The 68,930-nt window shown below is 40.0% G+C and overlaps 7 protein-coding genes across 18 annotated transcripts in view; 3 read left to right on the top strand and 4 right to left on the bottom strand.

Annotated features, from left to right (window-relative positions):
* The window catches only part of knl1 (kinetochore scaffold 1), an 18,575-nt gene extending 6,173 nt beyond the window's left edge, over nt 1–12,402 (bottom strand). Inside the window, exons 1-19 of one of the 2 annotated variants that reach the window (XM_061812352.1) lie at nt 12,183–12,402; nt 11,765–11,799; nt 11,632–11,671; nt 11,461–11,517; nt 11,250–11,332; nt 11,124–11,179; nt 11,013–11,034; nt 10,898–10,938; nt 10,741–10,793; nt 9,918–10,617; nt 9,770–9,785; nt 9,584–9,627; nt 9,456–9,505; nt 2,572–6,348; nt 2,357–2,489; nt 2,003–2,052; nt 1,827–1,925; nt 1,636–1,751; nt 1,445–1,535 (exon numbers count right to left, since the gene is read on the bottom strand). In XM_061812352.1, coding sequence (XP_061668336.1) covers nt 1,445–1,535; nt 1,636–1,751; nt 1,827–1,925; nt 2,003–2,052; nt 2,357–2,489; nt 2,572–6,348; nt 9,456–9,505; nt 9,584–9,627; nt 9,770–9,785; nt 9,918–10,617; nt 10,741–10,793; nt 10,898–10,938; nt 11,013–11,034; nt 11,124–11,179; nt 11,250–11,332; nt 11,461–11,517; nt 11,632–11,671; nt 11,765–11,793 — 5,457 coding nt within the window. In that variant the 5' untranslated portion in view covers nt 11,794–11,799; nt 12,183–12,402. The remainder of the gene's footprint in view (nt 1–1,444; nt 1,536–1,635; nt 1,752–1,826; nt 1,926–2,002; nt 2,053–2,356; nt 2,490–2,571; nt 6,349–9,455; nt 9,506–9,583; nt 9,628–9,769; nt 9,786–9,917; nt 10,618–10,740; nt 10,794–10,897; nt 10,939–11,012; nt 11,035–11,123; nt 11,180–11,249; nt 11,333–11,460; nt 11,518–11,631; nt 11,672–11,764; nt 11,800–12,182) is intronic. The other variant, XM_061812353.1, reaches the window with a different exon arrangement.
* A 123-nt stretch (nt 12,403–12,525) lies between these two features.
* knstrn (kinetochore localized astrin (SPAG5) binding protein) lies at nt 12,526–14,796 on the top strand. Its single transcript, XM_061812355.1, has 8 exons — nt 12,526–12,767; nt 12,854–12,983; nt 13,078–13,107; nt 13,201–13,288; nt 13,376–13,490; nt 13,569–13,630; nt 14,394–14,468; nt 14,542–14,796. The coding sequence occupies exons 1-8, from the start codon at nt 12,743–12,745 to the stop codon at nt 14,674–14,676; spliced, it is 660 nt and encodes a 219-aa protein (XP_061668339.1). The 5' UTR covers nt 12,526–12,742; the 3' UTR covers nt 14,677–14,796.
* A 1,266-nt stretch (nt 14,797–16,062) lies between these two features.
* Nucleotides 16,063–18,223, top strand: mtif3 (mitochondrial translational initiation factor 3). 2 transcript variants are annotated; one of them, XM_061812058.1, is made up of 4 exons: nt 16,063–16,190; nt 16,661–17,120; nt 17,426–17,577; nt 17,671–18,223. In XM_061812058.1, exons 2-4 carry the CDS (start codon nt 16,664–16,666, stop codon nt 17,914–17,916), a joined length of 855 nt encoding a protein of 284 aa, XP_061668042.1. In that variant the 5' UTR covers nt 16,063–16,190; nt 16,661–16,663; the 3' UTR covers nt 17,917–18,223. The 2 variants fall into 2 exon arrangements, with proteins under 2 accessions (XP_061668042.1, XP_061668041.1); XM_061812057.1 differs by lacking the exon at nt 16,063–16,190 and adding an exon at nt 16,197–16,562.
* Nucleotides 18,224–20,044: 1,821 nt separating this feature from the next.
* heca (hdc homolog, cell cycle regulator) lies at nt 20,045–27,589 on the bottom strand. The gene is made up of 5 exons (XM_061812056.1): nt 27,151–27,589; nt 25,089–26,085; nt 23,386–23,552; nt 21,494–21,648; nt 20,045–20,495 (listed from the first exon to the last, which is right to left on the bottom strand). The coding sequence occupies exons 1-5, from the start codon at nt 27,329–27,331 to the stop codon at nt 20,331–20,333; spliced, it is 1,665 nt and encodes a 554-aa protein (XP_061668040.1). The 5' UTR covers nt 27,332–27,589; the 3' UTR covers nt 20,045–20,330.
* A 1,205-nt stretch (nt 27,590–28,794) lies between these two features.
* Nucleotides 28,795–32,467, bottom strand: abracl (ABRA C-terminal like). 3 transcript variants are annotated; one of them, XM_061812060.1, is made up of 3 exons: nt 32,337–32,467; nt 31,105–31,170; nt 28,795–30,749 (listed from the first exon to the last, which is right to left on the bottom strand). In XM_061812060.1, exons 2-3 carry the CDS (start codon nt 31,163–31,165, stop codon nt 30,565–30,567), a joined length of 246 nt encoding a protein of 81 aa, XP_061668044.1. In that variant the 5' UTR covers nt 31,166–31,170; nt 32,337–32,467; the 3' UTR covers nt 28,795–30,564. The 3 variants fall into 3 exon arrangements, with proteins under 3 accessions (XP_061668044.1, XP_061668045.1, XP_061668043.1); XM_061812061.1 differs by having other exon boundaries at nt 32,328–32,391; XM_061812059.1 differs by lacking the exon at nt 32,337–32,467 and adding an exon at nt 31,464–31,603.
* A 749-nt stretch (nt 32,468–33,216) lies between these two features.
* On the top strand, nt 33,217–52,784 carry reps1 (RALBP1 associated Eps domain containing 1). Of its 8 annotated transcripts, none has more exons than XM_061811797.1 (21): nt 33,220–33,588; nt 33,937–34,152; nt 34,669–34,719; nt 37,197–37,320; nt 38,263–38,492; nt 38,691–38,856; nt 39,907–40,037; nt 40,772–40,940; nt 41,018–41,081; nt 41,904–42,058; nt 42,524–42,645; nt 42,991–43,071; nt 43,676–43,763; nt 44,605–44,706; nt 44,991–45,051; nt 45,951–46,149; nt 46,231–46,425; nt 47,380–47,469; nt 47,620–47,774; nt 47,871–47,976; nt 50,701–52,779. In XM_061811797.1, the coding sequence occupies exons 2-21, from the start codon at nt 34,000–34,002 to the stop codon at nt 50,767–50,769; spliced, it is 2,511 nt and encodes an 836-aa protein (XP_061667781.1). In that variant the 5' UTR covers nt 33,220–33,588; nt 33,937–33,999; the 3' UTR covers nt 50,770–52,779. The 8 variants fall into 8 exon arrangements, with proteins under 8 accessions (XP_061667783.1, XP_061667786.1, XP_061667781.1 ...); XM_061811796.1 differs by having other exon boundaries at nt 33,983–34,152; nt 50,701–52,778; XM_061811799.1 differs by having other exon boundaries at nt 33,217–34,152; nt 38,694–38,856; nt 50,701–52,784.
* A 744-nt stretch (nt 52,785–53,528) lies between these two features.
* On the bottom strand, nt 53,529–65,585 carry clu (clusterin). The gene is made up of 10 exons (XM_061811804.1): nt 65,455–65,585; nt 59,474–59,632; nt 59,210–59,358; nt 57,928–58,098; nt 57,590–57,760; nt 57,239–57,455; nt 57,015–57,155; nt 56,466–56,692; nt 55,160–55,347; nt 53,529–54,017 (listed from the first exon to the last, which is right to left on the bottom strand). The coding sequence occupies exons 2-10, from the start codon at nt 59,586–59,588 to the stop codon at nt 54,005–54,007; spliced, it is 1,392 nt and encodes a 463-aa protein (XP_061667788.1). The 5' UTR covers nt 59,589–59,632; nt 65,455–65,585; the 3' UTR covers nt 53,529–54,004.
* Between the last annotated feature and the right edge of the window lie 3,345 nt (nt 65,586–68,930).

Here is a 68,930-nt window from a genome sequence, read left to right as displayed (position 1 = left end):
AGAAACGCATTAATTCACTATAGTAGGTTCCTCTGCAAACCAGAGAATTTTTTTTCATTTTATTTTTGTTCATGGTGTAAAGTATGAGTGCATTACCATGGTCCGTTAACTTCAGCAACCAGCATGACAACATTAAAGGTCAAGTGTCGTCCAACGGATGATTTTTGGTATATTATTAATGAAAAACCCACAGCCAATATGGTCCCATTGTTTTTTCACCACAAAACATGATTTTGACATATACAGCTTTTTGTAACTCCGGCCATGAAAATCCTCTCGAGGGATTTGTTTTTGAGAAGAAGCAGGAAGTGACGTACACAACAGAGGCACCCCCTAGTGGACTCGTTTGTTTCCATTAGTTTTACCTGTGGGAAGGTAGCTCATTGTTCCTTCGTGTTAGCCAAAATGCCGGCTCATTGCATTGCTGTACATTGCTTGAACACTCGGGAGAATGGAATTACCCTTCATAAGTTTGAAAGAGACGCTGTTCGTTGTGAAAAATGGATTGCACGGGTGCAGTGGACGAGAGCTTCGTGGGTTCCAAATAACAGGTAGGTGTATACAGCTCCAAAAAAAAAAAAAAATAGTTTGGGGCGGACCACGTAATCGGTCTCTCTCATAACGTACCAAAATATCTGCGTATGAAATGTGTCGATGTGCGCGTCGCCCAGCCAACAATGTCTCGATAGTGTTCATCGAGTACTGCGGCGACTTTGAACATACCCCTAAAAGCAACATAGCTAGTCTCCTCCTCCTCCTCATATGCCACCACTGGGCTGAAACTCAGCCACACAGGCTGAGGCGCCGTGTTCCAGTGGTCACAGCTTCTGCGAAGACTGCACGTCGGGCTTTGCGACGGAGGCAGCTCTGAAGAACCCAGCCGAGAATGCATTACTCAGTCGCGTATAAAGCGCCCCGGCTCGACTGTGACTAAAGCAGTACCGCTCGACTCTGTCATAAGCCACACCGGCCAGCTGCGATGACCCGCGATCGCTCATCTCCGCCGCGGGAGTGGATCGGATATCATCTGAATATGGCTCGAAACAATAGTGTAATATTGCCCTGAGGGCTCGAAACAATAGTGTAATATTGCCCCGGTAACTTCACTCTGTTATGTGGTGTTGTCCTTTTCGAAAAGAACTTCGGTGCCAGAAGGGGCGTCAGAAAAATGCAAATATCTCTGTTGTTTGGCTTCCGTAGTAGCAGGCACTGCGCGTTTTCAACGGCGTAAGTGACGATGACATCAAGGACAGATGACGCAACTGATATGGCGACCACTTGGATGTCGAAGGACACTCAATTGCGCAACTTTGTGCATGGATGACGTGCTCTCCGCTCACTTTTTTTTCGTATAGACATTGACGTGAATACTGTTATATGTATTTTTCATTACAATATCTATTTTAGAATGTTTATATGGATGACACCTGGGCTTTAAAAATACCTCCTTTCCTGACCATTCTTTCAACTCTTCCCACAGACATTTATTGAGTATCTTCAGAGGTTTGCTTAAGTCCGACATTCTGCAATTCAACCTGAAAACACAAAAAAAACACGGTGCACCATAGACTTTTAAGACAACTACTTTGAGTGACACTTGTGACTATAATTAAAAAAAAATACTCTTCTTCTTACCCTTCAACCTTTCCAGAGAGGATCTCAAAATCAGATTCATAGACCTTTTCTTTAGGACGATTTATAAGTCTGTCTCTCAATACATCCATTGGTGAGTGATCAGTGTTGAATGGGAGCTGAGCACACCGAAAAAAAAAAAATCATTATTGCATGTCCATTTTGTGAATATCTTTTTGGTAGAATAAACATACCCTGCTGGGAATGACGCTTTGGCGGGGCTTATGGATCACAAAGTCTATGTTGAAGAGTTTAAAGAACTCTAGCATTGTTATACTGCCATCGTGTAATTTCTGCAAAAGAAATATGAAAATTAATGCATGGGATTTGTGGGGAAAACGAACTTGTGAATTCAGATCTGAAAATCAACCTGTAGATCACAGTCTTCAAGCTGGGATTCCAACATGCTCTGTTTAAAATCTGGAAAAAAAAAAAAAAAAAAAAAAAAATGTAATATTAATATCCATCTATCCAGTTTTAAAGCCGCTTATCCTCACAATGTTCAATGGAGTGCTGGAGCCTATCCCAGCCAACTTTGGGCGAAAGGCGGAGTACACCCTTAATTGGTCGCCAATCAGTCAGAGGGCATATATTGACAGTCACCGAGTGGGAACTGAACCCACGCTACATGCACCAAAGTCAGGCGAGTGTACCACCACACAATCAATGACAATAACAGTTTAAATAAAAATTGATATAACATACACCAGGAAAATATACGCACTAGAATTAAATGGAGGGTCATATCGGCTGCTGTCTGTGTGAGTACTGTTGGAGGAATCCATGGCCTGATTTGACGATGTTGGAACTGTAGTATTGTTCTCGCGATCATTTTCCAGAACATGACCCAGTGCTCCCTGGTAAGAAACCAAACGTTGTGTTACCATTGCATAAATTGGGGTTTATGTACCTGGTTTTGAAACTTGTGTATTTACGTACCATTTCAACAGGCTCAGGGACCACCTGACTGGAAGCTTTCATTTTCTTTTTGTGCTCTGCATTGTTTTCCTCTGATGGTAAGGGTCTTTTTATTCCTTGGATACCATTTGGTTTCTTTTCTTGAAAAACCTTATCTAGTAAGGTTTCATCTATGTTGAAATCTTCAAAACATATGTTTTCAAAGAGGTCGTGGGTACGTTCTGTGTCCAGTGTTTCTGATAAATCTTCGCCACCATCATAGAAAACTTCATCATTAATATCACTCCCATCATCACTCCAGTTCTTCAATTTACTCATAATATTTTCAGTTCTTGTCATACACACGGATTTTTCCTGGGAATTGGCATAGCTCGAATTTGCCTTCTTTAGTTCGTCAGGTGGGCTTCTTTGTGGGATCTTTGGCTTAAAACCTGTTATTGACAGTCTTGACATAAGCTCTGTTGTTTTAAATTGGAAAACAGTTGGTGTGTAGTCTTGCAGACCATTTTGTGTATCATCATCCTCAATGTTTTCAAAGTCTGTTTTAACATCGGGCACAACTTCAGGGACCAAATCGTTTTTGTCAGCTTTTGTATTTTTGTCAGCATCCAAATAAGGCAAAGGTGCAGTGCAGCTCTCTTTGTCAGTAATCTCAGAGGGTTTGCTTGTAATGCAGCTCAAACGCTTCAGTTTTAACTGAAGATTAGCTAAACTTACTCGTCTGGACTGCGTGGAAGGACTCGAACTACTGCAAATGTCACCGGCATTAGGTAAATTTAACTTCTGTGACAAAGGGCTGGTATTATTTCTCAAATGAGCTTCATTGCTTCTCAGAGTTTCTTTCGAGTCGAGGGCATCTGGACGTTCCACTACACCTTGGGTAGATAGTTCCAGCGCTTCATGGGTTTGCTGTGAAGTCATCCCTCTGCTCTCTTGAACAACAGCATATGGCTGTTGTGTGGAGGACTCACATTGACTGGGTTCACCTGAGCAACCGTCTCCAACAATAAAGCTTGTTTGAATCTCTCTCAGGTTGATGTTTTTATCAGTCTCTGCTACTTGTGAAGAGCCATCCTTGTTCTTCACCTTACTTAAAGGACTATCATAAACAGCTTTCATTTCTGCAACTTTGTACTGATTATCCACATACAAAGTTTTTGCCTGCACTGGGATTAATTGATTTTTGTTATCAGATTCTCCAACATATGGTTCTGCTGGAGGGCCTGCTTTCATGATCATGGGATAAGTTGAAGCGAAACCTGCATTACAAAAGATATTTTGTTCTGGATTTAAACCAGGAACTAATAAAGATGTATTTTTTGGCACACCACACAGCTCTTCTTGTTTCTTAGCTTGAGGAACGCCATTGGATAGTGACCTAACGGCAATGTTTACAGTGTGACATTGTGTTACATCTACAGGTGCATCATTTGTATTCAACTTTATGGACTTCTCTTCTCCAAAAGTAAAACACTCTTCATTTTGTTGAGTCTGTGGCTTAAAACAAGTCGTGTTTGTAGCATGACTTTCTGGCAATTCCAAAGCAGCATCGTTGACTCGAAATCTCACAGAAGTCTCTGGAACTGCAGGTAAGATGTTAAAATTTTGGTGTGTAGCTGATTTACTGGTAAGATCATTGTGGCATGCTCCTCCTTCCAAATCTGTATCAATGTTTGCAGGGATGCTTTGCGTTGCATCCACAGCAGAGTCGTTTGCTGAAAACCTCTGCAATTTCCCTTCTCCAGCAGGTCGAAAGTTAACATTCTGGTGTGTTGCTGGTTCAAGTGGAGGATTACTTTTTGTCACTTCATTAGCAGCATCATTTACTGAAACTCTCATACCATTCGCTCTCACTGTAGGTATAAAGTTAACATTCTGGTTTGTACCTAGTTCATTGGTAGGTTCATTGTGGTGTGGTCCTGGTTCCAAATCCGAATCAATGTTTTTTGGGAGGCGTTGCTCCACACCCATAGTTGCATCTTTTGCTGGAAACTTCTGTATTCTCTCTTCTCCAGCAAGTACAAAGTGAGGATACTGGTGTGCTCGTACTTCAAAAGGTGCATCAATTTTCATGGTGAGACTTTGTGTCACATCTATTGGAGTTTTCCTTGTTGAAAAACTAATGATATTCTCTCCCCCAATTGGCTGATTTTGGGGTACTCCTTGTTCCAAATGTGAATCATTGTTTGTGGGGAGGCTTTGCTTCAGTGCTTTCACTCCTCCATCAAGTGCAAAGTCGACATTTTGGTGGGCTGCTGGTTGATATGAAGCAATGTTTGTGGTGAGGGTCCCTGTCAGATCCATTGCTGCATCTTTTTCTAAAAACCTAATAGTTTTTTCTCCTGTAGCTAGTACGAAGTTACTATTCTGGTGTGCATATGGTTCCATATGTGTAGCAACGTTTCCATGTCCATTTTGAGCAACATCCATTGCTACGTCATTTGTCGAAAACCTGATAGTTTTATCTCTTCCAGCCGATACAAAATTAGTCATGTGGTTTACTCCTAATTCAAAGGGAGTATAAATGATTGCAGTAGGGTTTTGTGTAATATCCATTGCGGCATCATTTTCTGAAAACAAGATTGTTTTCTCTCCCCCAGGGGGTACAGATCGGACATTTTTGTGTGCTCCTGGTTTAAAGGGAGTATGAATTTTTGAAGCAATACTTTGCCTCGTATCCATCACTGCACCGTTGTCAGAAAAGCAAATAGAGTTCTCTCTTCCAGGAGGTATGGTGTTAGCATTCGGATGTAGATCTGGTTCCAAATTTGTAGCAGTGCTTGCTGTGAGGTTCCCTGTCAGATCCATTACTGTGCTATTTGTTGACAAACCATTTTTCTCTCTTCCAGCATGTACATACTTCATATTGTGATTTTGACCTTGTTTAAAGAGTGTATCATTTATTGCAGTAAGGTTTTGCGTCACATCCATTGCTGCGTCATTTGCTGAAAATCTTATGGTTTTCTCTCCTCCACCGGGTAGAAAGTGGACATCTTTCTGTGCTCCTGGTTCAAAGGGAGCATCAATTATTCCAGTGAGGTTTTGTGTCATAGTCATTACTCGGTCATTTGGACAAAACCCAATAGTTTTGCCTCTTTCAAGGTGTATGTTACTATTCTGGTATGCACCTGGTTTAAAATATGTAGCAATGTTTGCAATGAGGTTATCCGTTAAATCCATCGCTGTGTCATTTGCTGAAAACCTGATGTTTTCCCGTCCAGCAGGTACAAAGCTAGTATTGAGGCGTGTTCCGGGTTCAAAAGGAATATCAATTATTGGAGTAACAGTTTGTGTTATATCCATCGCTGTGTCATTTCCAGAAAACGTAATAGCTTTGTCTTCTTCTGGGGGTTTGGAGTTACTATTCTGGTGTGCTCCTGGTTCCAAATGTGTAGCAATGTTTGCAGTAACGTTTTGTGTTAAATCCATCACAGTCTCATTTTTTGAAATCCTGTTTTTTTCTCCTCCAGCAGGTAGGAAGTTAGTAATGTGTTGGCTTCCTGGTTCAAAAGGAGTATCAATTATTGGAGTAACTGTGGGTATATCCATCACAGCATCATTTGCTGAAAACCTGATGTTTTTTTGTCCTCCAGCAGGCACAGAGTTGACAATGTTTTGTTCTCCTATTTGAAAAGGGGTACCAATGTTTACAGTAAGGCTGTTCAGAATTTCCTTTGATTGTGTTGTAAAAGTACTAGTTGTGTTTACAGAATGACTACCAGTCACATCCAAGTGAGCATTGCCACCTGTAAATCTCACTGCTTGCTCCCTACAGTCCTCTTGAGTCTTAGAATTAATCTGGGAGTGGGGGGGGGGGAGAAGAAAAAAAAAAAAAAGATTTTCAGTTCAATCACAATGGCATTGATTTATTTAACTGATCCACTAGTGATTTAATTTTGGTAGCGAATGTAAAAAATTGTCACAACCAAGAAGGTAGGGGAGTGTGTGGTAAAAATGAGTAAGTGACAGAAAGCGGGCACGTTTCCTTTACTGTACAAGTTCTTGTTTGCGTCACAAATCAATACTATGTCTATCGCAATCATATTTTTACACAATATTAACCAATTCAAAGTGGTGAAAATAGCATGAGAAGAAATCTATGGTCTTGAGTGCCCAAAACGTCTGCAAAGTGTTGTAAAACTTATTTCCTAATTTTTGGGACCCAAGTTGTGGAGCAAATTTTTCCCTATATTGAAAGTATGGACCGGTATATGATAGCTTGACTTGAACAAAGGCAGTAAAGACAATGCCAAGCACCTGGAGCCATATTTATACAGTGAAAAAAACAAGTATTTGAACACCCTGCTGTATTGCAAGTTCTCCCACTTAGAAATCATGGAGGGGTCTGAAATCTTCATCGTAGGTGCATGTCCACTGTGAGAGAGATAATCTAAACAGAAAAATCCAGAAATTACAATGTATGATTTTGTAGCCATTTATATGTGTGATACTGCTGCAAATAAGTATTTGAACACCTGAGATAACCAATGTTAATATTTGGTACAGTAGCCTTTGTTTGCAATTACAGAGGTCAAACTTTTCCTGCAGTTGTCCACCAGGTTTACACACACCGCAGGAGCGATTTTGGCCCACACCGCCACACAGATCTTTTCTAGATCAGACAAGTTTCTGGGCTGTCGCTGAGAAACATGGAGTTTCAGCTCCCTCTAAAGATTTTCTTTTGGTTTAGGTTTGGAGACTGGCTAGGCCATGTCAGAACCTTGATATGCTTCTTACGGAGCCACTCCTTGGTTTTCCTGGCTTTGTGCTTTGGGTCATTGTCATGTTGAAAGACCCAGCCACGACCCATCTTCAATGCTCTGACTGAGGGAAAGAGCTTGTTCCCCAAAATCTCACAATACATGGCTGCGGTCATCCTCTCCTTAAATAGAGTGCAGTGTAGCATTTTCCAGCCGTGTGGAGTTGTACAATTTTGCCTCTGGTGTCTTTGGACAGCTCTTTGGTCTTGGCCATGTTGCAAGTTTGAGTCTTACTGATTGTATGGGGTGGACAGGTGTCTTTATGCAACCAACAACCTCACCCAGGTGCATCTGATTCAGGATAATAAATGGAGTGGAGGTGGACTTTTAAAAGGCGGACTAACAGGTCTTTGAGGGTCACAATTCTAGCTGATAGACAGATGTTCAATTACTTATTTGCAGCTGTATCACACTAAACGTTTAAAAAAAAAAAAAAAAAAAAAAAAATCATACATTGTGATTTCTGGATTTTTCTTTTTAAGATCTCTTTCTCACAGTGAACATGCACCAACGATGAAAATTTCAGACGCATCCATGATTTCCAAGTGTGAGATCTTGCAATATAGCAGGGAGTTCAAATACTTAGTTTCTTCACTGTATGTACCAGATTGGTATTTCCTTGACGGAAATAATATAGCAGGGTTTTCAAATACTTTTCTTCACTGTACATACGCCGCAGCTGTGTAAAAGCCGCAAGTGCCTACATTGAAACCCACATTGAAACACGAGATATTTACCAAGAAAGACAGAGTTTAAGGCTAGCGCCGCCGCGCTAACAGGGCCGGTTTAAAAACAAACAAACAAAAAAAAAACCACGGTAAAAAAAAAAAAAAAAAAAAAAAAAAAAAAAAAATCACTGAGACACAGCAGTAACATTTTCACTGGGCCATATTGCCAAACAAAAAGAGCTGCTCCACAGTGTGGGGGACATTGAACCGGAGCAGAATCTTCACAATGCCCGAGACCTGTTGTGCTGTTGGTTGTTACAACAAACAAGACAGATATTCAAAGAGGTCATTCTATAGAATACCATCAGAAAAGACCAGAAAAGATCGATGGATTTCGGCAATCAAACATGATGGATGGTGCCCAACACACGACTGTGTAGCGATCGCTTCATTTCAGGTAGGAATAATTCTTCTCAATCTCAAATTCCCAAGAAGTATTTAGAATGCCAAATTGGCTGATTAGAGAACAATGCATTAAAAAAAAAAAAAAAAAAAGAGACATCTCCAACATACACGGAAGTGTGTTGCAGCTACGCGTTAAACATCTCTGCGACAAAACTTTTTGTTTGTTTAAAAGTGCATTGTTTTCAAATGAGTCCAACACATATTTAAAAAAAGAAACTAAACCATCAGTAAGACAGAGGTTTACGGAGGTTAACATGTGGCCGCAACACGCTTCCGTGTATGAGGGGTGAAGCCTATCCCAGCGGTTTATTTTCTTTTTTGTGAGTTTGTGTACAACGAGGGGTCATTTATTTAAATATTGGTATTTGTATTGAATACTAGAGATAAAGATTGATGGATTTCAGCAAAGGTTAATGTGCAGCCGAACACATTTCTGCGTTCACAAGCAGTCTCCCATTGAGAACGGATACACCTACGAAGTATTTGTATGCATCCAAACTTTTATACGCTTTCAAACTTTTCCGTGTAAATCTCGACGACTTACTCACCAGATCCATGTTTAGATCCAGTTGTCCAAGAGAAGCGGAAGCGGGTTAACAGTCGAATTTCTTATCGGTGAAAAGATGGACTTCGGCATTAAATATGGGTCCTCTGTGCCAAGTGTCTCTCATTTTTCCACGTACCTTCGTTTATTATCACCTTCTAAATCTTTAACGGTATCGAACAAAACTCTGGGCGCTGTGCAATAAGACGTATTTTCGTGTCACCTCCAACCAACTTAGCATTGAGCAATGCTTCGCTTGCCCGGCAGTATGGCCAGTCACATGACATCGGTGGTGTAGACGCACAAGCTCTACATTCCACTGGTCTCACTCTTACCTTTTCCGCTCAAGTGGCCCCTTCCGGCCGTTAGAAAAAAATGCACAAATTAGCCGCATAAACCGCAGGGTTGAAAGCGTGTGAAAAAAGTCGTGGCTTATAGGCGGGAAATTACGGTATATATAAAACTTACCCTTTGTCGTTGAAGTGCATGAAAAGGCTGTTTCTTTAAATGATGTCTGTCTGAAAATGTAAAGCACAAGTTAATACAATCAGCATTAGAAGAATGGAGCTGATTACACTAAATAATAAATAACATACCAGTCATCTGAAAAGTTTCTTCTTCAGCATTTCCCTTCTCAATCCTTTTGGGAAACAATTACAGTATTCGCTTGTTATTAATTTTGCTTACAAAAAGATCTGTGACATGGCAAACTATGATTGGTAGTTTCTGAAATTTAATGGAAGTAAAATGACTAATTGAAGTGTGGGTATAATGCAACATACCTGTTTCCAAATGCCACTGTCAAAGAAATAATATAAAATAAAATGTTACCAATGATGTTAAAAAGCTAGTCAGAAAAAATAAATTTAGAGAAGTCAGTAGGAAAAGGTTTATAGGAAAATAGATGTGTTTGTACTTTAAATAAATTACCTTTGGGGTTGTATGATCCTGCTGCCATGCTGGTTTGCCTTTGGAGGCTCTTTGTGTTGTCCATTGCTTGTAACGTACTATCAGACTGGGAATACATTTCTTGTGTGGGAAAAAGACACTGGAAAGGATCATCGGCATCACCTGTCAATTCTGCAATGGGGCTTGTGTGGGTAGCTGTTAAATCCATGTCTTGATAGAGTCCAATATTTCTGGCTTTATTGACTAATTTACCCATTTCAGAATAAAGTGAAGATGGAGTTTGATTTTCTTTATTCCCGTCTTGGTTTGGGGTTTTAACCTGGGACATGTTAGTGTGCAATGAGGGTTCGGAGAATTTCACATTTGAGACATGTGATTCTGAAAGACTACAGAACATGTTGTTGCAAGAGGGATCAAAATTTGGAAGAGATGAAATAACTTTAAAATCTGTGACGCTTCCTGGAACTGGCACTTCTGTCCCTCTTGTGACGTTTGCGTTATACCTTGGGCTCATATCCAAAGATTTGCTATTAGGTGAAGCCATCACTGTCTTCTTCCCACCAAAAACAAAGGTGGTTCTATTTTTTTGTGGAGAATCTACGAGGCAGCCTTCATTAATCGCAATGTTGATCGTGTGACTCTGGGTCATCTCCATGAAGCCATCATCCTCACAATAGATCACTGTTTCCTCTCCAAAGCCCACGTTAGATACAGATGTGCCCTGAGGATGAGTACAATGTAAGTATATGGACACCAAAAACATTTGTAAAACATCTTTGAGGAACTTTATCGCGATTCACGTTAAAAGTGTAAATGCTTAGTATGGTAATGAAGATAATCTCACTTTCCCATTCATTTCAGAAGTAAGAAGAGGTCCAGTTAGGAGAGATTCGATGCCTGGATTGATTTTGGACACACATATTTACAAAATGCATTGTACACAAAAACAAACAGCAGCTCAGAAGAATAAAAATAAAAAAAATAAATAAAAAAAGATGTACCCATTATTTGTTGAAACCCATCTTCACTTGACCTCTGAACACTACAGTGGGGCAGATAAAAACACTATTCAGATCATTTTATTTTCAAGAAAATTAGATCATTGAGTTACTTTACCCATTTTTTGTTGCTAGGACTGCTAAGAAAAAAAAAAAAAATCAAGATAATAATTACAAAACTGCTTATTATTTAGTATTCAATCAGTCAGATAGTCAATACTTTACATACCTGTAGACATTAACTCTTGGAATGGACTTCGGAGTTTGGAGGGATCGTTTACATCCCTTTAAAAGGAACAAAATATTAATGTATGGTGTTGTTTCAACATAAAGATGTGTGTTTTCAGTGTTTTACTTGTCAAAAAGGAGTACATCATTGGCTGGCGCAAAGCTAACTCTTCTGGAATTTCTTCTTTCAGTTGGTTTGGCACATCCAACCTGAATTATAACATTGCATTACAAAAATGTAAAAATATTCTGGAAAGATTATTAGATGTTTAGATCGAGTCATACAAGAATATTGCACATTTTCAGTATAAATTGCAAACCGGGAAAAATCCATTTACCATATTTTCCTGTTCCTCTGCATCTGTGAATATTAATTTCCGTGGGGCTTTAAGAATCTGAAAGATTAAATTACAAAAATGTAAAAAAAAAAAAGTTGTAAAACAAAAAAACGTTCAGAACATAAGAACATGTAAACTGTAGTTTTATCATAAGTCCTTGACATTACTCACAGAAGAAATGCGCCTGCTGCCACAGTAGTCACTGTTTTCACTGTAATAGAAAACAAACACTTCAAATCACAAAACCGAATCACAAGGTGTAAGACAAACATTGTGTTAAATCTGTTAATAGTGTTTGACTCACTCATTCTTGCCAGGGTCCAAGGGCTCCATTTTCACCTAACAAATATATAATTTTAAAAAGTACTGTATTCACTAATTGAGGACAAGTACAGCCAATCTTTCGTTGGGGATAACCTACAAAATTAGGTCAGGTACGTATTTTACTCTTTGAGCTTCACCGACGAAATAGAGCTTTTAAAGAACATTGGACTTTCCCCAGTAGTAAACAAACACCATACTCACTCTTAATCGCAAACACACGTCTATGAAGCGTAAATAATAATGTCCTTTAGGCTCATTGTCACTAAAAAAAGACGCAGTCGTCACTTTGAAGCTAATTTGCCTGCATTTCAAATTGTATTTCGTTGTTAGCATGGTAGCTTGCCATAAATAAATGACAACAACACGGTGCCGTAGAAATAAATGATAGTCATACGTACCTCGTATGGATTACTTGTGAAACCTTTATGCTTCTTGAGAAACACTGTTACTCGTGAACAAACATTTTAACCATGACGCAGAACTTCAAGAAAAAAAAATAATACGCGCTCAGGCTAACGTCTTGATTTTTGAATTGAACCGCCTCAGCGCATGCGCAGTTTAATTCGGCCGCTGATTTTATGATAAATTATTTTGATATTTTACCCGTATATCTGAATTCTTCAGTTTAAAAAAATGCTTAAAATACTATTTTAATAAATTTACCCCAATATAAGAGAACAAAATACATTTCAGCGTCCTCTAAACGCTTATAGGAAATGACGCAATAGCGGAAACGTGAGTTGGTGTTTTCTTTTGAATTTATTTGCGGATGGCTGTTTTGATGCCACTTTTAATTTAACGTGTTTACGGTAGGATTATATTTTTGAAATTGTGTGCTCGGAAATACAGAGTTAAGGTGAAGAGTTCTCCTGTGTTACATTTGGGGTTGAAAACCTGCTCTCTCCATTCCCCATCCAACTGTAATACATTTGCAGTCGCTGCCATCTCTGATAGAACAATGTCGAATATTCCCCAAGTTACCGGTAGGCACAGTTAGCCGCGTTTTCCCGTTAATTTTATTTAATCGCTTTAAACAACATGGACTGAGTTGTGTAGCGTTAATTTCCAGGAGGACGGGTTCCTGTTGATGCAAAGAAAACAACCCAAAAGAATGACATGAAGGAAAGAGCACTCGGAACTTCTTCGGTTAAGTCTCTCCAAAAATATGATGTTCTCAAACAAAAAGAAAACATACCGAGGTGAGAAATCATTATCATCAACGACGCAAAATGACTGCGTGAGGATAGATTTAGCTACATTTAATGTTTCCATTCATCCACTCTTGTCCTCCAGAAAAAATGTTCTCCCGAAAGTTTACAAAGGGTAAGTAACATGATTTACTTTGCTTGGCATGCACAGCCGGGATGGAACTTAATTCATAAAAGCATGTATTGGTTTCCTTCGGTCTTCGACTAGGTACGAACTGCAGGCAGAACTCAAGGAGCAAAATCGAGAATTGGCGGCTGTCAAAGAGCAACTGGAGAAAAACCTCACAGAAACACAGGTATAGAAAGATGAAGAGCTGCCGATTGACGTCATACTTTGTGCTACTTTAGCAGTTTGTACCCTTGTTATTTTTTTTCAAACACAGGAAAGGGTTTGCCATTTGCAACAGCAGTTCAGCGACCTTGAAAAGGAGAATTCTGAGGTGCAGAAAAACCTGAAGGACTGTCAGATAATCTTATTAGCTGCAAAAATAGACCCTAGTAAGTATTCTTCAAAACATTTTGTTCAAATAATTCTGTTAACAAATAGACTTAAAATATTTTCTGATTGCTACTTAGTTTCAGGAGAAGTTGTTGCGCGAATTGCACGTGAGAATGAAGAACAAAGAAAAGAAGCTGTGGTATGTCAGTGTGTTTAAGGTTTTCTGCCCGACTTCTTGTCATGTTCTGTAAAATGAAATATCCTGTACTATTGTTTCACAACCTTAATTGACCCAAGGCACTTACCTATTTGACCTTTTCAAGGCACATACTGACCAATAATGTCGCAAATAGGAATACTGAAATAGTAATGATGATCTCATTTCAGTTTCGTGACAAATTAACTTAACTCTGTGAAATTTTAGAAAGCTGCAACATTTTGTTTTGTATGACTGACTAAGGGTTAGCACATCTTCCACTATCCAATGGAAGAGTATTTAATTCTTGTGTGTCTCATGTGTTGCTGGCATATATTGATGAACAAAGGTGCAATATGTAATTAATAAATGATAATCTTTGGCCAAATTAAGTGGAAATGGATAGTAGGGGACTGTAGATCAGACTGTAAAGCGATCCAATGACCAAAGAATCCCTGGTTCAAATCCTGGCTCACACTGTTCAGAAGAGTCCTTTGGCAAGACACTGATTTGCTCGCAGTAGGTAAATGTGACTTTGTTAAAGCGCTTTGGGCACTTTTATAATGTAGATAAAATGCTATATAAGTGCAGTTCCCACGGCACCATTAATGATCTCACACAGCAAACTTGTGTGCTTTAGCACCTTGTGTAGTGTACTAATCACTGAAATATACAATGGCATTTGTGAATCCTGTCAACTCTTAAAGATTTCAAGCCAAACATGCATTCCTTTGTTTCCATTATTCCAACATTTGTCCTCTTCCAGAGTCTCTCCGCAGACCTGTTGAATGAATTAAAAGCTTTTGGCGACATCGCAACTCAGCACCATTCTCGCATGCAGGTGATGATCACCATTAGTAGTAGGACCAGGAGGACTATTTACATGGTTTTCCATCATTTTTCCACATATTTAGGAAATCCAGAAAACATTGGTTGACCTGACTGAAGCACGTGAGCAAATGATGCGAGAGAGAGAGACTTTCACTGTGGAAGCTGCCGACTTGGAAACCGCTCTAATGGAGGCGGAGTCTCTCATTATAAATTTGTGAAGTTGTTTTGTCACAATGGATTCACATCACAATATGGCTTTAGAAGTATTCATGTGAGCACGTGCATTATGATTTTAAATGTTAGTGTTGTTCAGTCTTATTAAATAATTATGTTTCTTATCTCTGTTTTGTGTTTCAAAACAATGCTTTACATCCTGCAGATGTGTATACATTCCTCTGAAAGTGCATTTGGAGCATTCCCTTGTTTGGAACGACCGCTAACTGTGCTTGGCTATAAGTGCACTTATTTTCAATTTTTTTTAAATATACAATGTTAACATCCATCCATTCTCTGAGAAATGTATCCTCACGAGGGTCATTGGAGGTTTCGTCTCACATCTGAAAAACATGCAACATTTATTGGACAGTTCAATTTGCCCCTGGGTGTGCTTGTGAGTGCGACTGTTGTCAGTCTAAGTGTGCCCTGCGATTGGCTGGCAACCAGTTCAGGCCTGTTGACAGCTGGGACTCTCCGTGACCCTCGTGAGGATAAGCAGCAAAGAAAATGAATGGATATTCTTGTATTTTCATGAAATATTATTCAAAAGGAATCTGACAGCAAGGGTTCTCTTTTCCTGCCATTAGTACACTACAAGCACTTGTTAACACGTATGCAAATTAATAAGACCGTCTGTTTCTTTTCTTTGTTTTTACCATTCCAGGTTTTCAAAATTGCTTTTTAAAATTTATTTATTTCTTGCTTCTGTATATGTCAGGTCAACTGCACTCCTTTAAACTCCATAAGAGCACCTCTGATTCCTGATGCAAAATTATATTTTATAGTTTTCAATAGTTTGTATATAGGGTAGACCAGGGGTCGCTAACCTTTTTGAGGCTGAGGGCTACTTCGTGAGCACCGAAGGGTTACATGACCTCCTTGTGGCAAACCCCCAAAATAACAAAACGTATAGTTTACATATATATAAATACTTGACATTTATTAAAAAAAATCATTAATGTAAGCAAGTCACATTAAAAACTTAAAGCACAAATAATAATTTGTGACCTGTGCTATTTTTAGAACATGCCTTTCAGGTTCCTTAAGTGGTCCTCACGGACAAGTACTCGCCCGCGGGCACCGCGTTGGATACCACTGCGATAAACTATCACACCACTGAACTTGTCACTTTTAAAAAGCATACACTCCTTGAAGTCTTGTAATTGCATGGGCAGTCTAACGCCTCTAAATGTCGTCAGACTGAATCCCTGCACAACTGAGTTCTTATAAGCAAAAAAGAAAAAAAGTCTCGCCAATTTATTGTTGTTCGTGCTCAACATGTAGTTGGGCGGCACCAACTACTGGAGACAAATTCCTTGCGTGTTCTTACATACTTGGCCAATAAAGCTAATTCTGGTATCAGTGAATAATCCTTAATTTGATATTTTGCCTAAATTGATCTGTAGATGTCAGTGTTGTATATTGACTGTATGCGTTTTCCGGAGTAAAGTCACGAAGAAGAACATTGCGGAAGCAGCCTGCCCTCCAAATCAGTGTGAACGCGCGACATTGAACGGTAGTCGTCAATTACTGCAAAAATAAATCGTCTGGGTGTTTTTATATTTTCAGCAAAGCCTTAAGCAGCTATAAATCTGTTGCATGATGCAGGTTTTTTTTTAAACTACTAACAAAGTGCTGTGTCCCACAGGAATGAGACTGTTCGTTGTTTGAAATACTGCACTGATAGTCAAGGGGGTAGAAAAGTTATTGTACATGTTGGAAGTGAAGTATGTGTGGTATCCACCATGAACTATTTTGTCTTTTACAAAACACCACAAATGTTTTATTTTCTGTAGTGTACCCTAAGAAAAAAAAAACTAAACAAAATGTCCTTAAATTGGAGAATTTTCGCAGATGCTGGTCGACTGGGGTGTGTTCGATTTGCAAAGTACAAGTTATTTAACGAGTTCATGCACTCTTTCAATGATCTGACAGTTATGTAGGCCTGGCTCAATTGGTAACAAGAGTTATGTATTTTGGTTTTAGATTATGGCTGCAGGTTGTGTGCGGGAACTACTTTGTCATGCAGTCCAAATAGTGTACGGTGCCAGTCTGAGCTCTTGGACACCAGCATTGCGGATTCTCAGAAGGTTTGAAAAAAGCAGGATCATTGCCAATCCGTGGAGGTGGTCTCCGTTCTGCACAGATGCAGATGACTCGAACCAGACTCTTGCAGTGAAGAAAAAAAAGCAGGATCCTCGGGCTCGTACTACAATCACCAGTGTAGGCCGGAAAATCTCGCAGCGCCAGATCCAAGTTATCAGTGAGGAAGGGGAAAACCTGGGTGTTCTCCACCGTGCAGATGTCCTCAGAATCATGGATGAGAAGGGTCTCAAACTGGTGGTACTCAGTGAACGTCAGGATCCTCCGGTTTATCGTCTGATGAGTGGGAAACAAATCCATGAAGAACAGATGAAAATGTGGGAGAAACAGAAAGGCAAGGCAGGTGCGTGAAACCAAAATAAGTCACATTTTTTGTGTACACAGGTCTCATCACTTGCACAGACCTGTAAAAAGACTCTAAACTGCATTATGTGCCGGTTTCTTTGAATGCATGTGTATTGGATGAGAATTTCCAATTATGTGACCACACAGTTGCAGCCGTGTTACACTTTTCTAGGTTGTGTTCCAAAGGCAAATGTACTGATTTTACTGAAAAAGACACTTGAGATTGAGGCTTCATTTACCTCACAATGTCTCGAGCATGTGGAATTCAGTGTCCAGCAACTAATTGTGGTGCATTTTATATAGCTCCTGTGCAGGTCAAAGAGCTCACCTTTACTTCCTGTATTGCTTCTCACGATCTGATGACCAAACTGAAGCAGGTGGAGAGCTGGTTGGAGAAGAAGCACCACGTTAGGATAACACTGCGCTCACCACGCAATGAGTCTACAGACAACTTGGTGAGGAATATCCTTTCCCATTTCACGACTGGTTCAAACTTTATCACACATTCTGTCTTGATTTCTCGTATGACTAATCTTATTTTCATACAGGATCAAAACCTAGAACAAATGGTGCAACAAATGGAGGTGATGGTGGGTTTTGTTTCCAAGCCAAAAGTCATACGTGAGGGCCAAGCGGCCATGTGCATCCTTCGGCCTCCTTCGGCAAAGGAATTGTCCAAAAGAGACAAGGATCGGAGTCCATTGTCACAGTCTGGCAGCCCAAAGGCTGCTGAAGATGAACCGGCTCCTCCGGACACAAAAAAGGACTCTTCAATAATGATCAACGAGAAATAAGACATATTTGCAAGTAAAATAGACTGGTTGAGACATCCAATTCACAGTTCTGAGGTCATGGTTTCAAATCTGCCCTGCACTCTGTGGCGTTTCCATGTTCTCCTCATGTCTGCCTGGGTTTTCTTCAGGTACATTGGTTTCCTCGTACATCCCAAAAACATTCAAGTAACTTTATTGTCAGATGTGTTATACTTACGTGACATACAACATACCTGAAATAGCATTCCTCTCAGACCTGCGGTGCTATAAATAGTTGGAAAGAAATTGAGAAAAAAAAATACAAATAAACAGGTCTGTCTAAAAAATACACATTGTATTGTACACTTATACTATAGACAATATAACCAACATGGTCAATATAAGCAACAATTCCTATATACAGTATACATAGATTTGTGATATGGACATGAGCACCATTGTACACTTTTTAGTATTTTGGACCTTGTAATTATAGACATTTCTCAACACTGTAGCAGAATAATCAATTAGTAATGTACACAGTGCTGCAAGGGCAAGGGGAATACTTTGCGAGAAGTTCTCTTTTTTTTTTTGTATGATCTTTAATTTCTGGTCTAGAGTCAATGGTGGTGAGTGCCAGCCTGGGATAATAATAATGAGGGGAGAGCAGAGAGTGAGTTGAGCATCCTGACTGCTTTTGAGCCTACTGGTTTTGGTCCAAAGACTGATGGCAGCAATTTGAAGAGGCGGGGGGTGAGTGGGGTGCCCTGCGATCGTGGTGGGCTTGCGGGTGTTATAACTCTCCATAAGGGAGTCCCAACTCCAGAGTGGCAGAGAGTCCAACCCCTCTCAAGAGGACTGGACCAAAGCCCAAGCCTTGTGTGGAAGCATGCCCTACTATATCTAGTAGGAAATTCTCGACTTTACACACCATCTTGGGTTCCTTCCCTGCCAGAGAGGTGACATTCCACATACCTCGAGCCAGCTTCTGTAGGCGGGGATTGGATTGCCATGGTCCCTGCCTTCGGTCACCGCACAGCTCACATTGCACCCGAGTCCAAAAGGCCCTCCCGCAGGTGGTGAGCCCATGGGCAGGGGGACCCACGTTACCCTTTTGGGCTGTGCCCGGCTGAGCCCCATGGGTGCAGGCCTGACCGCCAGGAGCTCACCGACAAGCCCCACCTCCAGGCCTGGCTCCACACGGGCCCTGATGACCCGTGTCTTGGCAAGAGAAACCTCAGTCCATTCAAAATGCCGTCCAATTAGTCTAATTCAACTTAATTAACTGAAAATTAGGGACTAAAAATAGATCCTTCATTGAAAAACATGCTTTTCCACAGTGGTAGAAGGTCCAACAATATCCACCTGTTGCCTTTCATACATCTTCCTGGAGTTGTATTGAGTTTCTGATCAATTCCATTGGGCCCAGATTTCATATTACGTAGATTTGTGAGTAAATCAAGATGAGATCATAATTATTTCAATAGTTGTGCTTTTTTTGTGAATTTTTTTAAAATATGAACGATTATACAATCTCTGTTTGGGGACGGTCAACAATTTAAGCATAATTGGTTTTGGTCTAAAATAAGATATTCTGGTTCTAATGCAAATATATTGGCTGTATGTTGATCAACAGGTAAAGGGTTACGTCTCCATTGAAACTAAACTGAATTTAAAATATAGTACAAACGCTCTGGTCCTCATGATAACTGCCATCTTCAATATTACTCCTAGTCATGGAGTCTAATGTCCCAGTATTCACTTAATTTGTTATCCTTTGTATAAGATAGACACTAGAGGTTCACAAACTCAACAGCTTGCCAACTGTCACCTAAACATGTTCAAATAATAATCCACCAAATACTAATGTATTGAAAACCACAAAAGTAGTAGATTAGTTTTCACTGATTCAATTAATACCTGGCCTCATTTGACTGCAGTACTCAGTTTTTTTTTTTCATGAATTCAACAATAAAATAAATGAGCCAAAAAATCTTTATCATATATCATATCTGATTGATTACTTGTTTTACTGAACAAAATTGTTCAATGGATCTAACCATTAGTTGCATTGCACAGAACTGAATTCATTACCTGATGAGAGAAAACCCATCCGCAGCACTATATATTTTGCCTTTATTCAAGAATGGTCATTTCTTGGTTTTTAAAAAAAAAAAAAAAAAAAAATCTAATTTGGCATACAGATACATTCACTTGTCACAGATAAAATGTGTTTCACACTTGATCAAACACCTTTCTTGAGCTTTCAGCATTAGACAGCCTTGGAACTTTCACAGTCCTCCTCTGTCTGTACACTTGAGAAAAAAAATAAACTGAACATAAGGGAACCTAAAACATCTAAAAACCTTAAGGTCCTCATTGAACCTTAAAATATAAACTTTCCTAAACTTAAAAAATTAAAAGCAGCTTTGACTAGCACGGACGTACAACATTTGTCAATAAGCCTCGAGTACTTTGTAGGAGGAGAAGGGTTTGACAAAGTGATAGTCCAGGTTGCCGCAGTGAGGGCACTGCTGCACATTGCTGTACTCGGAGAAATACTGCATCCCGACACGAACATCCACCACGGGCTTCCCACAGTGTTTACAGTTGAGACGAGCCTGGTGGCACACAGAGTGAGATAGACCATAAGCTGACAAGCTACACACTTTGTACCATTTAATGGAAAGCTTACTAAAAACAGTATACCAGGATTTTCAACAACACACCCCAAGCATCAGTTTGAAGATATGCAACAACATCCCAAACGTTCAAATTTGTAATGAAATGAGAAAAATAAAATTGCTACCAGAATCCAGTTATTTTGCTCTCATACATTTTTAAGTGTTATCCCACTCTTCCTAGTATTGCAAGTATAAAAATAGGAATCAGCAAAAATATTAGTTGAGGATCATCAAGATGTTTTCTGGTGAGCTTTTGTTTTATTATTATTATTTTTTTTTTACAGCAATGTTAGTTGGTATAAGCTCCAGCACTTCTGTGAGCCTTTTGAGGATAAGTGGCTTGGAAAATAGATGGATGCGTTTTTTTGTCATGCAACACTCCCATCGATCCCATTTTTGCCAGTTATCTTTCTTATGGTTGATTCATAAAAACTGAGGCTAATAAGGCCTGAAGTTCTTTGAATGTCATTTTCAGTTCTTTAATGACCTCCCAAATGAATCGTCTTTGTACTTTCTGAGTAATCTGGGTTGATTGACCACTCCTGGGAGGCTTCACCGCTGTTCACATTTACCTCCATTTATTGATGGATTCTGACAGTGGTTTGCTGGAGTCTTAAGGCCCTGTAATTGGCTCTGTAACCTTTTCCCACACGGATAGATTGCAGTAACTTTTGTTCTGAAATTTCTTTTGCCTCGTGGCATGCCATGTTTCTTTTTGTGATTAATGGAGCCTACTTTGTCTAAAAATAGTTATCATTTTGGGCTTAATGGTATGTCTACAATTGTTTTGTGTAATATTGATGGGATATATTTATTGTTATTGCTACTTGTCTTTTCATCAACTGTTTCATGGAAGAAAAAAAAAGAACACCATGACCACCAATGAAGAAGTGTCGCTACAATTACACATTTTTTATGCGTATCTAAACTTCTACCTGACAACAAGGTGAAGCAGCCAGGATGTCATAGGTGTACATGGTACCCAGTTGGTGCCAACTCCCATCCCAGCGGGACTTGCACTTGATGCATACGATTTTGTGGACACCTTCTAGACAATCCACACATATGGCATAGAGGTGCATTAACCTGCCTGTTAGAGATGAAAAAAAGGTGATTAGTTGCCTAAATAAAGAACCCATAGGGGGGAGAAAACGCCCTTGACAGTGTGACTTCAGTTTTACCGCACTAAATATGGAGCATATTACCTCAGGTTTAGTTACCGTAATTTCCGGCCTACCAGCCGTGACTTTTTCACACGCATTCGACCCTGCGGTTTATGCAGCGATGTGGCTAGTTTGTGCATTTTTTTCTAACGGCTGCAAGGGGGCACTCGAGCTGAAAGGGTAAGAATGAGACCGGTGGAATACATGTGCCTAAGAAGTTACTTTTACCAGCCCTGTTTGCGATACGGTAATGTTAGTGCTATGCTAACGTTAGCGCTGTGCTATCGTGTTACTGCTGTGTCTCAGGGATATTTACCAGTAAGTTTAATTTTAACTGGCCCTGTTAGCGTTAGCGCTAGCACTAACCCAGCATTAAACTCTTTCTGTGTACCGTCTTTCTTTGTAAATATCTCGTGTTTGAATGTGGGTTTCAATGTGGGCACTTGCGGTTTTTACACAGGTGCGGCGTATGCATGTACCAAATGGTATTTTCTTTTCCAAATGTACTCAGTGAGGCTTATAACCAGGTGCGCTCTGTAGGCTGGGAATTACGGTATTTGCTGTGGTGAAATTCAAAACTTTATATTTACAAGACAACTCGGTAAAAAAGATACTATACCGTTTTTGAAGTGCCTATTGAGGATACAGCCCTTTGTTGCATATTATATTAGTGTTTCCTTCATAAATAATTTATTTAGCGGCAAATGCCTGATGAATAATCAACATTAACTAGTTTCCATCTGAACAAAAGGATGCAAAATAAATAAGACAGCACAACATAACTCACAATCTGTTTGCAACATGATGTCTTGAAATAAACATTGATCATTTTTAGGTGTTTCAATGTCTAAATAAGTACTGCATTTAACAGTGAATAGTAAAGTTAACGGCGAGGTTCATTTTAAAAGAGAGAACTATTCATGCCGGTCCACCAATGTCAACTTTTGGAGTAAATGATTTGGGGCCTACAATAATAATGACAGATGGTAATCTCCTCATGATAAACTTGTGTACGAGCAAAATCATAGCAAAGCTCTTCAATTAGATACAGCACCAGTAAAACAGTGTATCAAATGTCTCTTAAAACAATGTACAGTAGCGTTATATTTGAGCGTTCAGAGTTTTCCACATGCTACATATGCATGCTTCAGGCTTCTATCCTTCTGTAAATAACAGCTGTGGCGTCAGACCAAATTTTTAATTGCTCATCACTTTTGAACAGTACAAATTAAACTATTTATCCCTAGAAACGGTTACAAAAAGGATACAAAGCCTGATAAAATATCCTTTCATAGTTATGCATATCAGGCGCCATCAACATCAAAGCGTGCGGGCCATTAAAGTACGTCAAAGAATCTTGTGATAATAGTGATAATTCACTAATCCTTGACACAAATAGATTTCAATGCTTTCCTGTTAATAATTACAGTATGTACATTTTTTTCAATTAGACTGCCACCTACACTACATTAGATCTACTGTTGCAAAATTATTGAATTACAAACAATCTTAAACAATTGACCGTATGCACAACAGAATTTGCTTAAATAACCTTGATTTTCATTGACTTGTGGGAGGCAAGTACAATGATGTGGCTTCCAAAGACATATTTGACAATGTACAGAATAAAGAAACCCAAAATGATGTAAATAATCCTGTCTGACCTTGAAGGTGGCAAGGAACATCATACTCAATCTCATCGTGGCGTGATGGGCTCAGAAACATCGTCCCATCCACCAGTGGAAACTGTTCGAACACTGGCAGGGTTTGGTGGCACAGCGCACAGTTGACCACATTCCTCTGGCTTGCACTGAGTGTGGACAGGATGAACCTATATGACAAGTAGACAACAGAGTGTAGACTTCACAAAGGTTCAAAACTTCAATACGACTTCCTTTTTGTGATCATGCTAAACCAGCTGAGTTGTAGTCAAAAGAAAGAGAACTTCTTATTTGGCAATTACCCGGTCTCATTGATTATTCACGCATTAATTGCTTTGGCAGGACAATGAGATATCTGATTGAGACATTTTTACCCCATGTTTTTTGCTAGTCATCCCCTAAAACAAATATCCATTGTAGACCAATATGTTTTAATTTTGTTAACCTTAAAATATCTGAATGAACAGGACAACAACAATTAAGAAAGCAAGCTGTTATAACACCAGGAAGTGAAAATGGAAGATAAATTTCGAGTTGCTCTTCCCTTTGCCCCTATAACAGCTCTTTTGAGAAGTATTTCTGGAAGATTATGAGTGTGTGATAATGTTCGTCAATTCATCCAGAAGAATATTTGTGACGCCTGATTGTGGACCAAAGAGAGGGTCTGGGCCACAATCTGTTGTAGGTCTCGCCTAAGATGTTGGAAGCATAGAAAAAGTCTAATAAGTTATTGGTATGCGAACTATGTTGAAAGGAAATGTTAGAAATTTCTGAAAAAAAAACTAAACAAAACGTCATATTTCTTAAAACACTCAGTGTAACCCGACAGTAATACATTAGTAAAATGACGTGTGAGGGAAAAGAAAAATCTGCCCTCTCTGACCGCATCTTATACCACTAATTTGACTTGTAACAACTCACCGCCCCTGAGGAAAAACAACCGATCAGAGAGAAAACTTGACTAATGAGGCGTCAATTATTTTTGCGAAACTCGTGAAGCCCACTCACTGCGGACACAACCCCGAAGCCTTGCACTGTTATGTTTTGGGCTTGAGGAACTTTATGAAGGAATAGACATCTATGGTTAACTACAGAATTTAAAAAGAAGCAATTGGTAAGATCCGTGATAGAACAAGGCTGAACAAAGGAGCTGCCTTTCAGTGGTCAAATGGCTACAGCCAGCTAAGAGGATTCTGAACCAATGAAGAATTAGAAACTGCTTGACAGATATTTAATCGATTGTTCATTCACCAAAAATGTGTCTTATAATAACACTCCATTACAAATAAGTCACGCTACTAGCATAGCAGGCATGGCTAACGGCTTGTTTTATAGTGCACTGTAGTACTGTACTGTCAGTGGGGATTTGTGCAGTAAAGCTACATTCAAATCTTGGCAGCAGTTTTAAAAGTCCAGACTCCCATTAAAGAGGACCTGAGGAAACCCCCCGATTATTTTGACCATGTAGTGTTTATATATTTTACCTACCGAACACCAAAAAAAAAAAAAAAACAAGTGCAGTGTGAAAAGGCCTTTAGCCTGAACCTCATCCACGAACCTAATGAGGTGAATGAAGTGGTACAGAAAAAAGTAGGATAGATATCTTTTACATCAACAGATGATGGTATGTTAACAACACAACGATCAGCCATGCCGCAGCTCTCAAATATTATTCCGAGTAACCTTAACATGTTCATGGGCCATACCTGCGCAGTTCTTCTCCTTGACCTGCCTGGGCGTCATCCTCCATTCGAACATGGTAGGTGTTGAGTTTATGGCGAGGGATGTGAGTGAGTAGCTCTGAGAGGTCCAGCCTTCTCAGGAACTGCACTGGCTGAGGAATGGTACCGTCCCCTAAGCTGCCAGAGGCGAGTCTGTGATGGAGAGGGAGAGTGAAGGCCATCGGCAGGGGTAGAACAGCAGCGGGGTCAAGGTGAGGAACGCAACCAGAGGCTCGGATGAGGGCTCCCCCGACTAAAAGATGCTTCCGTTGCACGTCCATGTGGACTGCGTTTTTGAGGAATTCTCCCAATTGACGGGAACCCCGAAAACCTGAGCCAACTCCGCTAGATCCGAGGACAGAGGTGGGTGTGAAGGAGAAACCAGTTGGAGGAGAGAGTCCTGGGGAGTCACATGGAGACTTCAAAGGAGGCCCTAAAGGAAAGAGACCTGCTGCTCCTCTCTCAACTGAGTTCTGCCGGTCCACTGATTGTCTTCGTGGTAGTTCCTGACTTGATACTCTGTGCGCAGTTTTACCTACTCCTCCCGATAACTTGTTTTTCCTGGGGTCCTCAAACACACTGTCCCCAGACCCAGAAGCCCCTCCACAGGACCCCGTCCTCCCAGTGCTCCTCTCAGATGGCTTCTTTTTCCGTTCGTCCTGCATGCGCTTCACCTGATACCAGTCCGTGTCTTTTTTCAGATGACCCTGGCCGCAACGGCAGGAGCAAAACCTAAAAGCCAGGTCATACCCTTTCTTGGTCCACATGTTTTGCCGACACTGCTTCTCATTCCACGAGCGTGCACGGCCGATGCAGTTGAACTGTACCAGAATGGAGCTCTCCCATTCGTAGAAACACTGCAGATGCATCCAGTTTCCGTAAGGACAGAGCTCATTGTTGCATTGGATCCTCTGGTAGTCATCCTTTTCCAGGTCGATGGGCCGGCCCAAGCTGCAGCCCAGAGGGGTGGCACACTGGACCTCTGAAAGATTAAAGACAGGAGGAGACCAGACTATTACTGTGTCTTATGTACAGTGAGATTTATTCTCTGCATTTAACACTGAGGGGCAGTAGGCACAAACTGTATCAGCACCCAAGTCTACATCTGTTCACAGGACTGCTTTGATGTGTTACAGTGTCCATCCCATGTCTGATATGACACAAAAAATACTTGTTAGACAGTGTGAACTGTTTTCGATACAAAGGGCTGGAAAAGTGACTCTTTGATGTGATATTGATCTTACCCTGGTCTCAGCTTTACGCTACTCTTTTTTTACAGAGTCACATCCCTGTCTCTTTGTATACAATATAAGAAATTTTTACTCAAACTATCAATTCCGTTAAGTTTCATGGAGACACTGCACTTTGGTAACAACATATGTATTAATTAATAGGTACCACTGCAATTTGTGTCTAATAAGCCTCCACAGTAATAAAAGGGAAACAAGTGGTGAAGTACTTTGCCCTTCAATATCACTGTGTGGGGAGACATCTACAATCGATGCAGTCAACATTCCCATTCGATCCAAATGGCATGGAATTAAACACATTTAGGGGACTTTGTTTGTTTGGGGGGACGGACCCCTTCATAAATTTGATAATTTATATAGGTGTATCGTTCCAATGCTCCAAATCGAATAAGGTACTTCATGAGCAATATATTTAAGGAGACAGCAGCAGCAGACCAACTGCTTGAGGAAATGCACCTTCTCGGCCATGTTATGTGGATTAAAATCAGTGCAAACAAAATATTGTCAAGTGAGCAGACTTTCTGTGTCGGATGAAATGCAAAGGACATAAGACTCGTTTCACACTGAGCCTGCGTTTGCACATTATCTGCGAACCATTAAAATGTCATCGTTTCACATGCAAGTTTTTGCACGGCTGCAACGGAAGGCGGCTGCAGGAGCACCGACGTTTTTGCAACCTCGCTGTACAGGCATTGTCACACACCTGCCAAAGTATGTCACCCGGTCGCATAGGCAGAGCAGGAATTTGGCATCACCAAACTTGCAAATGTTCGTCCGTGTCCTGTTTCCTCTCTTACCAGTCGAACGCTCGCTCCCGGGCGCAGCAGCAGCAACAGCAGCAGCAGCAGCAGCAGCAACCGCGGCCGCGCCTCCTGTTGCGGCCGCACAGGCTCCATTTTCCTGTTCATCTCCACTACTGTTGGTACGTTTGCTCTTCTTCCCCTTGTTGTTCTTCTGGTTGGGCATTTTTTTTTTCATACGATTTGTGAGTCAAGTGTTACATTCGATCGCTCTCATGAACGCCTGGTGACAACGTAGTCTGTCATTTCTGTGGACTCCATTTCTGCACGGCTACTCTGAATGTTTAGTGAATAACAGACCTCTTGTTGTTGCTGTAGTTATTTAGTCTCTCCGTGCGGCTCTCAAAGCAGCACTTATTACGCTGCTATAACCTTTAAAAGCGAGAAGGCGTGCCCGTCTCTTGTTTTCATTCGTGTTCTGTCGTCTTCTTCCACCCCCCCGTGACGTCACAGGACCCCCGGCATTGGCCGACGGCGACGTGTGCTGCGTTCAAGTAACCTGGGGAGTCTCAAAGCTGATCGCTTTTTAGACCGCTCAGAAAAAGCAGCCTATGAAACTGTATTGATCCTGGATAATCACTGAAACAAGACCAAAGGATATGAAATCGGGGAGAAAAAAAATCGTGAATGGAGAAAAAAATGAAATAAACCAATTCATTTGTTCTGTACAACAAAAGAAGGTGGAGTGTTTATTCAAATCATGTGAAGACTAAATTGGAAAATGAGAAAATGACTAAAACCAGTGTTGTGTGTGTAGGATTTTTGTTTTTTGTTGTTGCAAAGCCACGATTGCAAATAGAGGAATACAGAGCTCTTGCATTGAATTTAATGCAAGTGTACCTATTGTTGAGGCCAGTGATTGACTACTGTAATAAATGTCTTGAAGAAATTGTTTTTTTTTTTTCCCTTTCCTGACTTTAATAAGGCTGCAACCTGGTTGGGTAAGAAGAACCAGCATGAAACGTTTTTTCTCCCCTAACGTTCAAGCTCAGAGGAAATGAAGCAATCGGGGAGAGCAGGTCATTTGCATCATATTCATGTGGGAGGCATCTGATTTATGATACAAGGTTATTCAGTACACTTTATTTGTGAAAAGGCTGATTTTCTTATAACAGCTGACATTTTAAATTTTACATGAGGAGTCTAGACAGTGACAGCAACCATGGATTTAAAAAAGATGAAAATAACACTGACCATTAAATATAACAAGGTGAATATGAATAAATTTGGAAACCAAGTCAATTTTGTGTTCCATCTATTCTGTTGGATGTATTATGGGGTCTACCGAAGTTGAAGTTGGTTGGGAGGCGGGTAACACCCTGGATTGATCAGTGACCATTCACAGGACACATTTACGGACAATTGGAGTCTTTAATTTACTTAAAATGCATAGCATGATTTTGGAATTGCAATAAACAAGAGAGCATGAAAACTCCACAACTGAAAGCTTGAGCCAAAATTTAAACTGAAACTCAGGACAGTGAGGCAGAGGTACTTGAAAAGGTATGTTTGGTAAAAAAAAAAAACAAAAAAACATGAAATCATTTTGCACATCTTATAGGCATGGTACCAGTATACAAGCAAATACTCTTGCATGATCAATCTTTGCTATTGTGGGGAAAAAAGTGGCAAAACAAGGCACAGTTTAAAGATGTTATTTATTTGAATGTAGACATGGTTTATTGCCAATACAAAACAGCATAATAACCACTACCAACAGGATGCAGGTGTGATGCATTCATTCACAGACATGGATCAAAGCGTAGAGCTTGAGGTATTAATGCTTTTCTGGCAAGCGTTCGCTACTCTTCTTTCACATGTCATTTACAATTGAGCTAAGAAAGGCCATTCTCGGGCAAAAACAGGGTGTCCACACCCAATACACTATATTAGCAGGGTGCTTTTATCCAGATAACCAATGTGTTTTACAATAGTCCATTCACTTTAGTTACAGTTCAAATTCGTTTCACATAAAATCTGATCCATTTGCGGCTGATGCTGTTTGAATACCAATTACAAGGTATTTAAAAAAAAAAAAAAAAAAATACTAACAAATTAACACATTACACAATAGCTCCACCTAGGTTGACATGACAGCAGCAGACATGAATGGACACATTGAACTTGCAGACCAGGCACCTCCCAAAATTGTAAGAATTGCACACAAGCCCACACCATGTGATAGCGCACAAAATTGGAGCATTTAAAACCATGCAGACTTTTTCATTTTTAGCCTCAGAAAAAGATGACCGTGCTAAAGTCAGGTTTTAAACGCCATAAAATTATATTTTGATTGTGCCTGATCTGCATGCTTCATTGGACCTACAGTACAAAACAGTGGTGAATGGACAAATTAAAAAAAAAAAAAAACTACATCCTATTACCAGTACAAGTTCATTCATTCTTTCATCAAGGATATTTGGTTGAGTTGATTTGGTCCTGAGAGAAAGTATAAACTGATATTTTTTTTAGTTGGCACCCCATAGCAATTACAATATATGCTTGAAAAAAATTGCACTTACAAACATGTTTCTAATGTAAACACTTTAGCAATTAGATTTTGGAGTTTGCTTGGCCAGAAAAAGGAAAGATTCTGTACAAGAAGGTAAGATGTACATTACGTGGCAAAGAATACAAAAAAAGTACAAATGTCTTGTGGAAACGCACTTGTCCAGAAATTTCTGGTCTTGAATTTATCATGAGTGAATAGAAAAGTGGAGAGGTAGCATAATCGACTCACGTAAATGAAGAGAAACATCTTTAGCCAAAATAGAATAGTTTAGCTATGTTTTTTTAGAATGAGTCCAGATATTTAATTTTTGATATGCAAGGTTACCACGTGTACCTTTAAAAACATCTCCACTAGAAATAATTTGTCACTTACAGTTTGCTCCGATTATGCAAGGTTGCATGACATGACAAAAGTCGCTTATGATCCCTTTGAAAAGAGATTACTTAAAGTCACAGCATGAATTACCGTGCAATTAACCTGTATTCAGTAAGTTTCTGTAGCTCGTCAAATGTTATTTTTCACCCTGAGCATTTTGTTTTGAAGAAATCTGTTACTTTTATTTTGACAAGTCGAACCAAAACTAATTACATGTATATGCCAGACTGTTTTGTGGCATTAAGCACGTGTGCTTTGTTTGAGGAGCACAAGTCATGAAAAATATCATTGCCATGTATAGCTGTTTAATAGCCCTTGGGGTGAAATCAAACTAATGGAAATGAAGGTGAACCAAAAAAATATGACAGCAGAGATTGTAACTTGTTTGGTCTCAGAATGGGAATTCAACCATTGGGCTTTACACATTTTGGGGGAAAGAAATATGTTAATTGACACAGCAGAAGCTCAGTATTGGTAAAAGAAAATAAGACTTCCACCTGCAGTTGATGGGGGAAACAGCGACCTCAGTTTTGAAGCAGAACGATGTCAACATTGTCATGGACACCCTGTAGAAGGAGCTCGCCGTCAAAGGTGACAATTTTCTTTCTTTTGGCGGCCCTCAAGGTGCCCACCAAAGCCTCAAAGATGTTGGCACAGCGGTCGTCATTGAACAGCACTCCAAACTTCACACTTGTTTGACCGTCAGCGTCTGTAAAAAAAAAAAAAATAATAATAATAAAATAAAAAAATAAATCAATTGAGTGGCGAATTTTTCTGGAAATTGTGGACATAATACAGTAATGAAAGTTTCCTCAGATACCGACAAAAGTTCTATAAAGTAGGCTTTATTAATTGTAGATTTAGGAATATTACGACTTAAAGTACTGGTCAACATCATATTCAGTACATGCGTTTGTTTTGTTCCCAGCACTAATAGTCAGCCTTAATATCACATGACTAATATAGTTTATGTGGACTTGTGCAAAGAATTGGCTTGAAAACAGATCCTCTAAACAAAAGACAATCCCATAATGCAACAATGCACAGGAAGAACTTTAACTTACTTCTGGTGCCAAGTCGTTCAATCTCCCCCACCAGCAGATTTACTTCATGGGCAACATTCATTGTTGCTGTGGAAAGGGAATTGAAATTAAACAAGTTAATCAGGCTTTTTAATTGTTTAAGAGGGGTGTGCTGAGTTTTACTGCAAACCCAACACAGATTTCATTCACAATATTTTTTCAGTGTAGTGGTGCAACTTAAGACCACAGTAAGTAAAATATCCAAATACTTTTTTATTCAAGCCGCTCAAACGCAATATCATAGGTTTCCCTGCACCATGCATTACTCCAAAACTTAGACACTTGCAAGACTAACAATGTAGTGTTCTGAAATTAATATGAAAATGACTAACTTAACTTACCATAATGCATCTGTAAATTGCAAACCCTTGCGGTAAAATGTTTCCACAAGGTCACTGAGACAATTCACATCACATCCTGTTCAACAGCAACTTTTTTGACTGCTTCACCAGTCCGTAAAATAGTACAGTAGTTTAAAAAGTCTACACACCTCTGTTCTAATGCCACTTTTTTTTGTCATATTAAAAAAAAAAAAAAAAAAAAAAAAAAAAAAAGACAATCCGAGGTTATTTATTTTCAACTTTTCCATTGATGCGCCCCATAACTTGTACAACTCTTTTCAGGCGGAAAATGACGTTGCTGCACAAGAAGTGAAGAAAACTAAGAACCTTGGAATCATTTAATCAAATTAGACATGTTGCCACTTGTTTGTTGCTTTCATTCGTCATTCCATTTCCATTCAATTAAAACTGTTAATATATAAAAGGACTTGTCCGATTTCATAATAATGTCGATGTAATGTAATTAAAAAAAAAAAATTAAACGAGGCATCCAAATACTGAAGAACAGCGACTGCATGCCGACAAGCTGAAACACGCACAGGGCGGATTGCAGTCATTGCGGAAGTAGATCGTCGGCGTTACCGGCTAGCCACCACAAAACAAAGACTTGTTTCTGTTCACCCATTACACTGAAAGCGTTCTCATTACGATGTCAACGTTGCTGATGCGTAGCTATACAAAGTATAGAACGACTTCAAAAAAGTCACCCTTTGATTAGAAGGCAGTAGTAACGTTATACGCGTACAGTCGAGAGGGTGGAGTCCTGTTGTAAAGGGCGCTGCCCGCCGACCCCCCAAAAAATAACCTATAAAAATGTCAGCCAATATACACTAGTTCCATGTGATATTTTTAAGAAAAACTTACATTTCTTACCTGTAATTATGTGATGCTCGACTCTTCAACGATGTGGTACCGGCTGCTTGCTATAAATACTACGGAAATTACGCTGCGTTTGAAGTCGTCGTAAATCTTAATACTCTAATCAGCACAAACGAGCTCGTCTGATTTTAGAATTCGCATTCAAATGGACGTGGTTACATTTAATATGGAATAAAAATGTAGTAGAATTAAAATTTAAACATATACCCTGATGTTATAGGTACGGTTTGTTTCAAATTTTTCTTTCCATTTTTAAAAAAATCCTTAATCTGCCAAAAATGTCAAAATTTCCCGAAGTATCCAAATCCAACAGGCGTCACAGCTCGTGATGCATTCAATAAACTGCTGAGCATTGGACTTTTTACGCAGGGTGTAATCCTTGAGGAATAGCAACTCAAGAAGCAGTAGAGTTCGAAATCAGACATTGAACGTAGACTTTAAAAGAATGCACAATAACAAATTTTATTTTTTAGGAATAATCCAATACTCATTTTCGAATTCGAAGGGAACGTCAGTCAAGAGTCCAATACAACGTAAATGTCCTAAAATGTGTTGATTACTTCTGATTCATTTATCAAATCAGACAATTGATTATTTCATCACAAATAATACAATGGAAATATTTGCAAATAAAACGATTCCAGCTTTACATTCAACATATTTTTATTGATTGATATTTTACTAAGGTGGCACAGTGAAGCAACAGGTTAGAGCGTCGGCCTCACACTTCTGAGGACCGAGGTTCAAATCCCGGCCCCGCCCGTGTGGAGTTTGCATGTGTTCCCTGTGCCTGCGTGGGTTTTCTGCGGGCACTCCGGTTTCGACTGTTTTCTGTCTCTATGTGACCTGTGATTGGCTGCCGACCAGTTCAGGGTGCACCCCACCTCCGGCCCGTTGATGCCTGGGCTCGGCTCCAGCACTCCCGCGACCCTTGTAAGGGTAAAGCAGCTCAGAAAAATGGATTGACATATGCTTTGTGCCGTTTTGTCAACCTAAGTCTGAAAGCACGTGCAATCACAACAGTTACAAGTGAACGTTGGCGTGCGTTTTATTTTGAGGGATCATCCCGGAAGTGCTGATTTACATGAGTCGGTGACAGCGCTAGTAGGAATGGCGGCGATGGTCACTGGAGGAAGGAACCCAAAGAGCCCGAAACTTTACTTCTAACGGGCCGCCCAAGGATTTCAACTCTGACGAATCGCACGACCCCCTTTCCTGTAGCGGACGAAAGGCGGCGTCTTTTGACGTGAGATACTTGGGGTCTATTTGCACGCTTAGCCTGCCTTGATTAGTGCCGCCGACTTAGATTGAAGGTAGCCGCTACTAGCCAGCTGTTGGCTCCTTTGCCTGGCTGGCCCAACAAGTTAACTTAAGTGGAGAACTGCATGCAAACATTTGCCATTCCTCGTTAAATGGTAATCGTCTAACTAGAGCCTCAACTAGTATTAGGCGACGGCAGAGAGAGAGGGGCGTCGCGGGACCGCAGTTTGTCATTGCGATTTGAGAAGATAATTAGCGCTAATCTTAACGCTAGCTGCAAAGCTAGCTAAGTTGTGATACTGAAGTCTCGCCCATTTTTCGCATCCTGCCCCAGCGACTGGCTCCGGGGCTAATCGACACCCCGTTCGTCTGCTTTTAAGGTGGCATCAGCGGGACGATGGAAAGTCTAACGTTGAGTGATGTCGAGCAGAAATATTACTCGGATTTGTTCGTTTACTGCGACACGGACAACACTAAGAAAGTGGCTTCTTACGGGAGAGTTCTTGACCTTTTCCGGGCGGCCCAGCTACCTAGCGAAGTTGTCATACAGGTAAGCTAGCGGTGTTAAAGTCCTCACTTTTTTACGCTTTATTGCCCTCCCATGAATCTGCTCGCAAAGCAACATTTTGGATGCTCAATAAACTTGAGCTCAGCTGTCAGTAACCGCTGCCGTTAGCCTTCACCAGTTAGCAGCGAGCGCTACGCAGTACAGACACACCTTCTTCTGGCTAACGTTAGCTTCTGTGCTCAGCCCAGATCTAAACACGCATGTTTGTTTTGCAAATTTTGCATTGGGATGAACTGTTTATTCTCCAGCTTTTACGAGTACACACATATCTTGCACCAATCGAACTCACGACTACTGCTCACTTTTCCCTCTTTAATTTTAGCAATACTTAGTTTCCCCTCGCCTCCATCATTCTTACACCCATTCCCTCTCCACATACATAATCTTCTCTCAATACATCAGCCTATTTGTAGACAGGACTTTTGCACTGATTTGTTATGTCTGTGTAGTTTTGTTTAAGCAGTCTGTATATATTTTTCCCTTTTGTATTGGAAATAGGGCTCAGCGGCTAATCGAGTTGATCAATTACAGTTGAAACCTGTTTTAGGGGTAAGCACATTTTAGACATGAGTTCATGTACTTGTGGTATTTGTGGAACACATTGCATATTATTAATTTTGTCACTTTTTCAATAATTGCTGTTCTTCCCCTCGTTCACAGTTCTTTAGAAAAAAGAGGCAAAGCACTTTAAATTTGTCACTCCCAGTTGAGGTTTACTGTAAAACTGACAGATAAGGGAATTAACCACTGAAAATGACCCCAATTTAATTTAACCTACTCATTACTGATATCTCCTTCTGAAATGTTCACAGTTTGAAGTTTAAACAATTTATTAAGGTTTATTACTTTATTTTTTAAAGGCTGTCCTCTTTTTGTCAGACATTTTGGAAATGGGTTCATTGTTGGATGCCTGTCTGAAACAGAGCTGTAATTCAATGTATTGCTTTGGAATGGGAACCGCCACAAAATATTTTTAAAAGGTTGCTAAATATATATGAGGAATGTGCAATACACTATAGCACAGTCAAAAAGGGGGTGTCCAGGATAAAAGGCAAAGAAGAAGGGTCTGCTTTGATTGACCTCTGTGACAAGCAAAGGAGTGGCAGCCCATCTTCCCTGGATAATCTAGGGAATAATACTAGAGGCAAGGCAGTCATTGGAGAAGATCATAGCCACGATTGATAACCATGTGTCATCATAACTCTAGACCGATCCATACACTTTTTTGTGGCAGTTCCCTTTCAAAAGCAGGAAATTCAGTCACAACTCTGCTTCTTGTTAATGGGTTAGATTTAATAGTTTTAAATCATTTGTAATATTATTATTCCTATTGTTTATTACTACATGGTTTGTTTTATGTTTGATTCTATGTAGGACTTTCTTACAGCTGTGGTTGTTGGTGAAAGTGTTCTGAAAATAAAGTTGAATTGAGTATGGATATTTGTAGCAGAGATCTAGCTCAGTGGTTCTCAACTTTTGTCACCCTGGACACTATTGTTGCAAGATCATGACCAACTTTCACAAGAGTTGGGAGCAATAACAGATTTTTGTTTTGTTTGAAAATAGCCTCTGAAGAAATGTACAGTATATTACATTTTAAATGGTGCTTGAAAGGACTTTTCTGTACTGGCAAAAGCATATTGCTTGCCATGATATCCACCACCCAAAGGCTGAGCTCCACTGTATTGGATCACACGTAATCTAGTCGCAGTAGAACAAAAAAAGTAATATTTCCTGTCACTTTCTTGCAATACTGTATGAGGGGGTAAAAAAATCAGTATCGGAATACATGTTAGTTTTGATTAGCTGTTTGTGGCCCACCCAAAATAGGTCCGTGACCCACTTTTGGGTTCATACTCACCAGTTGTAAATAACATGATTAGATAATCAAAAATATAAAGGACTCCGCTGTACTACTGCAATATGCACATAATAAAGGATGTATTTACATAATTTCATTTAATATCCTCCATTGTTCAATATTATTTTGAATTAGAAGTTCAACATTTTGCCAGCTATGATTTAATGTTTTGAACCAATGTCTTGTTTTTTTTTTTTTTGTCATTTCAGTATCATATCAATGTACTTTTTCCTGGTGTAGTATCACAGCCAGAATTTTGGCATCATTACAACACTAGTTCACTATATATGTTTTGCCCATTCTGTAGATCATCATCTCCATTTATGTGTACTGCTTGCACTAACAACATGGCTGCAAACAGAATAATGAAGAGAACCTCTTTTTACAATAAAAAAATAAAAAGTACTGGAAAATGATTCCTGCTAAGAAACTGACAACATATGTGGAGTCGTTATATCACTGATTATTAAAATGTAATATTTTAGTAATTATTTTTCACAATTTTTCTTATGTTGATGTTATAAAAAGTTCATTTGCTTTGGTCACATGGCACATTATGACATTTGTGTTGAAGATGATCATTATTGTGACTTCGGCTGTCAGTGGTGGCAGTGTTTGCACTTTGTGACTCAGCATCCTTTCCAAGGACAAAGAGGCGAGATGTCTGGGGGGGGGGGGGGAGCAGCAGCAGCATTGTACTTTTTCTTTAAAATATCCACTGAACACTGGGCTGCCTTGTGAGATGCAGAACAAGTGTTGTTTGAAAAGGCAGAATAAAATGACTTGTACTGTTTGTCTTCATGAAAAAGGATCATTGAACTGTGGCAGGCTGAACACTTGAGACTTCTTCCGTATGAGTCCCATTTCTTCACCAAATTTTTTTTTAGCTTGGATATTCCCGGCGGGCGTAAGTGCACTTGTACAAACTAAGGATACTTAAGACCTTGTGCTTGATCACAATTGTAGTGTGCAGTGTACCTAATGTTATGGCAAATGAGAGAGCTTTACTTGTGTAGTCTGCATTCACAATTTCAATATTTTTTTTTTTTTTAGTCAAGATAATGCAACAAAACATCTCATCTGTCTTCAGTTGTTTGTCTTGGGTCTGTTTGGTAAAATGATCTCAGTAATGGTTGGTGTGTTCCACCTGTCTGCCTGTGTTCAGATAACAGAATTGTGTGGAGCCACTCGGCTGGGTCACTTTGGACGAAGCCAATTCTACATCGCCCTAAAATTGATTGCCATCGCCCAGTCGGGCCTGCCTCTCAGAGTGGAAAGCCTCAACTCAGGTGAGTTCTTATTTAAAATTAAGTCAGATTTGAAACTGCCTCTGAAGAACTCTAAATGAAACCACTGTTGAATTATATATATTTTTTCCTATAATGCAGTTAATATTTCAAGATTTGATCGTAAACAAGATGTTTAGATTCAGAATTAGGGCTGGATCGAAATTGAACATTTATATGCTAGGCTGTATTTAACACTGTCAGAGTTTACGATGCTCATTTTTGATCAGGTTTTTTTTCAATATTAGTGTCAGTCAAAACACTGTCATCTTCCCAGAGGTTGTAATGCAGGTCTTGTATTGGATCTTATTCAGTAGTGCAGGCAGTTAATACATTCAAACCGAAACCTCCAATTGGCACTGTTTAAAGGGTTATAACTACCAAATTATTGACGGAAGTTTTGTGAGCCTGCATATTGAATTTTGCATTCTGCGCTAGCATTAAACTGGCAGATTTTTGTCCGTGAATTATAGTTTTGTTAAAGATACCTCTTATCTGTAAACCTAACTGGGAATGGCGATAAACACATTGATGTGTCCTTGTCCCTTTTTTTTTTTTTTTTTTTTTTTTAAAGAACGATTGCTTATTGCCATCCTTTAGTGCTCATAAACTTTTTTTTTTTTTTTTTGCTCGAAACTCAAAACCAAAATCTGTGGTGAGAGTGCTTGAATCTCGAAATACTTAAGTCCAATCCAATGGATGTATGGTAAATAAGGGAATTATGTTACACAAAGACAAGCAATTGAAGTAGTCATAAGCCCTAAATGACCGTAGTTTGTCTGATGTAAATAGCTGTAGGGAAAAATAAGCACGGAACTGGAAATATTGCAACGTGAACACCCTGTAATGATTTCACAATGTAATAAGGAAGCACAGATACTACTTGCCCACACCAAAAGGATCGTGATGTTGGTTGGTATTCAGAAATAATTACTGTGTTTCCAGTCAAGGACCTTCCACTGCCCAGGTTTGTGGTGGGGAAGAATGAGGCAGAGGCAAGGCACGTGGCGCTCTACCAGGACCCAGACAGCCAGGGGTTATACCCTGCTTCTGCTGCTGCGTTGATACCGAGACCGCCAGGCAGGGGGCACCAGAACAAGAAAGTCCCCCCCTCAGCCAGTGCCCATCCTGTCCATGAGGCAGTTCAGCCCACAGCACCTAGCATAGAAACACAGGTTTGTACGTCTGACAGCTAAGTATCATTTTCCTCTTTGTAGCTGTCTGTTCGTCGTTAAGCATTCTGAGAATTACAAGTCAAGCTTCCATTGCCTTATAGGAAAAACAAAACACTTTTTAATTGTATCAAGTTAGGTCTTGACCAGTTAGGGGAGAAATATTGAAATATATGTTTTCAAATGGTTTGTTTCTTTTAGCAGGGAGAACCAACATCCCCCGTAGTCTCCCCTCACCAGTCCCCTCCCACTTCCCCACCTTCCTGGAGGAAACACAAGCGGCAGCACAGTGGCGGAACCACAGACAGACAACCAGTGGTGGCACCGACCGGAGTTGTGTGGACGCAGTTCCGGGAATCTCAAACTGGTAATTTAACCATAATAACGTGAGAAATCTATTAAATATATTTCTATGGGGTCCTCGGTTTGTGACTATCCCGACATGGTCTCCGGTGCGCTGCTTATCATGTGGTGCAAGTTTGGAGTTCAGTCTCGTATTTATGACCTAGGAGTATTTTTCATAAAAATATTTACTGTAGATCTGCTAAACTTTACACTGATCTGATTGGCTTGATAGGTTTTGGTCGATAATTAGAATTGGGTGATTGGCTTCATTGTCATAATTCGGCATTCATATCAATGATGTCATTAACAACACATAGGTCATTTGCAATCTATGCACAACGGAAGTACCCCATGGGAGAATGTCATCTAAATACTTCAACACAACAAATTTGATCAGGTGCCTCAAGAATATACATACGCAAAGAGGGTATATGCAGCGTTCAAGCAATGTGGCAAGGAAAAGGAATTGCACAACCAAATGAACACTGACGCAAAGTCTCTGTAACACCCATCCATATAGCCGACTGGGACAGTGAAAACGTTAGTTAGCATGTCTATAATGGTCTTTAGTTGTAATTAATTATAGTAAGTTATCATCCACTATTTCTGTCTCAAGTAATGTTGGTTTGACCTGACTGAACTTTAAACTTAGGTCAGCGGCCAATCCTTGAAAGCCCCTGAGAGGTCTTTGAAGTTTTACCTTTTGTCTAAAATGATAAAGAATCCTTTTCGAAGCTATACAGTACACAAGTATGTACAATTTATTGAAATAAACACATTGCTCCATCTTGTGATCGGATCGCTCATTGGTAATTTGTTTTTTTAACTCACTAATCAGCCTCAAAAAGCCTGGTCGTGGAGAGCCCAAATTCTGACATAATTACTACCGTCAGCATATGTTAGTGATACAACTTGCATACATATTTAGGTCACGTCACCACCACTGGAACAGAATTCCTAAACCAAGGACCCCTATATTTGGGAAAATATGACATGGAATAAATGAAAATGATGTTGCTTTAAAAAATAGCCTTGTTCCTGAACAGCATTGATTACTTTCTGCCCATGTCAGCTCCTGTGGCCGGTGATGGAATGTGGCCGTCACACTCGCCCCCTCTTCCAGGTCAGGAAAGTTGGGTTAGTTTCACAGCTGACACGCCGCCATCAAGCACACTCCCGGGGGTGCACCCCTCGTCTGTACCGGTAAGAAAACCTGCTGGTGTGAGGATTGTATCGTATAACAACACCAATAACAATAACAACACCTAGCATTTGTCAAATTACCCAAAGAGGAGTTACTACTTTGTTTATAACCTTCATTAAGCCATCATTTGTTTCTGGCTCACAACAAACAGGACATCTTGAGATTATTCCATGTAATTGAATAATGACAGGCTGGTGCTTCGTTTTCTAATTTATTATACCGTGAGTGAAAAGGGCTCGTTTTCACATTAGTAATGGGGAAAATAAGACTTGGTGTTTGCATTATGACTACAAATTGTAAATTCCATGCATTTATCTTTGACATTTTCAGTTAAATTCATCTGAATGGCTTTATGTCATCAAATTAGATTCTGAATCTGTTTTCTGTGCTTCTTAGTCACAAAGAGACTATCTTTCTCTAATTTTCCTTTATCCACTGACAAGCTTTGGCCAAAGTTCGATTACATTTTATCATTCAATTTAGTCTTGTTGCAAGCCTCTTAAATCAATTGCAATTGTCTCAACCACGGATTGGCATATGTAGAAATTTCCTTCCTTCTCAATTTGTGGTCCATAATGAAATCTTTATTTGAAGAAAAAAAACCCCAGTCCTACTCACTCCACTTTTTAAGGCAGAAAAAGAAATAGCTTTTTTCTTCATTTCAATTGGTAGAATCAAAACAAAAATTCCAATCTGAATAAGTAATCCATCTGTCACATGATGACTTCCATAGGAAAGCACAACGATACGAACAACAATGGCCTCGGCAGCAGCAGCGACCAATGAGATCCAGCGGCAGTCCAGTGGTTATGATGATCCCTGGAAGATAACAGATGAACAGAGACAGTATTATATCAACCAGTTCAAAACCATTCAGCCCGACCTTACTGGTTTCATACCAGGTATGAAAACTGAAAACAGAAAATTCTAAGTAAGCAGGTGCTGACTGAGTCATTTCCTGTGTCTTTGTGCGTCACAGGTTCAGCAGCAAAAGAGTTCTTCACCAAGTCCAAATTGCCCATTTTAGAGTTATCACATATTTGGTGAGTCAGCGCCTTTTCAGTGCAAATATGCAATTATGCGTTCTGATGTGTGTGCTGCTTATTTGCAGAAATGGGAACTGTTAAGAATTTTGCGATTCCGTTTCCATTATTAATACTACTTATTTACTCTTCAGAGTCCTTTTGTATTCTGTTATTGAGTTTCATTGGGTGAGGGAATGAAATAATACTAGTGGTTTTGTTGGCTTTATTATCTTCAACGTTGGACATAAGACACAGGATGTCCAGTATATAGTCGTCTCAATTTTTTTTTTTTTTAAAAGGAAAGTAGGAGACTTCTTAAAGTGTGTCAAGAGACCAAAAAACAAATGCAAATTTTCTGTCTCTTGCAAGATGTTAGGATACCTTAGAAAATAAAAACTAGTTTGCATCCAGAGAAAATGAAGTTTTCAGTTTTATTTATTTTATTTATGAGACTGACAACGGTCACAGGAAAGCTTCTAACGTTCATAATTCCTGCCAGAATATCAGATATTCCTTCCGTGTTTGTTGTTACATACTTGGGCCTTAGATCTGATTAGTGTGCTGTGAGAGCTCTTCTGGTGTGCTGCAGAAACTGATCAAAATATTACAACAAATAATGTATCTTTGTTCATCTATCTATGATAGACTGAACAAATAAATGCTCCTATAATTGATGGCATAAAGTGTGTAATTGGCTTGTGTATCCACTTTTTGTTAGATTTTTCTTTTGTTGGTGTGCCTGGAGATTTTTCAAATGTAGGATATGTACCTTGGTTTAGAAAAGGTTGGGAATCACGGTGCTATAACAGGAATTAACCACAGTCATTTGTGTGATTTCAGGGAGCTTTCAGACTTCGACAAAGACGGCGCACTAACCCTGGATGAATTCTGCGCTGCATTCCACTTGGTGGTAGCCAGGAAGAATGGCTACGACCTCCCCGAGAAGCTGCCTGAGAGCTTAATGCCAAAGCTGATTGACCTAGATGACTCGGCAGGTTGGCAACTTCACCACATTTCATTTGTTCTCCTGTTCTGTCTCTTCACCTTGGACCACATCAATTCTCCAAAGTATAGTTTGCGTTGTGCATTAACTGTACGTTTGTGCACTTTATTCATATTTTGTTCATTCTCTGCACAATATTTTTTCATGTGAAATTCATTTTTCATAACTGATGACATGAAATTTTTTACATTACACTGATCAACGGCATTTGCTGTTATGGTTGTCTGTTTGTACTCTCTGATTGGCTTGATGAATCAAAAGTTGAATCTGTTCCTTATATAAACATAAATATATTGTCACTTATATATTACTCAAGTCATAGGAAACTGATGTCACTTTTCTCGGCTTAAGTATTAAAAGAAAAAAAAAGTTACCTTTTGTGTTACCATCATCTAGCAAGCCTGTTTTTCATTTTTATGGTATTAAAGTTGACAAGACTCATGTTTATGGCGCGCAGAGGTTCCAGATCCGACAGCTGATGTTGGGTTCTCGGGCTCACCTGCTGAGGTGACTGCCAACAAGTCTCCCTCCATGCCTTCGCTCAACCAGGCTTGGCCAGAGATGAACCAGAGCAATGAGGTTTAAACACACACACACAAACGATTACTTGCATAAGTATTCTTTAATTTCTCTGCATTGATAAGTTTCATTTTAATCATTGTAGTTGGCACTGAATGTTAGTTAGCAAATATAATCCCTGACGAAATAAGCATGTTCTTTTACTTTTAGAGCTATTCTGTCCCTAAACTCAGTGGTGTGCCTAGTTAATTTTGTCTCTGCCTGCTGATGATCTCACTTCATCTCTGTTTGATTGGCGATGACACACAGTGCCTCATACTGTTGATATGAATGTGTGATGTCACTGCACTGGCTGTCTTGCTGACTTGTTTTTCATCTTCTCACTGTCCGTCTGTCTCCTTGCAGCAATGGGAGACGTTTAGCGAGCGCTCCTCCAGCTCACAAACTCTGACCCAATTTGACTCTAACATTGCACCAGCTGACCCTGTAAGTCGATCACTTAGCATGCATGGTTTCACCATTAATGGAAAGAAGACATTAACCTATCCTGAAATTATCTGTATTGTCTCTTCTGTCGTCTCTCTTTGACTTGCTCGCTGTATCACTGTGTTTTGCAATGAGGTTCTTTCAAATGTGTTTTTATTGGGTCATTTGTTTTTTTTCTACTGCCACAGCACTTATAGATTAGGAGCCTTTAGAGTGTTTTTGTAAGCAGGAAATTAAGACCAGTTAATTATGTAAAAAATGCACTCTTGTAATACATTTTTCTTCACGCAATTACATTTGATGTAGAGTCAAGCAACAAAATTAACCACAAACTTTTCTTCAAGATCAGGAACAAGTGGACATAATTTAATTCTTGTCACTAAAGTTAATGAATTTGTCACTGAAGATTTTTGAAAAAAAAATGCTTCAATGTTGACAAAAATTCTGTATTTCCTTAAAACCCCGAAATATTGAGGCGTAAAACCCTGTAAAATTGTAGTGTAAACATTCTAATAAAGATGCAAAAGCAATCTTCTTGGCTGAACGGCTGGTGGTGGTGAGAAATTGTTTAGCACAGTTTCTCTCTCTCTTTTCTGCCCTACAGGACACGGCCATCGTTCACCCTGTTCCCATCCGGATGACCCCCAGTAAGATCCACATGCAGGAAATGGAGCTGAAGAGGACTGGCAGTGGTGAGAGCCTCCTCATGGCTAAATTACATCATCATACATTTCTAATGAAATAATCTTTCGACTGCCCGTTTCTTTTCATTTACACGAGATTTGCCATTGATGGCTTTCTCCAGTTAACTACCGTAATTCCTGGCCTACTGAGCGCACCTGGTTATAAGCCTCACCCATTACATTTGTAAAGGAAATACCATTTGGTACATACATAAGCTGCACCTGTGTAAAAGTTGCAAGCGTCCACATTGTAACCCACATTGGAAAAACAAGATATTTACAAAGACAGTACACCTAAAGACTTTTCAAAGTTTTAATACCTTAGCTTAGCTTAACATAGCAACAACATGGTAGCACGAACAGAGTTGTTCAAAAAAAAACTTCCGTGGCAGCTACACAGTAGCAACACGGTAGCATAGCAGTAACAGAGCTGGTTAAAAAAACATACCTAAATCCCTGAGACACAGCAGCATCACACAAGCGCGGCGCTAACAGGGTGGACTTAAAAAATAACATGCAGATAAAAATCACTGAGACACAGCAGTAACACAGCAGCAAAACACTAGCGCGGCGCTAACAGGGCCGGTTAAAATAAAAACACAGAGACACAGCAACACGCTAGCACAGCGCTAATGCTGGCGCAGCACTAAAAGGGCCGGTTTAAAAAAAAAAAAAAAAAACACCAGTAAAAGTCACTTCTTTGCCACACTGATTCCACCATCTCACTCTTACCTTTTCCGCTCGAGTGCCCCCTTGTGGCAGGTATAAAAAAATGCAAGACAGCGTGTCCTTGATAATGATTGCTTGAAACTAAATTATTTACCTCTACTCGTTATTTCTTTATCTTTAGATCACAACCACCCGACCAGTCCGTTACTGTCAAAACCACCAGAAGGGTCCGAAGAACCCAAACTACCTGCCACCATGAAGTTTGTACCAACAAATGCTGTAGGTTAGTACATATCTATCTGGTTAGTTTGACATTCTTTAATATAATCTTGTTATACAACAAAAAAACAATTAAATGCAGGATGATTTTAATGTATATTATCTGCAAGGAACAACAACATTTCTCCTTGTTCAACCCTTGTTGTGGGGATTGGGATTTGGTCTTTCCCTATTAACAACTCAACCCACTTAACATGACTTTGAATTAAAATTTTTTTTATTGTGCAGTCGAACAAGTAATCTTTATGTCAGTATGGTCTACTGTGTTCTTCTTTTGCCTCTGTAAAGGTGATGGTTACAGCAGCTCTGACTCCTTCACATCTGATCAGGAGCCAGTTGCAAGACAGAGGTGACTTAGTACCCACAACAAACCCGTGTGTCTGTTTTTAGTTTGCACATTTTTTATTTTGATTCTTTACCTTTGAGTTTGATTCTTTACACTATGTTTTGTTGAGAAACCAACCATCAATAGCTGTTTTGAATTGACCAAAATTTCACACATTCTGACTTTTTTTTTTAATGGTAAAAAATTAAGAGGGGATCCTTTGTTTTTGACAGGCTTCCATTCTTACAACACTGAGGTAATCAAAATCTGCAGAATTTGGGAGGGTTTTTTTTCCCCACTAACCCATGCCAATGCACAAGTTGTAGTAAATACAGTGGAACCTTGGACTTCAAACATGATTTGTTTTTGTAAAGTGTTCAAAGTTGGATTTGTTAAATCTCTGAAACATTTTTTTCCATATGAACTATTGTAAACGAGTTTAATCTGTTCGCAACCTCCACACAGTTAATCTATCCATCTATTTTCTTTGCCACTTATCCTCACGAGGGTCGTGGAAGTAGTGGAGCCTATCCCAGCTGTCTACAGGCAGGAAATATTTTTATTTCCCTGATCAAGTCCAATCAGAATAATCAAAGAGCGCTAAACTCCGATGAAGATGTAGAGCCATCTCAAGGATGATCAGAATAAATGGACAGCATCAGTTAAGCATAGGAGTCTCATAGCAAAGGAAACGAAAACTTATGGCTGCGTGATATTTTTAAAATTTTTTAATCTGCAAAAAAAATATATGTTTTTTTCTTTCAATATGGGGCGCTGTGTGTACATGGGATGGGGGTAATGTTTTGCAATTGGCTGCAATATAAACTTAAGGGGGTCTGAATTTTTTCTGTGCCCACTATATGTCGCGTCATAAGAATGAAACTTTTATTTAAGTTTCAGTTTGTTCTTGTTTCTGTATCCAGGTCTCAGTCGGGCGCATCTCCGGAAGCTCTAAAGGTGGTGGCTCCCCCTCCCCCTCCGCCCCGCCCTCACGCGTCACACTCCCGGTCCTCATCATTGGACATGAACCGCAACTTCGCTGCCACCTCAGGCACAGGACAGCTGCAGACCACCGCTATAGCTTTCCCACCCGCGGTGCCTCCCCGACCGCTTCCCACACAGGTGAGACAAAAAGCAGCAGCTGTGTTTGACTTATTCACTCTAAAAACAAAGACCCACCCCTCGGTTTTCTTCTCCCCAAAGTCATCAGTTCCACCCACGGGACAGCGCACTGAGGCTGAGGGTGCCCCCGGAGCAGGGGCCCCGCTAACCGCCACGTCTCCCCAGCAGATCCCACAGCAACCTAATTTTGCAGACTTCAGTCATTTTCAGGCCTTCGCGGCATCAGAGCAACCTTCGAGCCTGCCGGAAGTTGACAAGCACAGTGATCCTGGACAGGTGTGTGTACGCTCCAATCTCTCCACGGTCCTAGCGCTTATGTTAAGTGAGCATTTTAAATGTTTACCCAGCCTTTATGATGTCAACACTTTTTTTTTTTTTTACATTAGAGTATTATTCCAAATATGTAAGTAAACAGTTCAAGTAAACCTTATATTAGAGCACATTTAAACAACTCACGCTGAACTGAAGGGCTGTGTGTAGTGCATTAGCCACGAAAAAGAAATGGTAAAAGTAAATAGATACAAATCAGTGTTTAAAACGGCACAGTGTGCCAAAAACACAACTGACATAACACGGTAATATATCTAAAATGGTGTGTTTGAGACTGGATTTTAGGGGGCATTTTGTTCCATAATTGCAGAAAAGCAAATGGAAACTCATGTTCACCTTTTTGCATAGGCAGGGAGACTTTGGCTGGACAATCTTAGGGATCTAGTTGCTACATTGGAGTCTAAAATAACCAAGATTACAATACTCACAAGCCGTGCAAAATACTGTTCGAAAAACAAGTTAATACTGTAGCATTTGTGTTTATCAAATCTCCACCTTAGCTGCATGTGTGAACCACACTGCCCCCTGGAGGCATATGTGCACCCAAGCCGTAGAACATAATGTACTTCAAGGTAAACATATGACAATACAAAAGCCCACATCAAATATTGCTCACCAAAATTGCCAGGAGAAGTGACCAAGCTCAGTACATCCACGTGACCACCCTCACCCACTTTTCCTCTTACTTTGGCTTTGCCCGCGCTTACTGATAATGTAATGGGTCTGAGAAAGTCAGAAATGGTCACTGCACACTCACGGACCCGTTTTCAGAAATGGGCACATTGTTTAATTTCACACTTAATGGCAGTCACTCCAATGGCTATTTGTGGTCATCTCCATTACATGTCCGTTTTGAGATATGGACTTTGATGGGGTTTTTTTTTCTGTGGGTTATTGCAGGGGGACAAGTCTTTAGAAGGAGCTGGGCCCTTAAGAACAGTCAAGAGTGATGGCCAGGCTGATGAAAGAACTACCAGCACTGTTAACTCTGTAATTCACCATCATCTTGAATCCTTTGATAATTCTCCATTGTAATATTAATGAATTTTAGAGTAATTACAATTGACTATAAATACTCAACCTCATTGTTGATAACACCAGAAAAAAGAATTGTTTTTCCTTGTTTTTCTATCCTTCCAGACAAAGAGTTTGTCTGGCCCTTTAGCCCCTCCTCCCAAGCCTATTCGTCGCAGGTTGAAGTCTGAGGATGAGTTGCGGCCGGAGGACGAGCAGCACGGCCCTCAGAAGTCAAACATTATAGCTGCTGCCCTGGCTATTCAGCCCTCTATTCCTAGGTTGGGACGGTTACCTAAAGTGGATTAGTGATGAAATGCCAGTCACCAGTTGTATCAAGAATGTCCAATTGTGTGTGTTTTTGTGTCATGTGGCAGGTCAGTAGGTAAGGATAAAAAGGCGATACAAGCATCAATTAGAAGAAATAAGGAAACAAACACAGTGTTGGCAAGACTAAACAGTGAACTGCAGCAACAATTGAAGGTACATGCACACACAATTCTGTAATGTGTAAAACTATTTACAAAACCACCATAATTTCTTGTGTATGATGCACATTCCAACGCCTCAAAAAATTCTTCGTCTATAATGCGCATTATACATGGGTATAGTAAAAATTGGAAAATTTTCGCACGGTGAAATGAGGTATGAGTAAATATTTAGAACAGTCATAAATACATTTTAAAGTAGTAGAGTTAAAACTAAACACTCAGGGTGCGCTGCCACATTAAACAAATTTATTAAATAACCTCGGCGCAAGATGATGTAAACCTCAGTATTAATATTACTGATGAGAATCAATTCGGAAAAACAAATTAGCAGATTGTCACCACTTACATTTATTGCGTATAATTATCAATGGATATAAACTCATGGGTGTGGTGCATGTCATATATAGGAATGTGGGTTTTCCTGATATTTGGAGTTAATCTTGAGGTTAAAAATATTAAATGGACTTCCAACCTGTATACAGGTAGCTGTTGCTGTTCTTACATTATTATTTCAGTGTACAAGTTTTTGTTGTGTAACTATGCTAATAACTCCAAACACATTTGAGTGTCCCCATAGAAATGAATGAATGGAAAAGCCAATCCAGTCCCCCAAAAATGCTATTTGTTACCCTAACTATGGCGTTGAGTATTAAGCTGAGGCTAAACGCGATCAAGATTTTTGGGGCCGATCAGTGAGTTCAAAGAAACAAACTATTTGATCACAAGATGCCGCTATTTTTTATTTAAATGGTTTATTTACTGTTTATACTTGTGATAGTGAGTATCTTAAAAAAAAATCTTTTGTCAAGTCATGTATTCTAATCAGGTCAAGTCAACATTACAAAAATAATGGCTATTAACTTGGTATAATTATTACTTCAGATACATCGAAACTTTAGAGCATGAGTCGATAGAACGCTGGCATGTTTATGTACAACTGTTAGTTCTAGCACGAGCTTGCTCGGCAACATAACGGTTTTTTTTTTGCCTGCTTGCGAGCCGTGTCGTATTAAAAGTATGTAAACATACTTGAAGCATTGCTTGAATGAACATCTTCCCAAGCACCAGTGACCAACATCACACGTTTTCCCCATTTTGTTCTTTTTCTGACCAACACAATACATGCACTATCAATTGTTGTGTTGTGGCCATGGTAACTATTGTATCCAGTCCCGTTTGAGTTTACAAGATAAAGCCCATTGATCGTAAAGAAAACAAATGGGGTGGTATCAGAATATTATTTTTATTATTATTATTATTATTATTGTATATACTCTGACATAGGGTAATCGTGAAAGACCAAATTTGTCTTGTGGTCTCATCCATGCATCACTTCTTCTCTGTCTCATACGTGTTGTTTGTCCCATCCTGCTGACATTTTTTTAATAACTTTATTGGCTGTCAGATATTAACACTATTGTGTCAAAAGACATTCGACAAGGCTAAAAATATACACCCTTTTGGATTCATGTACATCACAGGTGTCAAACTCAAGGCCCGGGGGCCAGATCCGGCCCACCATATCATTTTATGTGGCCCGCAAAGGAAAATCCTGTGTCAACTTCCATGGTTTTTGTTAAAATTTCAAATTGCCATGTCATAGATGGCAACTTTGATATATTGCAAGCATTTTTGTGAACAAACATGAACAATAGTCGAAAAACCCATTTACCTTGATTTCTGATTCCAAAACTAGTTCATAAATTGCAAATGTAAATATAATGAGGCGATTAAAATTTTTGATTATTTCACAATCGGCGGCACGGTAGCTCAGCTGGAAAATATTGGCCTCACAGTTTTGATGTCCCCGGTTCAATCCTGGACCCGCCTGTGTGGAGTTTCCATGTTCTCCCCATGCCTGCGTGGGTTTCCTCCGGGCACTCTGGTTTCGTCTCACATCCCAAAAACATGCAACATTAATTGGACACTAAATTGCCCCTAGGTGTGATTGTGACTGCGGCTGTTTGTCTTGATGTGCCCTGCGATTGGCTGGCAACCAGTTCAGGGTCTACCCCGCCTCCTGCCGGTTGACAGCTGGGATAGGCTCCAGCACTCTCCGCGACCCTTGTGTGGATAAGCCGCTAAGAAAATGTATGGATGGACGTTTCACAATCATAACGGCCCTCAGAGGGAAACCGAAACTAAAGTGTGGCCTGCGGCAAATTGAGTTTGCTGTACATGATTGTGAAGCGTAGTAAATGTGTTTTGCGGAACCGATGATGTCATTGATCAGATCGAGTTATGACAAAATTGATCAGCCTGATTATCATTAAAAAGCAAATTGTTGGCTGATACCGATCAAGCCAATTGATCAGTTTATAGTCTAATTCAGAAAAGTGGTTGTATTAAGGTAAAACTTTTTGGTCGTTTCAAATACACAATGCATGATTCTAATTGCGTTTGATAATGAACAAGTGACTGAAGCTCTTTTGAAGAATTGCTCACTGCTGCTTGTTGTGAAATGAGTTGCGTTCACTTTCTGCATACGGCGCTCATGTCTTTTTTTTTTTTTATTAATTTTTTTGGCTCGCAAGGTTAAGCACTTTTTGTGGAACATCTGTGCCTCAGTCAAATGAAAGTTGGGAAATACTGACTGAGACCAGACCCACATGGAACCTTTCCCTTGACAATTATATTTCTCTTCAGGGCATAATGTTACTTTGCCACATTTGAAGTCAAATCCAAGTCCTTCCTACCCTGTCATTTTTTTCCCCAGGACTTGCTTGAAGAAAGGATATCTTTGGAAGTTCAACTGGAGCAGCTCAGACCGTTCTCACATCTTTAACCAACACCGATGAGGTGGTTGTAGTTTCTCCAAAGCAAGGATGTGGCCCTTGGTGGGATGCCGACCCCCACCCTCAATCCCACCCTGCATCTTTTACTTTCCCCTCCCTCACGTTCGCAGCATACACCGTGTTTAAGCCCACACTTACTTATCAGGTGTATAGCGGAATGGGCCTGGGCGCACGGTGTGGCTGTGAGAGTCTGAGAAGAAAGGATGACATGGGTAATTCTTCAGTGTGGCACTTTTCAATTATTTCTCAAGAGACATGTATCCATGGCCAACAGCTTAGTGGGGAAGTAGTGTTGGACTATTGGCTGTAGCTACGAGTTCCGTCTGAAGAGACATCTGCTGGTGTGTGTGTGCGTGTGTGTGTGTGTGTGTGTGTGTGTGATGTCTGTATTTGTTAAGTGTCTGGAGACAAGAACCAGTGTTGTCAACACGCCAATCTAAGGTTTAAAGAGTTCGTTAGCCAAATCTTAAAAAGGGAGTTACACATTGAAGTTCTGTAAATAACTGTTACTGAAAACAGATATTCAACGGTTTCAACAAAACAATGCTCACAATCAGTGAAAAACCTAAACATTTCCTACATTTACCACTAAAGAGTCGCTGAAAATCTCTACATTTTCTGGCTTGTTTGGTGTGGCCTCTGGTTATAGACACATTTGGGCTCGTTTCTGAAGTGTGTGATGCCCACATGAAGTCTCTCCACCTCTTGTGCAATGTGAATTCAGCCATGCTCGCTCTCATTACTGCCCCCCTCTGATGTGTGTTTGTGCGCCTTTTCATGAATGGGTTTCGATTTATGCCAAACGACTGAACTATCACTGCTGTTCACCTCTGTTTAGTCTGATCTTCATACTTGGCGCCATCATATGCAGTTCTCCATTTTAAGCCCCCTTTGATTGCAAGCTTTATGTTCCAATCTCCTTTTCCATGAAGGGAGCTTTTAAGTGTATTCCACCCACAGGAGGCGGCATTTATGAAGGACTCAGGATCAGTTTTCCTGTTATTTGCCATGCGGCACAGATCCAGAAATAATATTTTGAATCATCAGCCGGATGACGTCGGCACTATGCAAAGTTCGGAGTGATACATCTCCACAGCTGTTTGAACTTATAGATGGTAGCAACTGTCTTTGAATCTCGCATCTTCCAAAACACAATCTACTGTATATGCTCCAAGAGGGAAGCAATTACAAATCAGTGTTAAGCACTGTCAACCTAGTTCTGCTTTAAAAAAAAAAAAAAAAAAAATATTAAGACTAGAGACCAGTCACCCCATCCTGAATGACCCAACTGCACTTTGAATATAAAAGCCTCTGTCTTGAAAGGCTTCCTTTTTTTTGTTTGTTTTTTTTTTTGTCTCTTTTAAACTGCTAGTCTTTCAGAAGTATTAAAAAAAATAAATAAATTCACACAAACCACTTTAGTTGTCACCTGGAAAAAGTAGGTTGTGCCATCCCAAAATAATCCTTCATTTTATTGAGTCGTAAGTTTTATTTCTGTGTCAAAGGCCTTACTCTTAACTTCCCTGCTTGGAGTACAAGTTTCCATGGTGACTGACTGACAACCTTGTTGCATCAAGGCTCGCCTTTTTTTTTTTCTCTCTGTTGTGGATGATTAAGTATTATGGGTCTGTATGTATGTATGTATGTGTGTGTGTGTGTGTGTGTGTGTGTGTGTGTTGCCACACCTGGAACTAATACCATTTAAAACTATTTAAAAAAAAAAAAAAAAAAACAGGCGACGGATTAGCGCTTGCCACATGAATTGCACCCATCGTCCCAAATGGCAATCCAGGCAGAAGCAATCAGTTGAAAACCAAATCTTTGGTGAGGTTTTGAATGCTATTTGGTCTCAGATCTGTGTTGTACATTGTATATGACACACCCTTTTTGGACTTGTGTACATTTGCATTAATTGCTGACTAACAGCAGAATAATCTATTTAATTCCTTCTCTCTTTGGCTGTGGGATCCTAAATGTTCAAACTGCATGGATGTACTGTATCTCTGCAGAATCGACTAGCAGCTGTGTGATTTTTACACAAAAATAAAAACGACTATTTTAAAATGTGTGCGCCGGTATCTTGACTGTGACCTCGCGTTGTTTTAATTTTGTGTTACTTTGTAGATTGAAGTAACCTTTGCAATTTCTTTTGCTTCACAATTCGTTTTAAAAGTGTAGGCTGTAGGAAGGTGACAACTTGACATGGACAAATCGTAAGTGATTGCAAATTAAAGATAACGCTCAGGTTTGATCAGAGCCGGCTCGACCATTAGGCAATAGGGACAAATGCTAAGAGCAACATGGGGTCCAGGAAGTAATAAAATAAAATGAATGCTTACTTTTAATGTAATTACATAAAAACTACCACTTCACTCTTAAAATAGAAATGCTAACATTGAAATGTGGAGTTTGCATGTTCTCCTTGTACCTGCATGGGTTTTTTCTGGCCACTCCGGTTCCCTCCCACATCCCAAAAACATGCAACATAAATTGGATACTCTAAATTGCCCCTTGGTGTGATTATGAGGGCGGCTGTTTGTCTCGATGTGCCCTGCGATTGGCTGGCAACCAGTTCAGGGTGTACCCAGCCTCCTGCCCATTGATTGCTGGGATAAGCTCCAGCACTACCCGTGACCCGTGTGAGGATAAATGGCTAAGAAGATGGATGGATACTATATATCACAACTGTTATGTGGACAAGCAATATAGAAAAATAAGTGGGTGTTAACAATTGAAATTACAACAAGAATGGCTTTGAAAAGGTTTTTTTTTATTCTCTACACATTGGTTAGGTATCGCTAAGGTTTATCTTAGAGGGACTCAAAGTGAACCATAATAGGACTGATGGTTCAATAAGTGCAAACTCAAAGCATAACTTTTATAGGGGAATTGCTTTTAAATCTTTGTCTTTATATTGTACTGTACTGGGTGGGTTGCAGTAAAGGATCAGTTTAATCTGCAGGTGTTAAAGAGAGGTTATGAGAACAAACAGTAGGATCAGTTCTTGAAAGCCAGGCAGGAGGATTATTATTACACGCGCACAAAAGGCCTTTCTAGAGACTATCATGTACTAAATTGTTCTCTTCCAGCAGGACAAGGACATCTAAGTACACCTTACAATGATTAAACTGTCGCTTTGCAGAAGCAGGTCTTAAGTGGACTTGCGGTGGAATCAGTGAGTCGCTCCAGGGTGGGTTTGGATCAAGCATAATGTGCACAAATCCTCTATTTGGCGGTGCTGGAAAAAAAATGTTGAGAATTAGAACTGGAAGGAGGAGCTTCTCATGCATACTTAAAAAAAACAACCTCATATTTCAGAGATCAAATTATTTCTGATAAAATGTTTTTCTTTTAAGTCATTTACAATATGGAGATTGATGAATACAATAACCACGTTTTAGTGGTGGAGGGGGGACTGCTACAGGAAAGAATTGAATGATGAAAAAAACCCAAGAAAACTAATTTTAGAGGAAAAAAATTAATCCAACAAATATTACAAATCTATTGGTGGGACGGATTATAGAATAGAGCAGGTCAAATGTGGTCCGCGGGTTGCACTTTGGCCACACCCGATACAGTGGATATACTTGAAAAGGGGGCTGACTCTCATAAATGTATATGAGGTAGCCAAAATGTTGAAAACAGCTTTCATTATGAGATTGAAGGTACATAATACAGTATCTCTCTGACAGTGTGAAAGCAGAAATCTTGATCCGTTATGTTGTACTTTATCCAATTAGGTTGGACAGGTGTACGTGGTCATTGTAAATTATTTAAAATATCAATGCAACCCCCAGGGACCATGCCATGGAGTATAGCATAGTTGCAATCTGATTGGATGCTTAGTAAATTTTCATGCATCAGAATCAAAGGCCGAGTAAAGCGCAAATGAGTTTTTTGTGTGTGTGACTGGTCGATAACCCACCGCGGGGTTGAAAGAAAGTTCCAAGTGCCTTTGACAAAGAAGAGAAACGCCATAAGAAACCAAGAAAGAACTTGGAGCAAAGTATGAAAATGGAAGATTCACCTTTTAAACAAACACCTCTTCTCATCTTTCATATGCAATCAAGTCTTCCATAAATGTGAAAGTGATGTTCAAAATTCATCTATACATTTAGTCATTAATTTTATATTTTCTATATCTCACAATATTTCCTCTTTAGAATGTATTTAGTTAATATTTTTGTGTGTCTGGAACTAATTAATTGAATTGGTGTTATTTTCTATGGGAAACACTGCTTCAAGTTTTGAAGGATTCAGTTTTAGTCTGACTTTCTGGAACGGATTAATCACGGAAACAAACGCTCCCCTGTACATATATTTTTTGAAACATACAACAGCAATAATCTAACATTTTTACACTAGATGCAGGCCACTCACACAGTGATGTCTTTGTAGCGGTCCAAAGCCTCTTGGGCCACCACCTCAGGGAACTTGGGGTCATTCCAGGGGATGTCACCGGGTACGTTCAAGTTCATGGGTGGCGATTTGAAGAGTTTGACGGACACCTTGGTGTCAGGCTGCTCGGCGTCCTCACCGGGCCTCTCCACCGGGTCCCTGGTGACCACCTCCAATGACAAAAAATATATATATATTTCTACTCAACTTGGATTTTTATTGACAGCAAAACCAGAGCAGTCTGATGCTTTCTTCAAGCGCTTAATTTTTCCAACTTTTAAGCTTATTAAATCAGTTCAAATGTGTACATTTTACTTGATAGTAGGGTGGGAGGGAAAAATGATAAAAGTATCTGAACGAATTGTTGCAAAGTCCACATGCGCCTGGTTCAGAGCTGAATGACCCTGCAGTTAGAACATTGTGTTCAAAATGAGATAAGAGATGGAGGGAAAAACATTTTTATGCCATTTGTGTTTGTATGCTCATCAGCTCTAATGGCAACAACCTTGGGAGGATACCCCCGTCATTTTCCCCTGACTCCCTGGTTATTATGAAGAACCATAGAAATGATTTAACACATAAGCAACATTTTCCCCACGCCAATTAGATACAGTATTTCAAAGATTTAAAAAAAAATAATTGAATGCCATCTTTGCCTAAAAACATCTGAACGGCTTTCAAAGTGAAAAAATGAAATTCTTTGGCGTGATGAGACCAATGTTGAACTTTTTGGCGTAAATGCTAGAGGTTATGTTTGGAGGAAACCAGGGAACACTTATTACCTGGCCAATACCACCCGGAGCAGCTGGGAGCAGCATCACATTGTGGGGATGTTTGTCAACTATGGAATTGGGAAACTTAATCAGGACGTACAAAGACATCCTGGATGAAAACCTATTCCAGAGCACGCTTGACCTCAGACTGGAGTGACGGTTCATTTTTGTTCTCTATCCAAATTTCCCAAAAATAGGTGTCAAGCCAGTGGGATCTACCTTTTTTTTTTTTTTTTTTTCGGTCGGAGGCACGTATAAATATGAAATGAGAAAAAAAAAATCTAACATATGTGTTTCGTGCGTCATAATGGGTGTTGTGTGTAGGGATAAAAGGAAAGTCGATCCATTTTGGATAAGACTTACAGTCTTGATGAGCGACTTATTGTATGTTGAGGTCCAAAAAAGCTGATTAGTTTTTGGGAGGTATAATAATAAACAGCCAGTGTTGCTAGATGTAAAATAATGAGCCAATAAAATACAGTGGAAGTCGAAATAAGCTAATATTCCACATGTACCGTCTCTACTTTGAAGAAGCCGTCCTTGGAGTCGGTGTTGTTGGCCAGAGACGACACCCATCCAAACTGCCTGTTGAACAGGTCCATGATGGTGGAGGTGTTGAACATTTGCTCCTCGAAGTGCTTTAGGAGAGCGTTGTAGTGCTGAGTGAAGCGCTCGGCGATAGCCAGAGCTCTTTCCAGTTCTTGCTTCAGGGGGCCTTCCAGGGGTTTCTTTCCGGAACAATCTGTGAAGGCAAAAGTCAGATGACGATCGCCGTTAGTTACTAGTCTAAGAGTTGTTGTACGTATTTCACTTTAATCCAATCCAGTGATTCCCGACTAAAAGGTGTGGTCTGCCTTTTGCTCAATAGTTAGCTGGGCTGGGCTCCAGCATTCCCGCGACCCTTGTGAGGGTAAGCGGCTTGGAAAATGCATGGTAAAAATTGGATTTAACTTTTCTTTGGTGCATTTTAATGGAAACATGGTCAAAGCTAACATTAGCATGTTTCTACATTCTTTGCCAGACTAAAAAGTCATCAAGATTGTTACAGGCAAGAATGGTCTTACCAATATTTTCAATGTCTTTGCACTTCTGACACTCGTCGCGGAATTTGAGGCAGCCGGCCGAGTTGCGCCGAATCTCCCGGCACGTCATGCTGCCGTCGCCGTAAGGTTTGGTGATGACCACGTCCTCGTTCACGCTCCCATCTATGGGTATCCGCAAAAACAGGCCAAAATGCTTAGGTTGGCACAAAAATATTGCATCCAAAATAATTGTTCAAGAGCTTTACCCTCATTCGTGGGGACATCTGTGTCAAAGTCCATCATGGAACCGAAGGAACCAAAGGAGCCGAACGGGTTCCTGCCGATGCCCATCATGTTGGAGAACAAACCGCGGAAGTTGGGGAAAGGCTCACGGAAGAGGGAGTGAATGCTTCTACGCCAGCGAGATGGGAAGAAATTGGGGAAAGCGAATACTGATGGGTTGTAGTGCACGTGATCAGCCACCTGAAAAACATTCCCAACACCAAACAAATAGAACTCAAGAAACACTACATTCAATACAATCCAGTAAAACATTAAGGTAAGCTGTCCGCTTTAAAAATCTAATGTGGACTTTCCACACATTAGCCAAACTTTACCTTCATACTGTCAGAAAATATTCCGTCCACTCCGTCCGCCATCTCGGAGTATTTGTCCTCCAGCTCCCTGAACTCTTTGTTTTGGCGTTGTCCTTCCTGCTCCAGGGTGTCAATCCTCTCCCCATTGATCCAAATGGAGAAGGGGGATGTTCGATTTAGCAGGTCTTCTAACTATAGTGGAAATCAGACTGTTATATTATGTAATACACAGAGTAGAATGAACTGCTGATTCAGCGGTTTTTTTTGTCCATTGTCGGAATTCCAAACAGAAACATTTAATTAATAATCTCCCTTTCCTGAGGAACCTTAATTTGAACAATAAGATTGGAACTTCTCACCTGGCGGCCCACCATCCCAGATCCACTGCTGCATGTGCGGGAGTAGTACTTGACGCAGGTTTGCTTCAGGCATGGCTTACATTCCTCCCACAGGGCTTTCATGGTCTCGTTACAGATCTCCTCCTGTTCCTCCAGCTTGGCCTCCATCTCCTGAGCGGCCAGCATGGCCTCCTGCAACAACAACAACGTTGTTACTTTGCTGTGAGCTTTCAAAGAAACTCAGTCTGTTGTGTGGTCTGGTTCCATCCATCCATCCACCACATTCAGGTCAGGGGTCATGTAGTTTTCCACAGCAAACTCATCCAAGTACATCTTTAGGCACCATTCTTAAAAGCAGGGTATAAAAATGTTGTGTTCCCCTGTGCTCGATACACGTGCATTCACCTTTTTGCAGATATTTTTCCGAACCTATTGGCTATTACAGTATTTACAGAAAAACATGCCTCGTCGCTGTATTTGTTATCATTGTGAAATGTCGAACCCCCATTTTATATGAAAGTATTGCATAGGCGCAAAAGAACTATGATAAGTGAAGCGAGGCGGTTCTATTCGATGGGCTAAAACACTGGCTAATATAAAAGTAGTGGTTTGGCATCATCCTGTGACATCGACAGGATGTCGACTGAACAATATTTTGTGGGAGTGGGTTACCCATTACCCTTGATTTCAGATTCCAAACCGAGTTAATAAATTTCATGTGTATATATGATGAAGCAATTAAATGTTTTTATGGTTTCACAGTCATAACGGCCCTCTGAGGGAAATGGGAACCCCAATGTGGCCCCCAACAAAAATGAGTTTAACCCCCCCCTTCTCTAAAGGATTAACCTAAGTGGTTATCTTGTGGTGTTATGTTATGAGTGATTTATTTTTCCCCCCTCCCTGATTTAAATTTAAGTTAATAACTGCAAATGCAATGTAGTCATACCTAACCTAGCTTAGCTTCTCAAGCTAGCTAACTTAAACTACCTTCTATTCCTTTTTCTTCTTTGTACTTTGCAGTAGTCTAGATGTCCTGTGGTCACGTGCTGCCTCCTACAGGTCAGTATTGGTATTGTAACAGACATCCGGTTTGCATCAGTAGATATGAAATGGGGAAAAGTGTGGAGATTTATTTGTCATCTCAACACACCACACACAGTTAATGTGTTGTGTGTGTGCACCCTGCTTAATTCATGCTGGAACAGAAAATGGTGTTCCCTGGGGTAGATAAATAATTACGATTTAGCGGGGTCTGTAACACGTGACCCGAGCCTGGATTGGTGAAATCAACTGTCTGTACCTCTTTCTTCTGTTTGGTTTTCTCCAGCTCTTCCAAAACCTTCTTGTGGTCTTCCGAAGATTTCTGCATCCTATTCTTCATCTCCTTGACTCCATTGATGGCATTCTCAATCTGCACATTCAGGTACTTCTCTCCCTCCTTTGAGATCTCTGCAGGGAAGAAAAAACTCGTTTACGGCTTGTTATAAAAAAGCGTTCCTGTATCCCCACTTTGTGAAATTGATTCTTATTTTCCTGTGTTTGACGTCTGACCGAAGGGGCTTACGTTTGAGGTTTTCACTGTTGGGAGGGAGCAAACTGTTGGCTGAGGCCAGAAAAAGAGCCACCACAGCCAGCGACTTGGACCCCTTCCTCATCTTCATCATCATCATCATTAACATCCTCTCTGACTCGTCGAGGGCCAGCAGGTGTCGATGACAAATGCCTGTGTGACCAAAAAAAAAAAAAAAGACACTTGAGATGAGGCTCAATGTGCTGCAAATGCAGTAAGTTCAATGAAGTGAAATTGATCAAATATACATAAGTGTAAAAATTAATAAAGGACATCGTGTCATAAAATTACATAAAGTGTAATTCCCATTGGTGTTTGTTGCCCTTTTTTTAAAAAAAAAAATTGAATTGCAGCATCTCTAAAAATGTGTTTATGATCTGTTCTTTTGATGTAAAATCATACAGTGCTTGGTTGAAAGATACTGTTAGCGACAAAAAATAATTTTGTGATATTTTTGTTATTCACTGTGGGGGGGGGGGGTCTCCTTGTGACGGTTTTCATGTTATCTTTGTCTGTTTGACTACTTGTCCTATTTGATACACGGTTGAAAGTACATCAGCGACTGTGGCGCTCCTTGCCCACATGTGAGGGCATTAAAATACATTAATTACGCAATTCACCCCCCCCCCTATCAAAAAAAAAAAAAACACGTGAAGCTTGCTCATGACTCATATTTAAGTTCGCAAAAGATTCGCCAAGCGATGGCTCATTCGTTGAAAAACTATGTTGGGGCATTCAAAATGCAAAATTCAAAATGATTTTTTTGTGCTCTACTATTAATGCTATTCCAAAATCAAAGTTGAGAAGGTAAGATATATATATATATATATATAGATAATTGTCCTGTGCTGCCTCCTGGACCCCCACAAGGTCAAATACTGTCCGTACAACCCGTTATGCCAACACATTCTGTAACTTTGATAAGGATTGTTACAACTCTCGGAAACGGAATAAGCTTTACTCAGTCTTGATATCGTACACGTAGGTTTAATATGTCACAGCTAGCCCCCACATTCACACTTAAGGACAATTGAAAAACAAAACCATCTTTCTGAAATATGGAAGGAAATTAATGCAAGCTCACCAAATACTACAATTAATAATAATAAATACCCAATACGTTTCTTGGATATAGGCTTGACTAAAGATAAAAATATGAATCCTTACTGAAATGTATACAAATATTACAGGAATATAGAATGAAAATAATGGTAACTGAATTACACAAAAATGTTTCATAGGAAAAAGCTTAAAGCCCAACGGACATCCCGATAAACATTCTAAAATAAATATTGTAATGAAAAATACCTAGTGTATAACATTATTCACTTCAATATCTATATGAAAAAATAAATATTGGCGGAGAGCGTGTCATGAATGCGTGAAGTTGCAGAAGTCTCTCGCGACATCGAAATAGTAGCCATATTGCCTGCAAGGTCATCGACAGACGTGACACTGGGACATTTGGCGTTGAAAACATCTAGTGGCACCTGCTATGGGAGATGAAAAAGGGACTTATTCGGATTTTTCTGACGCCCCTTCTGACACAAAAGCTCTTTTCGAAGAAGAGAACATCTCAAAATCCAGTGAAGTGACCGGGGAAATATTACCGTACCATTTCGAGCCATATTTAGATGATATGCGGATCACTTCTAACTAACAACACTCCTCTTAACTCCTCCCGAGTGTTCGAGCAATATCCAGCAATACAATGAGCCGGCATTTTGGCTAACACGAAGGAACAGAGCTACCTTGCCGCAGGTAAAACTGGTATACACACACGAGGCCGCCTGAGTGGGCGTCTGCTGATAACGTCACTTCCTGCTTCTTCTCCAAAACAAATCCCTCGAGAGGATTTTCATGACGGGAGTTACAAAAAGCCATATACCTCAAAATTATGTTGTGTGGCGAAAAAAACAGATGGGTCCATTCCAGTTGCCTTTTTAATTTTTTTTTTATTAAAAACATACTAAAAATCATGCTTTTGGTGTCAGTTTGGCTTTAATTACTTATATGTAAATAAATACAAAAAACACCCGAGGTAGTTTCATATGAGTTTAAAAGTGAATCAAGTATTTCTCCATGGTTCCATATTATTGTCTTCCACCATCGGTGACCCCCACTGAGATGTTTTGCACAGTCATCCCGGACAGTGTGGGGCGTGAATGAAAGGAACCAGAACATCACGCGCCCACGCTGACCTTAGATCAGTGTTTTGTGTGACTTTCACCAAGTGTGACCTTCCGCTGACCGTTACGTAACCCGAACGGCCAGCTCCTTCTCTGTTTACCCAATTCTGCAGACGTGCGATTGGTCTGTTCCGCTGACCCTTCGGCCCCCTGATCCAAACGCGCACTCGGGTGACCTTTCCCTACAAGGACATCTCGTTCACTTTTGATCCACTTTGCGTATTTATTAGAGTACAAATGTGTTTGATGACCTGGCCTTCTTTGGAGCAATGCAATCATGTTCAAACAGAAACAAACTTTCAGCTCAATAATGCTTAAAAAAAAAAAAAAAAAAAAAAAAACAACCCTACTGCTATGATGGGACACATCAGTTAAAAAAAAAAAAAAAATTCTTTGATATACTTATGTGCAGTTTGAAGTTGTTTTTTTTTTTTAGATACAGTACTGTATAATATCCTAAATCAGGAGTGTCCAACTCATTTTTGTCACGGCCCACATTCTAGTTTCGGTTTCCCTCTGAAGGCTGATATTACTGCGAAACCATAACTGCCTCATCATATTCACACATAAAATTTATGAACTAGTTTTGAAATCAGAAATCAAGCGTAATGGATTTTCCAACCATTGTCGTTTGGTGACAAAATATGCTTGCAATATCGCCAATGCTATCATTTATGATATCCATCCGTCCAATTTCTTAGCCACTTATCCTCACGAGGGTCGCGGGAGTGCTGGAGCCAATCCCAGCTGTCAACAGGCAGCAGGAAGGGTACACCCTTAACTAGTTGACAGCCAATCGCAGGGTGCATAGAGGCACTCGCACTCACAAACACACCTAGGGGCAATTTAGAGTGTCCAATTAATGTTGTATGTTTTTTGGGATGTGGGAGGAAACAAGAGTGCCCAAAGAAAACCTACACAGGCACAAGGAGAACATGCAAACTCCACACAGGCGGGGCCGGGATCAAACCCAGGTCCTTAGAACTGTGAGGCCAACGCTTTACCATCTGAGACACCATTCCACCATTTGAAATTTTGATACATATTTTAACAAAAATCATGGCAGTCAATACACGATTTGCCTTCACAGGCCACATAAAATCATGGTGCAGGCCGGATGTGGCCCCCGGGCCTTGAGTTTGACACCTGTGGTCCTAACTCATCAAGTAAATCTCCCAATAACAATCACAGTAGGGATTTAAAATATTACAGACAACTCTCAGAGATGAAAAAATGCAGTTTCTAACTACTGCAAAACTACAATAATGACGATGATAATAATAGTTCATCTTCTTGTACTGCTTCCCAGTAGTACCTAAAGCTGCGGTTGGTAATTACAATGTTGTTGAATTGATGATTTAATTTCGAATGGCTGTCAAATCTTTTAAGTGAAGTACTACCTAAAAAAAATTACATTCTGTAGTTCTCCAAGTACCACCAAACCAATGACCAACATAAATAAAGTAGCGTAGTCGGCCCGTAGTAATTAGCGTCCATCCAAAACCAAACATTTAATTCAGTGAGCCCGCTTTCAAATGTCAACTGAATCATCTCAGGTAGCTAAATTTGTACCACAGAGGAGGGAAAACACATTTCCCATCATTATTTCCAGTCATGCAGACTCCCATATGCGTCTTCAAGTACCACAGCAGTAAGGAGTACATTTTGAATAGTTTTCTAACCTGTGGCAGGCCGTGCGTGCATTTGGTATGTGGGCCCACAGTGGAGGTTTATCCCCCTTAATCCTCCTCTTAATACCGGAATGGCTAAGCAATTACTGTATAGAAACCGCCAATACTATACAAAACACAGTAAAGCAGTACACAACTGCCCACCAACATCATCTCGTGCTTTTCGAATCAATATGTAACAAATACATATCAAATAAAATAGAAACTAAATCCATCCAACTAGATAGTTATTATTAAATACATTAATTTGTGCATGTCGTGGTCGCCTGTGTGGAGTTTGCATGTTCTCCCCGTGCCTGCGTGGGTTTTCCCCGGGTACTCCGGTTTGCTCACACATCCCAAAAACATCCAACATTAATTGGACACTCTAAATTGCCGCTAGGTGTGATTGTGAGTGCGGCTGTTTGTCTCTATGTGCCCTGTGATTGGCTGGCAACCAGTTCAGGGTGTACACCACCTCCTGCCCGTTGACAGCTGGGATAGGCTCCAGCACTCCCTGCGACCCTCGTGAGGATAAGCGGCTCCGAAAATAGATGGATGGATGGAAGTTGTGTACTTGCTGTAACAAATAAACCTTGCTCTGACCAACTAATCAGATGATGGGAAAATGCTGACGTCATGAGGGCGAATTAGAAATCTGATTAGTTAAAGAAGCAGTCCCGTACAGTACCGTATAGTTGAAGTTACATGGGGCGGCAGTACCGCAGGGTAGCTGAGATGGGTGCAGAGATGGGGTCAAAGTGGGGGGTGGTGGTGGTGGTGGTGGTGGTGGTGGTGGTGGTGTGGTTGTTGGGGTCGGGGGCTGAGCAACGCTAACAAAAGCAGTCCCAAGTGTGGGAGAGTTCAACAGAGACAGTTGACAAAGAGAAAAAGGGAAATGATTCACAATTCCCGAGGCCGAGCTACGGGATTTAAAATTAAAACGGACGGACGGTGGTTACACAACTCACAGAACGCAAACGCAACAATCTGGAGAAAGACCACAAAGTTCAGTTGTCTTCCGTAAAGTGAACAAAAAACTGGCAGCACACCCAAAGCAAACATCTCTGTATCTGCATAAGATAACATTTGAAGTTCTTCATTTCTCCGCATGCACAGGTCTCCTCCCGGGTCCCCAAAATGTGCAAGTTGGGTTAATTGAAGAATCTAATTGTATTAAATAAATTTAATACCGAGACATTGATCACATTATTAGGTACCGCTGCAGTTTGATTTGACATGAGATCCAATACAATCATTATTTGTAATATTATGCACAATTCCCGTGAAGCTTGTGAGGATAAGTGACTCAGAAAATGGATGGATGGATTATGTACAATGTATGTAAGAAAGTACAAAAACAAAGAGTTCAACTCCATTTCGGTAACAAGTTTTGCATGTCATTACTTTGAAATTGCCATTATTGTTCTCTCTCTCTCTCTCTCTCTCTCAAAAAGAAAGTTTTTCAAATTGGGATAATAATGTCCTGGTTTCACACGCCTGTGGCTTTATGCACCCAAAGGACTCAACTAATGAGTCACTAACGCCAAAATTAGTTATCGTTGGACGACCCCCCCCCCCATAATGACCCCATATCCCAAACTCTCATCAGTCACTGTCACTATTGTAAATATGAAATTTATTTTATTGTGTGTAGATAGATAGATATAGATAGATAGATAGATAGATAGATAGATAGATAGATAGATAGATAGATAGATAGATAGATAGATAGATAGATAGATAGATAGAGTCCTTTTTTTTCTTGACTTCATCTACTTTAATCCACTTGTTCTGCTCCAGAGATGCAGGCCACGCCCATGAGTAAGCAAAACAAACAAGTCATCCGTTCAGCCATGTGGCCCGGAATTCGGCGTCATTCCCTCCACCGCTTGTCGGCCTTTAAAACGAACCCGAACCATTACATAAAGCATTGAAGTCGTGATGTTTACAAAAGCAAGCAAATAGCAAAGACCGCAAGCTGTTTGCGCAGTGTTTGCTGTAATCATATTAATGCTGCACTCATATTCATGTGCAAATAAATAAGAAATAAGTGTTTACTTTGCAGGCTGTGTTGCGGGAGACCCCAGGCAAAATAAAAGCACCTGTTACTCACCTATTTGTGTATCCTCAGAGCCAAGGACGTCTGAAGCTGTTGCGCATCCTTCTGCTTCGCTTATTTATACAGCAGCAGATAACTGGGACATGCAAACACGTGACTCATCTCACCGGCAACGCACAGCTGGCCCCAATGCTGGAAGACGTTTCCGGTAATGCCCTTCAAAATAAAAGGTATGTCACGGCATGCCATGACGTCATGGTATTTTTTTTTTTTTATTCGCTTACCTTTCTTTCAGTGAAAGGTTTCAGACAACTAATAACGGATAAAGCCAACTAAAAGGCCTTGGTGTGAAACCACAACTTATTAAACAAAAATCTAGTTTAGTAAAGCAAACATTCAAGGCACCAATGCTAAAATTGCTGAATAAATAAATAGATGAATGAATAAACAGAAACATTGCATTCATGGATAATGTTTTTTTCCCTCAAAGATCACATTAGATTTTTTGAAATGGACGTGCAAACTAGATAATGTGTAGATGACATTAAAAACAAACAAACAAACAAAAAAAAAAACCAGTTTCAATGTATATGTGAAAAGTCCCATTTTAATTATAAAATTAAACTCTATTTTAGTATTTAAAAATGATTTCCTCATATCGCATCAAGTATTTTTTTTTAACCAAATGAGTAAAACATTTGTTTTCTTAAATGGGCACGTAAAAATGTGAAACATCTTATTTTAACCTTAAAAGTATTTATTACCTTTTTATTTACAAAAAATACAGTAACCAATTATTTAATGAGACGAATGAATGAATAAATAAATACATTTCAATGAACGTATTTGATAAAAGCAATATGTTTGAATTAGTGCAATGATTACCACAGGAACCATGTTAAATAAAACAAACAAAATAAAAAAATAAATAAATTGATAAATAAATATGTAAATAAATAAATATATAAATGCTGGATGAGCCAGAATAAAGAACGGCGCAGGGTCTATGTTTGAAAAATTAAGTGTGTATATAATATTTTGGCATTTACTAAGCTAAATTGAAAGGGTCACATTTTCATTCAAGAGTGTGACAGTGCCCTTTTTTTTTTTACAGCCCGGTAAATATCCTTTTTTTTTTTAAATGCCCAACAAGTGTTATTTCACTCGCACTGAAATGTTTATTTTGAAAATGAGAATACGATTTCCTAGTGTTCTCCCGCGTACTTTACGTTCAAGCGTCTGAGGACTTTCCAGAAATGTCGTAATTTACTGGCAGGCGAAGATACAAGTGTGCACAAACATTGGATTCATGGTGATGATGACGCAGATGACTCAACGTTTAATAATGTAACTAAATCGTTTCCTAAAACGTGCTGCACGAATAAAACAAAGATAAAACTACAATCCCAATTTGCAGGCTAAGTGAAAACAGTCACAATGATGCATAGATGGTTGAAAAATGACAAGTAATAACAATACGGGAAGGTCGGCGCTGTCTGTGGTTGGTGCCCTGAAACACACATAACGAATAGCACGATGGACAACACATTTGTCAAATGTACGGCACTTAATTTATCACTAAGGTGGTTTTATGTTCATGATCACTAGCAAACAAGTTGCACATTTTAATGTAACACTTTGTGTTTTTTTCCCCTTTTTTATTCTCGACAAAGTGAAACTCTTAATTATTGAGTTACTTGCAAAGGAAATGGAATGATCCTCATCTTTCCGGAAATTTACTGTCACACACACTCGCCCTTCCATAAAGAAAATTTGAAACTTGTTTCTGCACATTAGCCACCGCAATTTTGCACTTTTCATCGCTTCACAGGGACAACTGGGTGCTATTGTAAAATATGACACGAGATGGCAGCAACTCCCAACTTCCCGCCTTATAAGCCTTTTGTGGAGACATAAAACAAGTTTGAAATATCATAATTGATAGCTTCTTTTGTGGTGGTCGTGGTGGTGGTGGTGGGGGGGGGTGTGTGTGTGAAAACAATAATATCCCACATTAAAATTCAAGGCAGCATACTGGTCAGGACATCTGCATCACAGAGTTTTAGGCTTCAAATCTTGGCTCCAGCCTTCCTGTGTGGTGTGGATGCCTCAGGCACAATTTGCCCCCCCAAAATTTGCAATAACATGTCATAATTAACCTAAAAACAACACTTTCAAAATCCTTCTGACATTACACTTGCTTGAAATATAGAAAATAATGTCTGCAATATTGAGATGTGTGTGTGATACTCTCATAATTCCATCCATCCATTTTCTTCACCGCTTATGCTCACAAGGGTCGCGGGCGTCCTGGAGCCTATCACAGCTGTCAACGGGCAGGAGGCAGGGTACACCCTAAACTGGTTGCCAGCCAATCACAGGGCACATAGAGAACGACAACAGTTACATTTACAATGACACCTAGTGGCAATTTAGCATCCAATTAATGTTGCATGTTTTTGTAATATGGGAGGAAAACGGATTGCCCGGAGAAAACCCACACAGGTAGGGGGAGAACACGCAAACTCCACACAGGCGGGTCCGGGATCGAACCCGGGACCTCAGAACTTTGAAGCTATCGCTTTACCAGCTGATCCACTGTGCCATTAATAATTATGTTAATAATGTACAAAAACATTGACAATGCTCACAATTTCCCTCTTGCAGCAGTAACATACTGCAAAAACCAAAAAAAAAAAAAAAAATGTCTTGGCTTGTTCCCCACATCTTATTTTATAACTACGTCAGGTCTCCATTTGTAACCTGAGACAAAAGGCAACTTCAATATCTGCTGGCAGCCTCCCAATGACATACATATGCGCCTTTAACGGCGCAAGTCAAAAGCGCCGTAGAAGCTTAAAGACATCTGGAGTTTGCGTTAGCCGGCGTCGATGGCTTCCCGGCCGCAGATCCAGTGTGACTAAACTCAAAATCTGTTGCGTGACCCGCTGCAAAATGTTGTTTTGTTCCATTTTTGGTGTGTGTGTGAAGGGCTCCAGATGGTTAATAGAGGTTGTGTATGTGTGCAATCAGAAACTTGGACTTATTTACACAGTTTATAAGGTTAAGTTATGCCTTCACGTCATCAATAAGTCAATGGTCAGTACTCCAAAGTAGTAGTTGTTATCAAGTTTTGTCACCCTGGGACTCACGTTTTCCTTCCTAAATTGTGACGCAATTTTATAGACGTGGAGAACAATAAAGAAAATCTATAAAGCGTCATTACAAAAGTATGGACTGCATATCATAGTTTCACTCAGAATTGCACATGCGTACTTTCAAAAGGCATTTCAGTGCATCTTTTAAAGATACTGAGCGGGAAGCAACGGACATTTTAATGCAACAGTTCAAGGTGTACCCCGCCTCCTGCCCGTTGACAGCTGGGATAGGCTCCAGCACACCCCACAACCCTAATGAGGATAAGTGGCAAAGAAATTGGATGGATGTTTCACAATTACAACTGCCCTCTGAGGGTAGCTGGAACTACAATGTGGCCCGCGAGAAAAATAAGTTTCACACCCCTGGTCTAG

The sequence above is a fragment of the Syngnathoides biaculeatus genome, chromosome 23 (genome assembly GCF_019802595.1).
Source record: "Syngnathoides biaculeatus isolate LvHL_M chromosome 23, ASM1980259v1, whole genome shotgun sequence".
Classification (NCBI taxonomy): domain Eukaryota; kingdom Metazoa; phylum Chordata; class Actinopteri; order Syngnathiformes; family Syngnathidae; genus Syngnathoides; species Syngnathoides biaculeatus.
This window is presented reverse-complemented; position numbering and strand designations above follow the sequence as displayed.

Excerpts from the sequence above, each read along its gene's own strand:
- knstrn (XM_061812355.1), top strand. The coding sequence starts at position 12,743 with ATGTCGAATATTCCCCAAGTTACCG. Across the intron at positions 13,491-13,568 it reads AGCTGCAAAAATAGACCCTA|TTTCAGGAGAAGTTGTTGCG; the intron begins GTAAGTATTCTT and ends ATTGCTACTTAG. Across the intron at positions 13,631-14,393 it reads AACAAAGAAAAGAAGCTGTG|AGTCTCTCCGCAGACCTGTT; the intron begins GTATGTCAGTGT and ends GTCCTCTTCCAG.
- mtif3 (XM_061812057.1), top strand. The coding sequence starts at position 16,404 with ATGTGTGGTATCCACCATGAACTATTTTGTCTTTTACAAAACACCACA. Across the intron at positions 17,121-17,425 it reads GAAACAGAAAGGCAAGGCAG|CTCCTGTGCAGGTCAAAGAG; the intron begins GTGCGTGAAACC and ends CATTTTATATAG. Across the intron at positions 17,578-17,670 it reads ATGAGTCTACAGACAACTTG|GATCAAAACCTAGAACAAAT; the intron begins GTGAGGAATATC and ends ATTTTCATACAG.
- heca (XM_061812056.1), bottom strand. The coding sequence starts at position 27,331 with ATGAAAAAAAAAATGCCCAACCAGAAGAACAACAAGGGGAAGAAGAGC. Across the intron at positions 23,553-25,088 it reads CAAGGAGAAGAACTGCGCAG|GTTCATCCTGTCCACACTCA; the intron begins GTATGGCCCATG and ends CTTGTCATATAG. Across the intron at positions 21,649-23,385 it reads TGTTCCTTGCCACCTTCAAG|GCAGGTTAATGCACCTCTAT; the intron begins GTCAGACAGGAT and ends CATCTCTAACAG.
- abracl (XM_061812059.1), bottom strand. Across the intron at positions 30,750-31,104 it reads TGAACGACTTGGCACCAGAA|ACGCTGACGGTCAAACAAGT; the intron begins GTAAGTTAAAGT and ends TTTTTTTTACAG.
- reps1 (XM_061811797.1), top strand. The coding sequence starts at position 34,000 with ATGGAAAGTCTAACGTTGAGTGATGTCGAGCAGAAATATTACTCGGAT. Across the intron at positions 38,493-38,690 it reads CACCTAGCATAGAAACACAG|CAGGGAGAACCAACATCCCC; the intron begins GTTTGTACGTCT and ends TGTTTCTTTTAG. Across the intron at positions 40,038-40,771 it reads TGCACCCCTCGTCTGTACCG|GAAAGCACAACGATACGAAC; the intron begins GTAAGAAAACCT and ends TGACTTCCATAG.
- clu (XM_061811804.1), bottom strand. The coding sequence starts at position 59,588 with ATGTTAATGATGATGATGATGAAGATGAGGAAGGGGTCCAAGTCGCTG. Across the intron at positions 59,359-59,473 it reads CAACAGTGAAAACCTCAAAC|AGATCTCAAAGGAGGGAGAG; the intron begins GTAAGCCCCTTC and ends TCTTCCCTGCAG. Across the intron at positions 57,156-57,238 it reads AGATGTCCCCACGAATGAGG|ATGGGAGCGTGAACGAGGAC; the intron begins GTAAAGCTCTTG and ends GGATACCCATAG.